Here is a 72,089-nt window from a genome sequence, read left to right as displayed (position 1 = left end):
TCCTATATAAAGCATATCTGGCCTCTCCGTCATAATCCGCAAGATTTATTCTTAATTCAAATTTACCTCCGGAAGTTAAAATATGTATTTTATCATTACCTATAAATAGAACATATATTACATTACTAGGCTTAACACGTCAATTGTTATTATTTGTATATAAATAAACGCAGCCATACAGAACTGAGCATCTTCACTTATTAAGTTTGCCTTTCATTTGGCAACTAAACTTGATGAGCATGTTCAGAGATTGTGTCGAATTTATGACTACTGTAAACCAACTTATTTTCACGGATACTTATTTTCGCGTTTTTATGCCCTCACACGCCCATTTCAATGCTATTCATTTCGCAATTTTCAAATTTGATTGATGTAGTAAATAAGGAAAGATCAAGTTTTATATATTCGCGACAAATTAATTTATATTCGCGTTATTTTTCTACTTGCGAAATTCATGAAAATAATTCAATCGCGAAAGTTAGTTGGTTTACAGTATTCGAGGTTTTGAACCAGATATTGGGCATTACAGTCACTGAACCTTACATAATAACGGATGAAACGTTAAACGGATTGATGCGTCATATTTCGTACTTTGGTGTATAATATCTACTACAAAATTTCTTATCTGTGTGTATTCAAGTAATTGCTGCTAATATGTGATTGACCACTTCCCGTTCATTTTGGTCAAACTCATCATAGATACCAGAATGAAAATGTTATAGACCAAACGCATCATAGATACAAGGATTAAAATGGTATAGGCCAGACGTGCGCATTCTGTCTACTACAGACTTATTACTGACGCTTAATAAAAAAAGTTGAAATGTTGAAGTAACGACCATGAACGAACGACGTTTGAGAGCCTTGGGACACAAAATTCTAAAATGGCTAAGGTAATTTATTCATGGATAGACAATCCGGAGATTTTCGAACATTTGTTTTTCAGTAATCAGTTAGTTTATAACTATAATATTAATGATAAATGTTCATCATTCTTGGTTTTTAAAAACAAAAACGAAAATTATAAGAGTATGCATCATGTATTGTATTGTGCTAAAAATTGTAATTAATTTGTAAGCTATATATACTTATGCTTTAACAAAAAATAACACAAGCATGTATTGAATTAAATCACCAATATTTGTAGTAGTTTGTGTACAACCTTTTATCTCAATATTTATCCTGCAAAGTTTTTTTCTTTTACAATATCAAATAAAAAAAAAAGAATTTTGATAAAAAAAAAAACTGTTGATACACTGTGTCTCAACAACGCACACGTTGAGAAAAAGAAGCACTGATTATTTAAATAATGTGCCCTTTTAAGTAATTGAAGCACATAACCACAACCAATGTATTTCCACACTTTATTTGTGATCATGCAAGTTACAAAACCAAATGAATACGTTTGAGACAAAAAAATATGGATATATTAAACAAGCTATTCGACGCTCCAGTATATTTGTGTGAGATTGTTGAACTTACCAAGCCAGTGTTCTCCTTTAAGATTACCAAACCCATGCTCGTATTCTTTCCAGGTTCTGTAGAAGTCTATTTTCCCATCGAATCGTCTTTGAATAACCTGAATACGATATCAATGCCATGTTATAGATATACTGACAATTATCAAGTAATGAGTTGTCCTTCCTGATTTTCTTGGTACGTTACTTTCTTGAATGTTATTGAGGTATATTGTTCTGTCTTTTTTTATCATTGCTGTTATACTTTTATAAATGAAGTAAATATGAAAAAAAAGAGTACGTGGGGTGATTTCTAATGACACAACTATCCACCAAAGTTGAAATGAAGTGGATAAAATAGGCAACCAAACCGTCTTCAACCATGAGAAAAAACTCATAGTTTAAAGTCGGCCATAAAAGAACCGGCATGAAAAATATAAAACTATTCAATGTAGAAAACTAACTACCTACTGTTTAACAAAACAATTTACGAAAACAAATATGACACACATGAACTAACAACTACAGAATATTTGTGAACATGTGTCTATTTCATAACATACTAACCGACTCGTTGTTAATATTTAAGAATATGAACGCTAAAACGTCTTGATTTGTTACTCAACAGTCGTTATAAGTGACACTGTATCAATTGCCTTATAATATTTTCACTTAATCATTAGTTGTTTGGAATCTTAGAGGGATACTTCTTGTCAATCGTTAACGGACAACAAAGTACTTTATCTGAAAAGTACTATAATATAAAACTCACTGTCCAAGCTTTCCCTTGGTTGGTCAGTTTACAGTAAACGTCAAATGGTTTTAGTCCTGGCGGGAAGATTGTATATACTCCACTTTGACAATGTGCTGGGTCTATCTCTCCGCAGTCTTTGGGTTTTGCAACTAAAAGGTTAAATGTTATTGACAGTTTAATAGGTTAGATAGTTCTTTGGGTTTTTGTTCTATTACCAATTATTTTATTCATATTACTTTTCTGCAAATATTTGCGTCTGAAGTTTTTAACTTAACTTGTTTAAAGCTTTTAGGTTGATGTAAAAATAGGTGAATTTTAACTATTTGGTAATTTTCATATAAGCAGAAGGTACAGTGATTATAAGAACAATAATAATATGTATTTGATAATATGTCTGTTTTCTTCATAATATAGAAACACTATCGAAAGTAAACGATTGTTAAAATTTAAAGCAATATACAAATAGTAATTCGATGATGACAATTTTAAGCCTTATAAAAGCAGGTAGTTTGATGTTCAGGTACATGTATATGAATTGAATGATTCATTTTAATTTATTTGGACAAAACATTCCTGTTTGATATTTTTCAACGATTCACGTGGTATAAGATATGAAAGGTTTCAATATGACAAAATGTAAAATCCCCCCCCCCCCAACAACAAAAAAACAACAAAAAAACAAATAAATAAATTAATTAATTACTCAAATCGATAATATGGTGAACGAAATTAAACCCTGAATTAGTACAAGCGGATAAAGAATATGATGGGATCAAATATTTAACACGTGCCAAACTCTCACACTAATAGGGCAAAAGTGTAGCGAAAACACTTGGATCGAATATACATTGAGGAGTACTTCACGATATTAAAAAGTATTCCAAAGCCAATTATAACTAATCGTGTCACTTACAAAAATATTAAATGTAAAATAAGTGCGACCTCCTGCAATGACTCAAAGACCGTAAACGTCTATTAGTGTTTAGTTATATACATATCTACCGAATACATTTATATTAATTATTAAGAAAATCAAAGTACCTATCAAAAGATATTTAAAGATCAGTATGAGTATTGAAAAAAAAACGGAAGCGTAAAACAATTGTCTTACCTGGACACCAGTTATTGATCATTTTCCCTTGCCAATACTTAAAATTTCCTGTGAAAATTATAACGTAAAACAATTATTTCATAACTTTGAACAGTGATGTCGTTATGATGCACAATAGTTATAATAAACGTACGTTGCATAATATACAATAAAATTGAAATTGTAGAAAACAAAAGTGTATATACGAAATCGACAAATTTACCTATAAATATTTGAACTTATATTCATAGACAGGCATATATTACCTTAGCTGGATTTGGCAAAACTTTTATGAATTTTGATCCTCAATGCTCTTCAACTTCGTACTTTATTTGGCTTTTTAAACTTTTTTGGATTCGAGCGTCACTGATGAGTCTTTTGTAGACGAAACGCGCGTCTGGCGTATATACAAAATTTAGTCCTGGTATCTATGATGAGTTTATATACATTATAATCTAACAAATAGTTTTTTTCTTGTGTAGTATCATATTGTAATGTTGTTTTTCTATGATACAATTAGGTAGAAATTTAGAAAAATGCTTTGTTCGCGGTTTCGTATTACGTTTTTTGTGTTTGCATATTTTCCTTATTAAAGGTATCACACCTGTTGTAATGGGTGAAATACTATTCATCTCACAATTTTACTAGAAAGAAGCCAGTTAACATTGGATATAAACGGAACATACAAAAGTGCACTGTATTTTTGGTGGAGACGTTAAATATTAATGTTATTGATACATTATGTCACTTAATATGTACATTTTTCTATTAAAACTGTAGTTTTTTTATCATCAAGTTGTAAATCGTCATTATAACTTCAATACACTTTATTAAGCTCGACGGATGAATTATTTATCTTTATAAGTTGATCAATTATTCACTCAAACATAATTATTATTCTTGAACAAACATATATTTTTGTTTTTTTATTTTTTAAACATGATATTTACCTGTGGATGGCGTACGTTTCGTGTTATGAAAATTTTTCCCAATCTGCGCGTTCGTTGTAGTTACCATAACAACAAACGTTGTAACTAGGATAATTTTCAATAAGAACATTTTGCTGAAGGATACATTCATTTCGGGAACAATCTACCAACTGAATGTAAACTGTAGAAATGTTTTAACTGTTTTATTGGTTTAGTAAACTGTAATTTGATAATGTGTTATTTGTTTCTATCATGCTTACATGTTTCTATGAATCGATACTGTACAACGTGTTACAGTAATTTCAGGAAAATGTAAAACAACTACTAGTATGGTCTGGTAATTTGATAACATTTCATCAAATTTACATTTTATCATTGATTGGACAGTTTATATGTACAGTACAATTACATGTATTTATTACTTAATTTTGATAGTGCAGTCGACAGTTTGATTCATTGGTGTGTTATATTTTTGTATGGGCATATACATGTTTGCATGCTCATTTTAATTATATGACTTGATTTCTATCCTGTGGTTAAAATCCTAAGTTCAGCCGCCGTCACTTTGTCATGATTTTTGATATATTATCAATCGAGTGTTCGCAATAGATTTATCTTTTTGTTTTACCGCCAAACCATTGTATATATGCTAATATGGTTTTCCCTTATTTCAATCGAATTTCCGCAGACCTGGTCTCTGTTATGGTGTTGGATCTAATTTAATATGTAAAAAGTATTGAACCGTCCGTAACATTTCAAGAACAGCAACATTAACATCTTTGTATCTTTATATCTTTATTGAACCTTGTACCATACCTCCCTTTTAACATTTACATTGAAGAGCATCAAATATTGTTCAGGACAAGATAGGGAATACGATAACGTGAACAGAATCTTCTACAAATATTGAAAATACTCCAAATAATATTATTTACTTATACCTCATTGTTTAATATAGAAAAGAAGATGTGATATAATTGCTAATTAGACAACTCTCCGTAAGAGACCAAAATGACACAGACATTAACAAGTATAGGTCACGACACGGCCTTCAACATAGAGCAAAGTCCATACCGCATAGTCAGCTATAAAATGACAATGTAAAACAATTCATACGAGAAAACTAACGGCCTTATTTCTATAAAAAAATGAAAGTTCGTGTTTTATCATCTAATTACTGAAATAAAACCTAGCTCTCCAACTACACATTAAATCAATGCGTAGATAAATATATTCCTTCATAGAAACATGTACATGTTTCATCTAACTTCTTTTTGTCGACCCTTCGACTTTGGTCGATAAAGCGAAACAGGGATCCTCCATTACGTTGTCGTTTTCGTCGTTGTCGCCGGCGGCGGCGGCAACAATTTTTCCCTCTGTGGTTAAAGTTTTTGAATGAGTTATAACTTTTTAAACTATCCTGGATTTCTATCAAACTTTGAAAGAAGCTTATTTATGATTAAAAGATAGTTTCCTGAAGTAAATTTTGTAAAACAAATAATCCTGTTTTGCCGTATTTTACTTATAAATGGACTTAGTTTTTCTGCCTGGAAAATTACAATCACTCTGGTTAAAGTTTTAAAAATTTAAATTACATTCTTAAAATATCCTAGGTTTTAACCAAACTTGGAGAGAAGTTTATGATCCAGAAGTAAATTTATTGGATTTTTTTTCCATATCTTACTTAAAAATGAACTTAGTTTTTCTGCCAGGAAACATTAAATTCACTCTGTGGTGGTCTAAGGTTTTTAATTATTTTTTAATTACTTTCTCAAACTATCCTGGATTTGTACCAAACTTGGACTGAATCTTGTTTATGATCAAAAGCTAGTATCTAGAAGGAAATTTTGTTATTATTTTGTACCTGTTTTTCCGTATTTTTCTTTTAAATGGTCTTAATTTTTCTTACAGTTAACATAACATTGCATACAGTCTGGAGTTAGAGTTTAACAAAAACATACATAAGATTCACAAACTACAAGTATCCCTGATTTTTACCAAACTTGGACAGAAGCTTCAATCTTACAATCAACAGATAGAATCGAGAGAAATCAATTTATTAATTTGTTTCCTAATTTTTGTTGAGCCTGCAATTAACAGCAAAAATAGGCGAGACACTTGGTTCCGCGGAAGCCTTACGTTTTTTGTTATATCTGATATCAATATTGGACAGTTTCAGTTTGAAAACATAAAGAAATTACAACAAAAACATATTATCAAGAATTACAAACAGAATTAGCAACAACAATATAACTATACCTACTGTAACATAATTCTTTTTATCGAACAAAGTTTAACATACAGTTTTCTCAAATCACTTTTCAAAATAGGTTCAAATATTTTCTCTCTTATCGTAAAATCTTGCAACACTTGTGCTTTTCTAAATTTTCAGCTGCAACCTTAGTCAAAATTATCGTGTGAAATTGTGTGTTTATTTTATTCAAAAATGAAATTTTGTTGTATATATCATCCTTATTCTTAAAATTTAACACATTTATATTTCAGGAAAGTCCTGCTACAGTGCAATTCATTTTTCATCTTTTCTTTATTGTTTTTTTTTTTTTTTGAAACAATTAAATCATCTTTATTGCACTAAATGCTGTTTAACAATTTACCTAGCTTACAGCATTAGGCTAAGTATCCCTGTATATCAGTTATTATACATCCAAGGAGAATATATAATAAAATATTTTATAATTGTTAGTATTATACAATAACACATAATACATAAATTAAATTAACATCAATATACATTGATTTAGTCTGCTTACAAATCGGGAAAAAGAACGGATCTACACCGTATCGTTTTGTGTTTATTATATGTGTTTACTTTCTCACAGGTGGTTACCTGTGTATTGGAGTTACTTTAATATTCTTTGTTTTGAAGGATTTACTTTGTCTAAGCTTACTTGCTTGACTATGTTAGTAAAACATAACTAGGTAAGTTTATGAAATAATTTTAAATTCAATTTAAAAGGTTATTGCTGTGCGGGTTTATCTTGGCACCTCGTGGTGAAATATTTATACAAGGCCAAGGGAAGTTAGCATCTGTTTATCTGTTAAAAACAAACTATACCTTTACTTACAGGTTACAGTATGCTGAAGTCTTTAATAACGTATTCCCGGTTTCTATATTTCTTATCGCATTTAATCTTATAATGTCATATATTTCTTTTTTGAAAATTTTAAAGATTTCTATCTTTGATTCTTTTTTGTTTGAAACAAAATGTGCCTTATATATGGAGAAGAATATAACTGTTATCAGGGTGTTTATATCAAAATATTTTACATCTGCTATTTTATAGCCAGTTATTAAATTTTCTAGCCTTAAAATATGTCTATCTATTTTAAGATAAAGTAATAACTTGTATATTTCTTGCCAGTAAGTATTATTATAAGGGCAAGTAATAAAAAAATGTTTATAGTTGTCAATTTCTTTGCAAAAATTGCAAGAATTGTTTTCTAGTACTTTCCACTGTACTAATAAGTCGTTGCATGGAAGGATGAAGTTTAGAAGTTTCCATTTAAACATCTTAAATTTGTTGTTTTCTAGGTAATTGAATATAAAATTAAGAGTGCTTTTAAATTTTATATTTAAATTTTCTTCAAGAATTCTTTCCCACTTCAGAATACCTAAAGGTTTTTCTTGCTTATAGGGGGCAATTAGTATTGAATATATTTCTTTATTACTCATTTCTGGATGGATATTATGATTGATTAGTATTTGCAGATTTTTTGTTTTCTTTATATTTACTTTTGTTTTAAATGAGCTTTCTTGTTTTAAAATATTCTGCCAATGTTTTGGAATAGCTTTCTTTAATAATGATAATTCTCTAATCCAATCCCGTTTATCTTTTAATTTAAATAAAATTTTATTTTCTGATATACAACCTCTTTCATCAAGTATGTCATTTACATACAGAATATTATGTTCAATCCATTTAGTAAATAATAAGTGTTTTCCTTTTGTTTGTATGTTATGATTGCCCCATAAAATCTGCTTTCTTATGTCTAGAAACGATTGTGGGATCTTTGTCTGTCCTCCCTTAACATTTATCCAAGTTTTAATCAATTGCTGATAGAACTCAGGAAGGGATTTAAATATTTTTTTGTCTAACATATTAACATTTTTAATATTCATTTGAAATATCAAGAGGTTTTTACCAAATTTGTTTAAGTAAGCTTGGGGTATGATTGTCCAATTATCACCAGAATTTTGTTTAAGTTTTAAAATCCATCGCAATTGAAGAGCTTTGAGATATAGGTCTATGTCGATCATTTTTAACCCACCTTCTAGATAGTTTTTACAAAGAGTTGCACGTTTAACTTTATCTTTTTTCCCATTCCATATGAAATTATATACTAGAGTTTTAAACTTTTGTATTATTTCCTTTGGTATGTACATATTTGATGCAATATAAGTTAAATTTGGTAGAATTAATGATTTTACTACTATTATTTTACCTATTAATGTTAAATTTCTTTTCATCCAGTTTGATATTATTTTTTCACACTTTTTAAGCTGCTTATCAGTGTTTAGTTTTTGACAGTCTTGATTGTTATAACCAAAATAAAAGCCAAGACTTTTAATATTATCTGTTTTCCAATTTATGTTTTCAAATTTGTCTCTGCTATGTTTAAGTTTTCCCAACCAAAATCCCTCTGTTTTATTTCTGTTTAGTTGTAGTCCTGATAAACTTCCAAAAGTTTCAATTATATTCATTGCTAAACTAACATCTTTTGGTGATTTAAGAAATAGTGTTGTATCATCTGCAAGTTGACATATTTTAAGTGAGCAATTTCTACCATCTAGTTTCACCTCTAAACCTTTAAGATTATTATCTTCTCTTAGTTTTAGTGCCATAATTTCAACCACTAATACGAAGGCTAACGAAGAAATTGGACATCCTTGTCGAATTCCCCGAAAAATGTTAAAACTGCTGGACACCCAACCATTGTTGAGTATACAACCTTTTATGTCTGTGTACATTGTTTGAATCCATCTTATAAAACTACTTTTAAAGCCAAATTTTACCAAAGTTTCTGACATAAAGTTCCATTCGAGGGAGTCAAATGCCTTAGAGAAATCAACAAAAAGTATAGCGCCATCTACTTTAAAGTTCTCTGAGTAATCAATAATATCTTGTATTTGCCTTATATTGAAGCCTATGTATCTATTTTTTATATAACCTTTTTGATCAGTATGAATTATTTTTGGTAATACTTGTTTTAATCTTTGAGCAAGTGCATAAGCCAACAATTTTACATCATAATTTAACAGAGTTATTGGGCGGTAATTATTTAAAGAAAGTGGATCTTCTTTTTTGTATATTAATGATATTGCTCCAATTTTCTGTGAAGATGATAATTCTCCTTTTTTATAGCAAAAATTAAATACTGATACAATTAAATCTTTTATTTTTTCCCAGAATTTTCTGTAAAATTCAACATTAAGTCCATCTAGACCTGGGGCTTTATTTAGTTTCATTTTGAATATTGCATCTGTGCATTCCTGCACTGTTATTTTTCCTTCACATAAATCACTTTCAGTATCACTCAATTTTGGACATTTTTTAATATTGTTAAAGTACTTTTTAATATCTTCCACATCAGGCTTAGTTGAGGAGTATAATGTTTTATAATAGTTAACTTCAATGTTAAGTATTTTTTCTTGATCAATAATTATATTATTGTTTACATCATACAATCTAGTGATGGTTTTTTTGCACTGCCTGGCTTTTTCAAGACCTAAGAAGTAGGAAGTATTTTTTTCTCCTTCTTCAATCCATTTCACCCTTGATCTTATTTGGTTACCTTTTACTTTTTCATTATAAAGATTTCCTAACTCTTGTTCTAGTTTCTCTATTTTTTCAATCAGGGAGGTATTTGTTTCATAATCATTAACTCTGATGTTAGTTGTATGAATTTCATTATTAAGTTGTCTAAGTTGATTTTCTAACACATTGATTGAATCTTTTTTGTTGAGGGCTTTTAATTTACAGAATTGAATTGTACAATCTCGAACCTCTATTTTAAAAGTGTCCCATAAAGTATCTAGATTTTTTGAATCATTTGCTTTAATTTTATAGTTGTTAATTAGATTGTATATTATTTTTAGGTAGATTTCATCGTTTAAAACGCTACTATTTAATTTCCAGTATCCACGTCCTTTATTATTTCTTGATATATGTACTTTTAAAGATACACTATTATGGTCAGTGTATTGAATAACAATTGGTCTAATATCACAAGAGGAGCATTTTTTTTTAATTTCAGTACTAACAAGGAAGTAATCAATTCTAGTGGCTTCAGTTTTATTTCTTTTACACCATGTAAAATGACTTTTATCTCTGTTTTTTTCACGCCATATATCTGTTAATTTCAAAGATTTAATTAAAGTTTTAAGTCCGCAGACTGGTTTATCAAATTTTAATCTTTTATTTTTATTTTTAGTATCGTTTTCAGATAAAATATCGTTAAAGTCTCCTCCGATTATTAGTTGTCCAAGACTATATTTATCTATAAAAGTTTTAACCGTTTTAAAAAAAGTGTTTCTTAGCTTAGTATTATTTGGTGCATAAACGTTTGCAATTGTAAGTATGCTTTCGTCAATTTCTATATTTACCAGAAGAAGTCTTCCATCTTTATCTTTATAAAAGTCAATAAATTTATAGTTGAGCCTACTTTTTAACCATATAGATACCCCTCTAGCATTGCTCTGACCATTACTGAAGAATAATTCACCTTCAAACTCTTTTTTTAAAGATTCTTCTAAGTTGTCAGTAAAGTGTGTTTCTTGTATTAGGAGAATATCACTTTTTTGTTGTTTTGTCCATTCAATTAGTCTTTTTCTTTTTTCAGCTTGCTGTAATCCCTTAGCATTAACTGTACAGATGTGAAGGTTTTGATCAGCCATAATTGTTAATGTAAAAGGTAAGTTTATGATTGGGGAACCCCCATCTATTTATAGTATCAATTATCGATTTTATTCTTTCTGTTACCAGTTCACGAGTATTTACTTTATTCAACAGGTAAATAATTGTCGTCAATTTTGCTGTACTTTTAGCATTTAATTCTTTATACTTTATACAAAGTGCAAATTGTTTTACTGTAAGAAGTGATCCTACATAAAAACATTTTAAATAGTGATAAAATTTAATCACAATAATTAGATACACAGTATCATTAATGTTTATCTTTACCGTATTATGTAAAAGAAAATTACACAATGTTGTTCTCAAATTGACAAAACATACAGTTTCTACACATGATGACCTCGCCTTACGGGTCATTATTTGGGTCAACAACGTGACTTTGTTTACAAACTGAGCTATGACAAACATATGCCACACACAGTTTGTGAAGACAATAATTGAGAAATAAATTTTACTCAATACAAAAATAATATAAATACTACAATAATTCTTTAAAGAAATATAAAAATAAAAACATTTACATGAATATATTATACAAAAGATGTATTTACATAGTTTACAGTAGATAAAGATAATGAGTTCTTTATGTAAATATGTACATTTTTTTTTTATCAGTACTATAAGTGTTTCTTTTGTCAGGTCTTATTCGTAATGTTTTGTTATTCTCATTCTTCTTTGCTTTTATTTTGCTAAATTGTTTTTTATAGCTATTGAGTGCTAAAAGATTTATTATTTTTTCCAGGAGATATATGTAATGGTTTGCATTATGAAGTGGATTATATCTGTTTTCCAATTTGGATTCAAAGTTTTGCACATAATCTAGACATGAAGTATCAGCATACACGGAGCTATAAGTGTGAATCTGTATGGGAACATCTGTTGTCAATTCACTTATGAATTTTTGTGTGCAAAAGTATGTCTGTTGCAAATTTGTGTACAGAGTTAACAAAATATATGTGTGTTCATTTTGTGATATAAGGAGAAGAATTTTGAGGCACATCTGGATTAATTGGAACTGTGATGAGAAAAGTGCGAAATTTATATAAAATATGCAATTCACCAAAGATATAAATTGTGAAACTATACTAAATTCAACTCTACTGTAAATGAGTTTTGTTACACATGTCATCATGATTATAAACAAAATAAATATCACTTAACATGCATTACAGTATAATTTTAAACTAGTTTTACATTTATTTGTTTTCATATAAAGGTTCTGTAAACTGTTTGTTGCTACATATACAGTACTGATAAATGCCATTTGGTTTCAGTTGGTGTCATTAAGTTGCCAAAGTTTTTGACCGTTTAGCTGTGGTATCACCTTCGTTGTCATGCAAAACATGGGTCGGGGTAACTGGAGACCTCTCCACGTTTCTGTTGGTTTATTGTTTAGCTGGAGTTGATACAGATTCCTGTTGCTCCGATACAAATGAGGTGATTTGAGTTTGTTTTGTTTTTCTCTCTTTCTTTGACTTTTTTTTCTTTCGTTGTTCTGCCTCCAGAGATGTTACTAATTGGGACATATCAATGTCTTCTTCATGTACACTCGTTGATTCATGTTCACTATTTGTAGATGGATCATCTGTGTGATTTGGTTGCTGTGTTGTATCATTTTCTTCAGTGGTGCCTTCAGCATCATTTGTGTTTTCATTTGTGCTTTGTTGTTCATTAGGGTGTTGAGTGTTGTCAGAGAGGTCATTTTCTACACAGTCAATTTGTTTATGACCTTCCTTACCACATGATTTGCAAACCCAGTCATTAGGACAATTGCTAAAATTATGCCCATCAGCTAGACATTTCGAGCACTTTTTTGGACGACTGCTTGTAGATGGTTGATCACGGTACATGACTGTGGCTCTGTATTTGCCTATAGTAATAGAGCGAGGAATGTCTTGGGATAAAGGACCCTGACATATGATAATTCTATCACCAGTGAGACAGTTAGTGATCTCATTCTCATACCTGAGACGTTCTCTAAAGTGGTTCATAATTACACAGTTCCGTTCTTCTAGAGCTCTTAATATTTGGCCATCATCGGCAGACAGTGGAACATCTTTCACTCTAAATCGGACAGTGTCTATGTTCTCATGTGTGGTTACCCTAGGGTTTCTTGAGTAAATATTGATTTGTTTACCCCGAATTTCAACTCCCTTACAGATAAGGTGGTCTCTAGCGGACTCACAATCGAGGTATATACGCCAGAGTCCTCTTATTCGTTGAAGTCCTATGATGGAACGTGCCTCAACTGAATAACCTAGGGTTTGGTACATTTCAACATTTGTAAGGTACAATGTTTTTGTTGTGACTCGATCTGTGAGTGAACCAAATACATCTATTTCTTGAACGAAGACTGGTTTGACTCCAGTCATTGTCGAAGAGCTTGTTGTCTTTGGATCAGTTTTGGTTGCGTCGGCATACGACGCCATTTTTTCTTCACCTTGGCTCTCCTCGTTAGATTTTGCCATTTTCCAAGAGTTTAAGAATATTCTGGTATATTAAGATCGTGCAAATTGTCAAAAGAAATGATTTTGATACACCTTACACATCAATATGTTGCAGTTAATCTGTAGTATAGTCTGCTTCGAATTTTACAATTTTTCTCTTGTCTGATTACAACCCGCTACCTTAGTCAAGGGCCGTAACTCTCTCTCTTTTCTTTATTGTATTTAGTTCAACTAATAAAAGTTAGATCAGAAATGGGGAATGTGTCAAAGGGACAACAATTTGACAAAGAACAGAAAAGAACTATCGCTCGAGCACACACTCCATTACTATGATTATATTGATATTATAAGAGCATAAACATTAAACGTGCACGTAAAGTTTATAATACTGCATTGATCTCAAAGCTTATTTCAATCAAGTACGATCAGTTGTAGGTGGAGATGTCAAGCTAAAGTGCACAAATAACAGATGAAGGTGAGGATGTCATGCTACAGTGCACAAATCACAGGTTGAGGTGAAGATGTCATGCTACAGTGCACAAATCACAATTGGAGATAGAGTTGTCATGCTACAGTGCACAAATCACAGTTGGAGATAGAGTTGTCATGCTACAGTGCACAAATCACAGGTTGAGGTTGAGATGTCATGCTACAGTGCACAAATCACAGTTGGAGATATAGATGTCATGCTACAGTGCACAAATCACAGGTTGAGGTGGAGATGTCATGCAACAGTGCACAAATCACAGGTTGAGGTGAAGATGTCATGCTACAGTGCATAAATCACAGTTGGAGGTGGAGATGTCATGCTACAGTGCACAAACCACAGGTTGAGGTGGATATGTCATGCTACAAAGCATAAATCACAGTTAAAGGTGTAGATATCACGCTTCATTGCACAGATCACAATTGGAGATGGAGAGGTCAAGCAACAGTGCACAAATCACAGTTAAAGGGTGAGATATCATGCTACATTGCACAGATTGCAGTTGAAGATGGAGATTGACTAGACGTCATGCTACAGTGCACAAATCTCACTTAAAAGTGGAGATGTCATTCTACATTTCACAGATCACAGTTGGAGGTGGAGATGTCATGCTACATTTCACAAATCACAGTTGGAGGTGGAGATGTCATGCTACAGTGCACAAATCACAGTTGAAGGTGGAGACGTCATGCTACAGTGCACAAATCACAGTTGGAGGTGGAGACGTCATGCTACAGTGCACAAATCTCAGTTAAAAGTGGAGATGTCATGGTACATTTCACAGATCACAGTTGGAGGTGGAGATGTCATGCTACATTTCACAGATCACAGTTGGAGGTTGAGATGTCACGATACAGTGCACAAATCACAGTTGGAGGTGGAGACGTCATGCTACAGTGCACAAATTACAGTTGGAGGTGGAAATGTCATGCAACAATGCACAAATCACAGGTTGAGGTGGAGATGTCATGCTACAGTGGTCAAATCACAGATGGAGTTGGAGACGTCATGCTACAGTGCACAAATCACAGTTGGAGGTGGAGACGTCATGCTACAGTGCACAAATCACAGTTGGAGGTGGAGATGTCATGCAACAGTGCACACATCACAGGTTGAAGTGGAGATGTCATGCAACAGTGCACAAATCACAGGTTGAGGTGGAGATGTCATGCTACATTGCACAAATTGCAGTTGAAGATGGAGATTGACTAGACGTCATGCTACAGTGCACAAATCTCAGTTAAAAGTGGAGATGTCATGCTACATTGCACAGATCACAGTTGGAGATGGAGATTGACTAGACGTCATGCTACAGTGCACAAATCTCAGTTAAAAGTGGAGATGTCATGCTACATTTCACAGATCACAGTTGGAGGTGGAGATGTCATGCTACATTTCACAAATCACAGTTGGAGGTGGAGATGTCATGCTACAGTGCACAAATCACAGTTGGAGGTGGAGACGTCATGCTACAGTGCACAAATCACAGTTGGAGGTTGAGATGTCATGCTACAGTGCACAAATCACAGTTGGAGGTGGAGACGTCATGCTACAGTGCACAAAGCACAGTTGGAGATGTAAATGTCTTGCTACAGTGCACAAATCACAGTTGGATGTGGAGATGTCTAGCTACAGTGTACAAATGACAGTTTACGATGGAGATGTCATGCTACAGTGCACAAATCTCAGTTGGAGGTGGAGACTTCATGCTACAGTGCGCAAATCACAGTTGGAGATGAAGATGTCTTGCATCATTGCACCAATCACGGTTGGAGGTGGAGATGTCATGCTACAGCGCACAAATCCTATTTAAAAGTGGAGAGTGCTATCAGATTATCAGGGCCACAATCAAAGTTGGAAAATCAGTACTAAACTCTATTCAAGTCGTCTTCAACCTGTTAAGTACCGGTCTTTGTAAAATTCATGCAGAAGGTGATTCATGACATGTCACAGAAGTAATTGTTTTTGCCCTATATCATAAGAACTTTGGTAGATGAGTAAAATTCTGTCTTTATTTTCCCTGTATTATGCCCGTTGCCATGGAAACCATCAAATCAACATTTTGCCTGAATATGTGAATAAAGACCCTTTTGAAAATATAAAATAATGGAATTTAAAGTCCGATAGAAATAAAGTTAATTAATTCAAACAATATTAATATTTACAGTATTGACAAACTAAACCCCAAACTATACAAAAACGTTAAAATTTTGAATTTACTAAATAGTTTGTTTCCATAGCAACCATTTAAAAATTAATGTGTTAAAATTCGAAAATGAAAAATTTCAAAAACACCTAAATTTTAAACCTATTTATCTCCCAAGACCAACAATATTATGACATGTCATTGACAAATTTTAAAAGACCACATTCTATATATTAATAAAATAAAAAGAAAATCGTGTGGTTTTTTTTCTTTAAAAAAATAATTTTAGTCAAAAATTGTCAATTGTCAATTTTCACCAAAATTTAGATTACCAAACAGATGAATACTGAAACATTTTGAACTTAAAAAGCTAAAACTTTCCATTTAAACGTGCATTTCTGACACAAATATGGTAATTTTAAACGAAAATATATGATAAATGAAGATATACTTGTACAAAATGAAAAATCATTACTCTGGGTATGGTGCACCCCCCTTTTTTCGATTTTTTTTTTTCAAAATTATAAAATTTGTTGAAAAAGTTGTGGTATCTCATAGTGTTTACTTGTGAACTAAGTATTTAAAGAATTTACGCATAACACAACTTCTAAAGTTGAGGGCAGCATGTGTTCCCCTCCCTTTTTTTTTAAAAATGGTAATACGCGAAACCCGTTATCTTGCCTTGGACTGATGCTGTCAGTGAAAAAGAATAATGTTGAATCAAAAACTTAATTACTCTATTAAGTCTATGTATAAAAATAAGAGGATGTGTTTTAATTGTCAATGAAACAATTAACTCTCCAGCAGAGAGCAAAGACATAGAAATAAGCAACCACAGGTCACTGTATAGCCTTCAACAATGAGCAAAGCATGATTATCTATAAAACAAATCTTAATGAACATTAAAAAAAAATAGCTCAGGATACTTTCTCTTTCAAAATGGTTATAAAGAAGTTACAGTAACAATTTAATGCAACTCATTGTTGGTCTTTGAAACAGATTGATTCTTTAAAAACTTTAACCATAGGCTTTGATCTGCTTAACAAGAAGGCTCACCCTGAAATGTCTGGTTGGTTTTATTGATCATTGAATTACTTTTACAACTCTGTAAGTGTTATGTAAAGATTATAATACAATTATCAAAAGAACTTAACATTATCAATGTTCTAAGAAAATGAGGTCAGGGTAAGATTGACAGATGAAAAAGAGAGAACGGAAACGGAAAATCCAGCACCTTTTCCATTCTTAAAGGGGCATAACTTATTGATAGTACAAATAACACCAATAACATTCTTAATCTTCTGCATTTTATGGAAATAAGCATTGTGTTTAAGTTTCAAAACATTTGGTTGTGCCAAACTTAAGTTAGAGAACGGTGGAAAAGGACAGCTTGTTTATTATTTTTTTAATAACCTAACTGAATTATTATTGGTATACGGCAGAATAATCGCATCTTTTATGGTCCTAACTATTATATACTGTTTTGATTCTAAAACCTTCATGACAACCATGTGCTGTTAATAATGACCATTCATTGAATTTTGCCTAATTTAATCAATTGTTAAATTTACACATTTTTATGCCCCGTCGTGGCGGAGAGGGTATTAAGGTTTATCCTTGTCCGTCCGTCAGTATGTCCCAAAGTTGGTTTCTGTTCTCTATCTTTATAAAAAAGAAGATGTGGTATGATTGCAAATGAGACAACTGTACACAAGAGACCAAAATTACACAGACATTAACAACTATAGGTCACCGTGCCTCAACCAAATGTTATGAAACTTGATCACATTGCTTATTACCATAACACACAGACTGAGGTTGAATTTTGGTGGTGTCACTTAAACCGTCCAAGAGTTATGCCCTTTACAAATAGAAATATTACTGAATTTCCCGTTTCTGTTCTCTAACTTTAGTTTGTCTTTACCAAATGCTATTAAAATTATACACATTGCTTAAAACCACCAAATACGATCAAGTTTGAATTTTGGTGTAATCACTTTTACTGTTCTATGCCATGCCTCTTTATAGATCGGAAAAAGTTGCTGAATTTCTTGTTTTGTATTTATTTCTTTAGTGTGCCTCAACCAAATGTTATGAAACTTTTATACAATACTTATCACCATAAACGTTAGTACACAATTGGTGAGTGTCACTTTTACCGTACTTCAGTTATGTCCGTTTATAACTTTTATGATATGCAAGCGGGAGCATCATCTGTGTCTAATGGACACATTCCGCATTTATTTCAAATCTTTTGCATAAGTTAAGATTATTATATATTATGATAGAAAGAAACGGTTTGTAGTTCTTCTTCAATTTCTATTTAACACAGTTAAATCGACATAGTGACAAATAAGTGTTTGCATAAAGGTTTCGATACATGTCGATTTACATGGGAGGTAAATTATAGTAACAGCCATTATGGGTACATAATCTGACTCTGCGCAAGAGTAAGTATACTAGTCAACAAAAGAAATGATACAAGGCAATGCATTTTCCATAGATAATGAAATTGGATACACTGTACTAAACTTAAACTGTCCCATTGGTCTAATCTTTACAGAGTGTTATTTTCTTATCAAAACCACTGATTTAAGACCCCAAAAAAATATTTGATTTTTTAAAATTTTTGTTATATCAAAAATAGTATTTTTATAAACAAAAAATTCTAAATTAGAACGAATTTTTTAAAATTTAAATATGGTCTGCTTAACATTTTGATTGCAATCTGTCCTTGCGTCCATCAGGCTGTCCGTGTGTTTGTCTGTCTGGTCCTTGCTGCGTTCGCACATGTACAAATCCTGTCAGATTTTTACGAAACAAATACTTTAGGTATAAGCAATATCTCAAACAAGTTATACATTGGTGGCCAATCGACTTTTATAAAAGCAGTTATAACCCTTGAAAATAATAAATTTATGGAAAATAGCCCCTAGCGCTCCCACAGGTACAATTCTTGCCAGATTTTTAATAAAACTTATAAACTAGTTTAACATCAACAATATCGCGGATAAGTTCTATAATGATGGACAATGGACTTTTTTTAAAAGAGTTATGATCCTTAAAAGTATTTAAATTGATGGAAAGTGGCCTCGTTAGCGCTCTCAATGGTACAAGTCTTTTATTTTTTATTTTCAGTTTATTTCTGATAGAACGAACATATTTTTTTTAGATCACCGTTTCAAAGGAACTGTGAATTTTGCCATCACTTGGCGTCCGTCGTCTGTACGGTGTTAAATATTTGAAACATTTCCTCTGAAACTACTGAAACTTAAACTGAATGATCCTTAGGATATCTAGAATAAAGTGTGTGTTTTATTTTCTATGTTGTAAAAAAAAACATGGCCGCTATGGGTAAAAATAGAACATAGGGGTAAAATGCAGTGTGTGGCTTATATCTCAAACACTAAAGCCTTAAGATCAAATTTTCAGTTGAATCTAACAACCCATTGTTGGGTTGCTGTCACTAAATTGTTAAGTGTACATAAATTAAGCAGTTTTTGGTTATTATCTTGAATATTATTAATGACAAAGATAAACTGTAAACAGCAAACAATTCATCCTCTGCCATTAAAGCGGGAGGTTTGGCATGCCACAAATAAAACCAGGTTCAACCCACAATTTTTTCATAAAATGTCCTGTACAGGCCAAGTAAAAATGATGGCCATTGTTACATTATTATAGTTCATTTCTGTGTGTGTTACATTTCGGTATTGTGTCTCTGTTATATCGTAGTTCTCTTATATTTGATATATTTCCCTCAGTTTTAGTTTGTAACCCGGATTTGTTTTTATACGACCGCAAAAATTTTAATTTTTCGTCGTATATTACTATCACGTTGCCGTCGTCGTCTGCATCGTCGTCCGAATACCTTTAGTTTTCGCACTCTTACTTTAGTAAAAGTGAATAGAAATCTATGAAATTTTAACACAAGGTTTATGACCACAAAAGAAAGGTTGGGATAGATTTTGGGAGTTTTGGTTTTAACAGTTTAGGAATAAGGGGCCAAAAAAGGGCCCAAATAAGCATTACTCTTGGTTTTCGCACAATAACTTTAGTTTAAGTAAATAGAAATCAATGAAATTTAAACACAAGGTTTATGACCACAAAAGGAAGGTTGGTATTGATTTTGGGAGTTGAGGTCTGAACAGTTTAGGAATTAGGGGCCAAAAAGGGGCCCAAGTAAGCATTATTCTTGGTTTTCGCACCATAACTTTAGTTTAAGTAAATCATGTAAATAGAAATCTATGAAATTTAAACACAAGGTTTATGACCACTAAAGGAAGATTGGGTTTGATTTTGGGAGTTTTGGTCCCAACAGTGTAGGAATAAGAGGCCCAAAGGGTCCAAAATTGAACTTAGTTTGATTTCATAAAAAAATGAATAATTGGGGTTCTTTGATATGCCGAATCTAACTGTGTATGTAGATTCTTAATTTTTGGTCCCGTTTTCAAATTGGTCTACATTAAGGTCCAAAGGGTCCAACATTAAACTTAGTTTGATTTTGACAAAAATTGAATCCTTGGGGTTCTTTGGTATGCTGAATCTAAAAATGTACTTAGATTTTTTATTATTGACCCAGTTTTCAAGTAATACAATAATAATATTTATTCATCTAATCTTGCTTGTTACAAGTTTCACCAAGAGTCCAAGCTTCTCTTGATTTACCCTGTTACACTCCACTGATTATCCAGGGAAATAAACAGCTGATCAAACTTATTAAGTTATAAAAAATAATATAAAGTTGTATAGTTGTCTTATGCAGAGATTTATCAATGCTAAAAATTCTTTCTAATTGACAATAATATTGGACATCTTGATTTATATGCATCTATTCTTTTATTAAATTCATTTTCAAAAATGCTAAAGACATCAACAGTTTTTGTTCTCTGCTCGGATACATAGTATGACTTATATATAGAAAAACTTAATACTGTTAGTATATAATTCAGAAAATAATAATTACTATCTGTGATTTTATATCCAAATACGAGATGTTGCAATTTAATATCAAAATCTATTTTACTTCTTCTAAAGAGTTCATAGATTTTTTGCCAAAATTTATTCAAATATCTACACTTCAAAAAATAGTGAGCATAATCTTCTTCTTGCTTACAAAAATTACATTTATCTGTCTTAGTTACTTTCCACTGCAATAACAGTTTTTTAGTTGGAACAATATAATGTAATAATTTCCATCTAAATATTTTTAATTTATTTTCAGTCATATATTCAAAAATTTAATTTGTACAATGAATTCATATTAAGAGTTTCTTGTATTGGTAGGATTCTAAGCCATCTGTTTATCCCTATTGACGACTCTAGTTTTGTATTTACCAAAGAGTTGTATAACATTTTATTTGTTAATAATGTAGTCTCAATAAATTTATTTTTCCATACGATTTTATTTCTCTGAATATTAATTGTAGTTTTGACAGAACAATTTGAATGCCAAATCTTACTGTGTATGTAGATTCATCATTTTAAGTCCCGTTTGGAAATGGGTCTACATTAAAGTCCAAAGGGTACAAAATTAAACTAAGTTTGATTTTAACAAAAATTGAATTCTTGAGTTTTTTGATATGCTGAATCTACCCATGTACTTAGATTTTTGATTATGGGTCCAGTTTTCAAGTTGGTTCAAATCAGGATCCAAAATTATTATATTAAGTATTGTGCAATAGCAAGAAATTTTCAATTGCACAGTATTCAGCAATAGCAAGAAATCTTCAATTGTACAGTATTGTGCAATAGCAAATATTTTCAATTGCACAGTATTGCGCAATAGCAAGAAATATCTAATTGCACAATATTGTGCAATTGCAAGAAATTTTCAATTGATTGGAGTTATCTTTCTTTGTCCAGAATGGTAGTTGAATCAATTTAAATCATTGTTTTATACAATATACAATGAAATAAATAAATACAAAATTTCTTCAAACTTTTTTTTGAGAGGATTAATATTCAACAGCATAGTGAATTGCTCAAAGAAAGAAAAAAATATTTTAAGTTCATTAGACCACATTCATTCTGTGTCAGACACCTATGCTGTGTCAACTATTTAATCACAATCCAAATTTAGAGCTTAATCCAGCTTGAATGTTGTGTCCATACTTGCCCCAACCGTTCAGGGTTCAACCTCTGCGGTCGTATAGAGCTGCGCCCTGCGGAGCATCTGGTTTCTCTATCAATTTATGAATTTTGAACAGCGGTATACTACTGTTGCCTTTATTATTCAGCAAAGTAAATAGTTAAAAGGTACCAGGATTATAATTTAGTACGCCAGACGCGCGTTTCGTCTACATAAGACTCATCAGTGACGCTCATATCAAAATATTTATAAAGCCAAACAAGTACAAATTGAAGAGCATTGAGGATCCAAAATTCCAAAAAGTTGTGTCAAATAAGTGCCAAAGTAATATCTACAAATAAGTTTATATGACCAAAATTGTCAATTGAATCCATATGGAGTTATTGCCCTTTAAAGAAATTTTTCACAATTTGTTCTAGTTTGCTTACTTTAAAAAAAATCTTCTTAATCTGTATATGCTAAATCAATGTCACCCCAACTTGGGAATATCTTGTATAAATTTTGTATTTTATTTCCTTGTACTTCAAGAAACTTAGCCACTATGGCTAAAATGGAACATCGGGGTAAAATGCATTTTTTACTTTTAAAGAAAAAACGACAGATACAAAGAACATTTAAATGAAATTTTTAAGCCACTCATTGATATATATTGAAAAGCACAGATAATCATTGATACAAGATTTAACCAAAAAATTACAGGTGATCGATTCACGGCTCTTTAAAGCCTGTTGTTTAGAATAAAAAAAATTAAAGACAGTCTGAGACTAAGTTTTTTTTTACATAGATTGAAATGAAACATGGACAGAGTCTAATTTAAAAAAACCATGAAAAAGCATATAAAAGTTTTTAATTTCAATTTGCACAAAACAAGTGTATTTAGGGACGCAGCTATCCTTCATTCAGCTTTTCAGCTTTTTTCTGTTGTTTGTTTGGGTTTTTGTCTCTTTGACACATTCCCAATTTCTAAAAAAAAATCTTAACATATAAAAATGGTGTAGGGGGTTCTATTGTTGCCCTCACCCTTTGAAGAAATTTCATGTTTTTAATTTTTAATATTTTTTTTTAATTTTGAAAAAAAAGATATTTTTTTTCAAAAAAAAGGGGGCCCCATGCCCAAAGAGAAAATTTTCCTTCTCCACCAAAATACCTCTATCAATCATATATTTTCATTTATTTATTACCAAATTTGTGTCAGAAATGCACGTATAAATGGAATGATTTAGCTTTTTAAGTTCAAAATGTTTCAGTATTCATCTGTTTGGTAATCTGAATTTTGGTGAAAATTGACAATTTTTGACTAAAATTATTTTTTTAAAGAAAAAAAAAAACACACGACTTTCTTTTTATTTTATCAATATATAGAACGCGGTTTTTCAAAATTTTTCAATGACATGTCATAGTATTGTTGGTCTTGGGAGATAAACAGATTTGAAATTTAAGAGTTTTTAAAAAATTTCATTTACGAATTTTTACACATTTTAAATGGTTGCATGGAAACAAACTATTTAGTAAATTCAAAATTTTAACGTTTTTGTATAGTTTTGGGTTAAGTTTATCAATACTGTAAGTATACATATTGTTTATATTGATTAACTTTATTTCTATGGTTCTTTAAAATCCCTTATATTTCATTTTTCAAAGGCTACTTATTTACGTATTTAGGCAAAATTTTGTAAGGATGGTTTCCTTGGGAACCAAGGTTCAAAAGAAAAAAAAATAATACATAAAACTTATTTTCATACCTTAACTTCTTCATAAACAAAATATAAAGACATTTGGAGAGGGGTCATGAATCGCCTATCAATAGGAACCTGCATGATTCTTACAAAGACAGGTACTTAAGAATCTTTTAGGGTCTGGGATACTTTAATGCACTAACAAGCACACTGGAAAAGGGAGCACTTTGTCTGGAGCATGAATTCAGAGGACATTTTAAGAAAAAACGTTTATTTTAGAATCAGAGGTGTCAAATACAAGATGTAGACTTGGAAAACTGTATGAAGTTAGTAGATGACTTGTTGAGTGAAAAACATCAGGTAATATTTTTATTTAAAGTTAATTAATATACATTGTACTTACGTGATTTCGCTTGTAAGAACTCTTTTGACTATGCATATTAAAATTAAAAAAAAGAGCTGATATTTTATTGTTTAATGTTAAATATACATATGAAATACGTAAACAATAATGTAAATTATGCATTATATTATATTTTTTAATTGATGAAATATTGTAAACATTATTCAGGTCAATAATACAACCTCTTATGTTTTCTTACTATCTCATGCAATTCAACACACATATTCTATTTTTTACACTTAAACAATGTTTTTACAGAAAAAAATGAACAGATTTTAACATTCACATTTAGTCTATACAAATCAGTAGATGAATTCAGTGATGACATGCGTCTTCTATACGAGAACTGCTATCTATACAGCGAACCAGATACTGAGATTTATAAAATGGCAAAAAAGTTAGAAGAATACTATGAAAAGACAATGGAAACAACCAAAAGTGATAAACAAGTAGGAATGGATTTTCATACTGAAAATTCTTCTGAAGGAAAGGAAATGGTCTCAACAGTAATGGACAATTTACAGCTGGAGGTGAAATAGAATTCACAGTGGTGTTGTTTCTTCCACAGATTTCATCAAATGTTATATTTTTTAATAAATGTTTTCACTGATTTGGTTCTTGGTGTTTGACTGATTCACAATTTTCATATACACTACAGAGGACAGGGTTTTTGCTTTTATTTCAGTACAAAGGGGTTCTGGTAACAAAAAAAAAACCAAAAAAACTTCAGCACACTTTCTGGACAATTTTGATAGAAAAAATTGTATTAACATTTCCTATAATAAAAGGTATGTATGTATACATTTCAGAAGACATTGATTACCTATCCACTATAAACAGGGTTAAAAAGGAAAACAGTTGTGTGTTAGACAACATCTTTTAGCAAGGCATGACATTGTATCAGTTATTGGCATTTGTCTCAATGTTAAAAATATTACACTGTCCTTGGCATTATGGTTCTGTCATTGTAAGAGTATTTTCTTTAATTACAGTAAGAATAGTGTGGTGATTCTTTCAGTTCCACAGAAGTGAGGGACAAAGGTTTTATGTTTAATATTGTCTTTCAATATTCAATTTGCAATTTTTAACCATTTCTGTTCAGGTTTCCAGATCAATCCTTTACATTTTCGATACTCTAAAATGTTTTGGTTTTTTTAGGTAATTTCTAAAAGTTTAACAGGAGTATATTACTAGTAAAGGTCATACCAGAAACATATGTCATGTCAGATGAACTTATGTTGTCATGTTATATATAATTAGGACCTTTTAATATATATAGCTTACTCTATTGTATGAGTTTACTCATTGATGAGGGCATTACAAAACTTTTAGTTACAGAACATAAGTTCATTCGATTTGGAATCAGGTAGATAGTTGTATCATAGGCAATGAAACCACATATCTAATCAGTAATAACTTTTACAAAGTTTACACTTGAAACATTCTTGTTTACCTCTATAAATTGTAATTAAAAAACATTATAAACCAATTCAAGATGAAACTGTCATTAAAATAATATGTGATTCTTTTTAATTTGTTTTAATATTTGTTATTTTTTCTTTTTCATAGGATAATAGTATAAAAGGGGTATACCATTGGAGTGGTGATGAAAATATGACTAAATATGACATGGCTTTAGTAATGGCAGAAGTTTTCAGTCTTCCTTCAGAACATATTCAACCTGACAAAAAGCCTTCACCTGGAGCCTCTAGACCATTCAATTCTCAGCTAAGTTGTCAAAGACTGAAAGACCTAGGAATAGCAAAACATAGCCAGTTTAAAAGCAAGATTCTTAATGTATTAAAGCCGTACTACAAAACATGATTTTACTTTTATTTTGATACTGTAAGAAAATATTGTAAGGTTTTTTTTATGCGAATAATGTGACTGGGTGGGTATCTCAAAAATAAGAACTCGCATAATAATATCTAATGCATATATATGTATGCAGATTTTTCTAAAATGGCAATAATTTTAATAAAAGAATTGACTGCATCAAATATTCTTATCTTAAGGATGTTTGCTCCTCCATTTTTTGATTTTTTGCCAGATTTTCGGAATTCTCTGGTTTTATCCATGTATTGTCATTAAAAGAATTTACCCACTAACCCCTACTTTTCTTTTCATAATTTTATTAAATAAAGTTTAAACAGCCATATTTCAAAATTTTATAAAATTCTTGTTATTTTTACATAGTTTTTGAAACAAATAAGGTGCCAATGTTAAATATATGAAAAATCTAGAGAGAATTATTTCCCGCCAAATTTTCAATGGCTTATATCTCGAAAATGAGCACACGGACCCTCCATTTTTTTCTACTTTTTGAGTTTCTTTATTAATATACTATCAATTCATAATAGTCTTTTAAAAAGCTTGTTATTTTTTAACAAAGTAGCGAACATCCTTAAATACATGTAATAGTTAATTGTCTAAGATTCAAGGACAATAAACAATTATTTGAGATAAGAATTTAAATCAAAACTGGTGAAATATAAGTCTGCTTATTTCTTGAATCCGGGTACTTTCATCTGTCATATCTAAATATGTAATATTTTTCAAACAATCAGGAAACTGCTCATCTGACAACGGTTCCAATAAAAGAGGAATGACACAACTATCTTTATCATTAATATGTCTTACTAATGCTCTTTCCATCTCGTTCTCGCACCAAGGGCTCGCAACAAAATGTTTTGTTAGCACAAGTATTATCTTACAGCTTTTTCTGATTGCCTCTGTGATGTTCTTGATTATAGTTTTTCCTGGAACGAAATCCCGGTCTGCAATACAACCTGAAATTGATTTACAGAATTATTACATTCATCTGGTAACAATTAACATGAAGATTTTTTTTCACAATATTTGGTCCTTATAAGGAATAAAGGGTATATATATTTGTTCCAACAGGAACAGATATTATGACATTGTTAAGAATGGGTGTTGTTAAGATATTGTCGATGACGTTACACCAAAATCGCATTTCATAGGCAGATCCAGGATAATAATTATAAATGTTTGGTTATTTTCTAAAATGTTTTAGCTACCATTTAACATCAAAAAGGGGAGGGGGTGCTATTTTGTCTGAGTAAAATTTATTTTCTTAGTTTTTTCGACGTTTTTTCAACACTATCAGGTATAAGGGGAAAACTGGATCAGGATATTTTTATGTCATCAGTTTGACCACCATGACAATAATTTGTTCATCTAATTGAGGATCAGAATATTTTTTTAAGAACCCCCCCCCCCCTCCTTTTTTAAGTTAAATGGTCGTTCCCTTCCTATTACAGGCATGTAATTTTTTCATTCATTGAAGCCGAGAGGTCTTTGACAGTATTCGATATTCTTGTTCGTAAAAAGACGGAAGTGGAAATCATTACATTGTTCGGGCGGAGTGTGCATAAACACACAACATTTGTGTTAAGAAGCTACCGGTGACCTAAAGCTACCGGTGACCTAAAGATAAACTACGAGGCTCATTATGAAGGTAGAAATACCCCTTTAATGTCAGGCCTCAAACGGTCCATTTTTGGCTTTGATATGTCAAAATCTCCTTATTGTGATTTGTCAAAATCAGCCGAATTTTTAATCGTCAAATGAAAGTGAACATTTTATTGTCATGCACAAAAATTTACTGTTATCGTCATTTGGCGAGAATTGTTAACGTTATAATATTTGTCATGAATGATGAAGGTATTCCCTTTACGACTCTCTTGTATCTTTAGAATTCTATCAATTACCTTTAAATGCTTCGTCTTCATCTGAAAATTTCTTTTCTAACTCGAATAGGAGCATATTGTTAACCCAGTCACTGTCTCTGTTGCTATGCGATATAAAGAAACTGTATTGATATCCATCGGGTACCAGTTGAGTCTCTAGAGACATCGGAATAGGTGCTGAAGATTGTTCGAACTCTTCTTCAAGAACCATTTCAATATCGCCTAGTGGAACGACAGATGCTATTTGTTCTTTGAACTGCTCCAGATGCTTCTGTCGTCCTTTATCTAATTTACTTATTGCAGTTTCACATTGCAAAATTTCCGTAATTATTGCAAGACCGGTTTGTTTTAGCAATTGTTTGACCGTGACCACATCGTTTATCAGAGAACACAGATCAGAGTAGTCGGTCCTGATAATGTATTCATACACTTCATCTGTATTTGCCTGCTGTTTTTTGCATTTGAGCAGTATGTAAATTATTTCTCGAAGAAGATAGTAGGGTTTGTCACCTCCACTAATCTTGCTTTCAATGCCGTATCGTTTCAGAAGATATAAACACGTAATTTTACAGTCATATATCTTAACATATGAACATAAGGCTAATGCCCGTTTCATCCACTCAGTAGCCGTGACGAGTTCGTCTAGGTCGTATAAACATGATGCCATTCGTTTGGCAATATTGTATTCGCTTGGACCTGATAAAGCTATACCGTGCTGCAAATAATCAAGAGCGTAGTGAAGAAACTCTACATTATTAACCACGTGGGCGCCATATTTGTTGGTGAATGGGAACTTTGCAATCTTCTGGCATATTCTTGCCAATATTTCCATATCAATTGCAGATCCCTTTGATTCGAAGCATTGATGTCCATCGATGAGTGCTCCTTGAAAGTATTGCCATGACAATTTTCGATTTGTCGTTAAATGCAAATCGCCTAAACTTTCGGCAACTTGCATGCGTGTACTATAAGCAAACCAGTTCATGGTAAAACATTCTGTAGATCTAGTAAGTATTTCCAGAGCCATCTGAAGTCGCTGTTGTTTGTCACTCGAATCTGTCTCTTTTGAAAGATGAAATAAGGCACGTCCATATTTATTCATTACAAATGAATCTGGCATAAATTTCTGCATGTCGTATGCTTTTTTTAATGGTATCATTGGGTCTTTGATATATTTTACAAATGACTCGTCTTGAAAGAACTCAAAATCTGTGGGATTATTTTCAAGTGTCTTGTGACGTTTTATTAAAATATTGCCTATTTGTGCAAGTGATCTTGAAATGTAAGTGCTTTTCTTATCAATGGCATCTGTCATGTTTGCAACATTCAAAAATAATTCAATCGCCTTACAGGAAGCATCCAAGACATCTTTTTTTCTATGTTCAGTTTTTTGCCTCTGTAGTGAATCCACATGACGATTCCATGCCTCGCCAATGTAATACGACCATACTATTCTGTATGGGTATGTGTTGCAGATGATTTGGGCCCTTTCAAATTGTTGAAGGGCTGTGATTTTGCGAAGAAAGTATTCGTTTGTTCTACTGCATTGCATAGATTGTTCTAAATTACTGATAGCTTGTTTGTTGTGGAAAACACATTTTTGGAGCATTATTCTTCGTTCTTTTTCGCTTTTGTAGTGTTCCGCCTGTAGCAGTTTATGTGCATCAGTCAATTTGCTGCTTGCAATGTTTTCAATATTAGCTGAAATATCGTGCACCAAGGCATATCCTTGTTCCAAAAGACAAACAGCTTTATTGACCATATCTTCTTCATGCGTACTATGAAGGATTTTTTCTATGCGTTCTTTGCATCTTTCAGAATCTGATATTCTATGTAATCCCTTATAAATCTGTTCTAGATCAGACAATGCGTTTAAATTGTTTTTATTTTCCCGTAGAATATGTTCAAGATTTTCCTTCGCATAGCATCGCAATCTTGGTAATTTTGTTTTCAAAATAGCAATCATATTATTAAGAACATTATGTACACACTTATGCTCAATTTTCAGTCGTCTTTTAAGTGCTTCTATTTCATCATCAATCATTTGGATGTCTAAAACGTACATCAGATTGAGATTCAGTCCAAATAATCCTGGTACGACGGTACTATCCATCCTGTTATGTATTCAAATACTACACACCATTTGCAACCATACTCCTTAATTTTGACTCATCTGTAAAAAAAAAACATAGTTGCCATTTAAATTGTTTTATTTTCACTAATATAAGTTAAAAATCTCACGCACTTTGCTTAAAGCTTAATTCAAATACATAATACATATAAACAAAAATTAAATGAGATATAACAAATATCTCGCAAAAACTGCGACGAAAAAGCTTTTGGAAAAAATAAAGACAATCGCAATCGTAAATGCAAGATACAGATTTCTAAATGTTCAGTATGTCTAAAAGTATCAAAGTGATCATTTGTCATGTACAGTGTGGATCTATGTACTGGTAATTAAAATATAAATACTTTTACATGTATATATCATTTCATACTGCACTCGTTCTATTTGAGCAGTCAAAATGCGTTGACCGTATATTTTTATGTCATACACAGTCACTGACCTGATATCACTTTTCCTCATGAATATTTAAATAGAAAATGTCGAAATTATGTTTAATTATTCATTCGACCTCTTCAACCTGTTCTTGTTTTCAATGTAAACAACGATGCGTTTAACGACTCAAACTTGTTTCTTTTGCAATTTTCGGGAAAACATATTTCACTTTTTAATATTTTTTTGTTTGCAACCTATAAATCATTATGTTTTAAGTTTATTGTTGATATTTTAGTCTGCAACGAATTCGTTCACCATTGATTGCGGTAATGGTGTACATTTCATCGTGTTTTATATTTCTCCGTCTGTGTGATATGAGGCTTTTCTTTTTAAAGGGGGATTTTTTCCAATATTTAAATAAAAAAAATAACATTCACACAATAAACAACAATTGAAAATGTTTTTTTTTTTTAGATTGCAGTATAAAGACAATAATAGTGCATTGACTTGACATATCAACGATATAAGGATTCGGCCCGAAACGGGGAAAATGCTCGACACAGCCTCGCATTTCCCCGTTTCTAAGCCTCATCCTTATATCGTTAATATGTCAAGTCAATGCACTATTATTGTCTATATATTTTATGCTTATTGTTGATAATTTAGTTCATTTTCTAACAAATTCGTTCACCATCGATTGCGAATTTCAACAGGTAATGTACATTTCATCGAGTTGCTTATTTCTCTGCCTGCATATGAGGCCTTTTTATAAAGGCACTGGCTACGGTTACATGGAAATGTAACAATAATAAAAATGTTATTGTTACATTGGAGACTAATTGCCAGAATGCAAAGTTGGGTGAGGAACCGATTAATTACAAATGTAACAATAATTACTGAGGCTACGGTTACATTACGTTATTGTTACATGAAAAACAGCAATGTACGCTAGATTGATTAAACTTAAATCTTCTATAGTTGTATTGCTTCATTCTTTCATATGTACTAAACAATACTTGTAATTTAATACTGATAAATAATAAAATATTATTATTCAACAAATGGTGTACAACTTGAATAGTTTTACTACGTATTAATGGTTGGTGTTCTTAAAGATACTACTCAAGATTAGGAGTGTGACTGTCAAAGGCGAAAAATATAGTTCAATGGTTTCACTTTTTTAAAGTATTTAACTGCACACCTTCTCTTATTACTGACATTATACTTTGGACCAATTTTGTTTATGGTGAAAAAAATAAAACTTGGGATGCGTTTTAAACCAAACTGAAACAATATCAAGACATACATTTCATACAGCTTTATAACTTGACGCAAATTGATAATCAAAAGCAAAGTTTGCTAACTGTAACTTAAATACTAAGAAATTCTGTATGTACACGTATCCGTGGAGGACGTAATTTCGTTCATCAAAAATGTGTCGGACTTAAAAAACAACTTACTGGATTTGTAGAAATTGTCATTGTAAATAAAAAATTACAGTAAATACATTGTATGTTATAAATGTATGTAATAAATGTCCACAACTTTTATTATTTAGTACATATTACTTGTCCCATCGTACATTGCTTTTTTTTCATGTAACAATAACGCAATGTAACCGTAGCCTCAATAATTATTGTTACATTCGTAATTAAACAGGTCCTTGCCCAACCATGTCGTTGATATGTCAAGTCAATGCACTATTATTGTCTATATAACACCGTTTATACAGCTTTCTGTATGTTTTTTGCAAATTAACTTCGGAGTGATCATCGGGCTAAATCATGACAATAAAATTCAATGTTTGATTTCTTGGAAGATTTGAAATGTTGATAATACTTTTTTTTTCTTTAATCCACAGTTGTGATGGTCAGTTTGGTATGAATTCCTCTCAAATAGTTGCTAGGGTCGTTTTAAACATGAAGTGATGACCCTTTTTGTGTGATTATTTGCTGCGTGTTGGCAGCCTCTTGATGACTCAAGAGATAAAGAACACTAAGTCTTATTAATATCGCTGTTCGTTACTTTTACGTTATTTCGCTGTGCAAGTGTACTAATTCTGTGTCATTGATATATACATTGTGATGTCAAAATGTATTACACAACCATTTGTATTAAAGATAGAAGCCAGGATTTGGAGTTGGGGTAACATATTGTTATTCTATGTTTCTTTTTTTTTCTATTTCTCTGTCCAGCTTATATCTAGGAATTGTATGATTTTTATAGTTTGTTTTATCAACAGATTTTTTATAGTTTTATGTTGTACGGTTTCACCACTTTCCAAGTTTAGACCCCGGGAGGGTTGAGATCCCGATATCATTTTTAACCCCGCCACATTCTCTATGTATGTGTCTGTTGCAAGTCAGGAGCCTGTAATTCAGTGGTTGTCGTTTGAGGCTGTGTTAAATTTTTTTGTTATCGTAATTATACCGGCGTCACACACCAGCGTATAGCTCCGACGTACGCCGGGTGTGTTAAAAAATCATGTACGCTGCCACTACGCTAGTAATTTTGGATGCATCCAACCTGTCAATCATATCTGTAAGGTGTGCACAACGAGCTTTAAGCGTGTATTTGGCGTACGAGAAGCATACCTAGAAGCGTTTATCGGGCGTTCAAGAAACGTATGTTGGCGTATTCCTGGCGTTAGTCCAACGTAGATGGAATGCACGCTACAAAGGAAAATAGTTTTTGAACGTATTTGAGACGCATCCCGGTCGTGTCTTGAAAGTTCTATTATGGGGTGTTTCTTACAAACACACCCGCATACGTTTTAGTTAAAGTCTAACGATCTTGAAGTATATACAACGTGCCTTAAACGTGTCTCAAACTTATCTGTAGCGCATTAAACGCGCTTGTAGCGTATGTATAACCTGCGTGTAGCGTACAGGTATACGCTAGACACACGCTTGAGCTGGATGAAAATTTTTATGCTGCATAAAAATGTCCACGACTTGTAGCGTTCACCAAGCGTATACCTTTGTATTTCGACGTACTTCAAACTTGTGCAGCGCACGTTTAACGATTGCTTAGCGTTCCTCTGGCGTGCAACTAACGTATACCGACTTTTTCAATTGTCTCTGTACATTTGGTGCACATTGGTCTATACGCCAATGTGTGACGCCGGCATTACATAGTTCTAAGCGTTAAAATTCATCATAAAAAAGTTCAGAGTTTATGAATTTAATCCTAAAAAAGACAATTAAGATAGTTCAGCAATTCATATTTTCAAAATGCAGATATAATGTTGCAATTTGATGACTGAAAATCCGGCATAGTATACTTCATTCCCGGGGAGGGGGGGCGGGGTACATCGATTTTTTTTTAGATAGGGGTGTGCCATTTTTTCCTAAAAATGCACCCATTGTAATCAATATACCATTCACTAAACTTCAGTACCTATGGTTATATTAATATTTATGAAAGAAAGAAAGGGACTTAATTCATTTCAAATCAATAACTAGATACAATATATTTTCGCTTCATTTCATGAACGTGTTACTGCGACTACTAGGAAGTTTGAGATAGATGTAATGGTACTTTTCCTAATCTAGCAATTGCACTTTTAAAAACAAGTCCGAGAAAAGATAAAATACACATTTATTAACTCTGTGTTAAATATATGAAAAGGGTGGGGTACTTGAGGTCTCAGCTGCTCACCCCTACCAAAAAAAGTTTGAAGTGCCCCCCCCCCTCCCCCGAGTGTTAATCAGAGGTAATCGTCTAAAATCTTCCGGATAACGCCCCTCACATTCGAGAAACTGTATGAAACTGTACATCTAAGTACAGGGGCGGATTCAGCCATTTGTAAAAGGGGGTTCCAACTATATGTCACCATTCAAATGCATTGATCATAAAAATCAGAAGGGCTTCAACCCACGGAACCCTCCCCCTGTATCCGCCACTGTAACGTGTAATACTAGGACAGACGACATTGCCAATACAATAATTAGTCAAATATCGAATAAAATAAAAGTGTGCACAATCAATAACACATTGAAAAGTGCATATTTATGTAGAATAAAATAATACGATCACATGCATATATAAATAGAGGAAATAAATGCATTATACATTTATACATACATGACTTCCTAGCTGGTAGATTACGTATTCTATTATCCGGTTATGATACATTATGTTTACATAACTGCATGTGTGCTATACGTTTTTCTGAAAACCAGTATTTAGGTCATTAAATCGATATTGTGTATAGTCTTTTGAAATTTTAGCTTTTATAGCCTTTTACTTGCATGCTTCATTAACCGATTTGGATGTTCAGGCCACGTGGTTCAGGCTCGTTATCATGGTGATATTCCTTCATAAATTATGATCAGTCAGATATAATCGCTGCAAATTTTGATGTTCTTTACTTTTACACAGATTGACATGATACATTTTAGTATATGTGTGTAGATATATACCACGGATTTATTCATGATCATTCATGCATTTGTAGCGCAAAATTGAAATATATAGTTGTACGTTTATTTCTGTGTGTGATTTTGCTAACATGCAGTTCTATGTATCATTGTTCAACACGTTTAACATGTTTAACATGTGTATTAAAGATATTATATATGTATCATGTATATATAATAACAAAACAAGTTGCTTTTTTAGAAAAAAAAGTCAATACGTGAACCTTAGAACTTTTTTTTATGCAAATCTTATTTCAACTGAATTGTAAATTAATTATTACCTCAGTGTTTTTATTATCATCTGTGTGGAGGATAATATTTTCTTTTTATTGTAAATCAGGACAATTTGGGTATGTTGAGAGTGGTGTTAAATATAAAGTGAGGAGATAATTAATGTTTTTATTTCGATATTAATGTTTACCAACGTGAAAGGTCAAAATACTACCAATGGATGACACTTCTATGTACATTGTATCATACTAGTTGACCAGTTCGCAATGCCTCATTAATTATTTCTAAATGAATTTTATGAATGTTTGGAAGAGGTATGTGTCCATGTTTTGAATCATTATTATTTTTTAAAAATTATACGTATGGATAGCTATTTCGTTTTTTCTATATATAGATTTTCAACTATATATTTTATTATCATATAGCATATAAGTGAGTAAGCAATCAGTGTAAAGTTCTTTGTTGCCATGTTTTAAATATATTGAATACCCCTTATGGAGGTGCTCTTAATTGCAGGATTCTAATACAGATAAGAAGAAAAAATGTTCCGAATGAACAAAAAGAAAGTTTCCGAATATTCCTCCATAGACCATATTTCTAACCAGTAAATATGCGTGAACCCTTAGGGGTTCACGCAAAAAGTATATATGTAACCTTGAAAAATCGAAGCGTTGTGCGGGTACACTTGATACATATGCATATCTTATATGAGTGTGTGGGGGGGGGGGGGGGTGGGGTGGGGGGGGGTGGTATAACCTTTATCGGGACTCCGGGATCGAGTGTTTTTAAGCTCGGGATTTCGGTATTTTCCGGGAATTCTTTTTTTCGATTTTCGGGATGTCGGGATTTATAGTTTTCTTTAAATTCAGGACCTCGGGATTTCATGTTTCTAAGCCCGGGATTGCGTGAGCAGGACCCGACCTACTCCCCCACCCCTTTTATATGGCAACGGGATAGAACGAACAGCGTTAAAAAAGACGTGACAGAAAACAAACGGGAAAAAAACATGACTTTAAGACAGAATACGAATCAGTGGCGGATCCAGAGGGGGGGTTCCGGGGGTCCGCACCCCCCCCCTTTATTTTGGCCGATCAATGCATTTGAATCGGGACATATGTTTGCACCCCCCTGCACCCCCCCTTTGCCCTGGGCTAGCACCCCCCCCCCCCCTTTCGAAAATTCCTGCATCCGCCACTGCGAATTGAAAGACGTGAAAGAAAATTGTGTGACTGTGCCGCTTTTTTCAAAACCCCTATGCGCCCCTGTGTACATGTTAACACACGCATGATGTGAAACAATTTCAGAACTGATCAATATGGCATGACTATTGTTGGTTACGTATATCAATCGATCAACATGTATTTCAGAGATACAAACTACGTACATTTATATATTGCTATGCGGTGACTAAATACATACATACAGTACTTACACATGTACATGTATGTTACATATTTTCAAATTTCCAAGTAAATGCAGATCTAAAAATATGTACACATTACAATTATTATTCACAATCTTGAGGCTCATAACACTGCATGGTTTCGACAAGTTGTGCTCGGTTTGTTGTGTAAAAATGTTTAATTATTGTTTTATTTATCATCACTTGGTTTATTTTGTTTCAAAGAACCGGGGTTATAAAAAAGCAAAGAGTGAATATATATTCTACATGTTATGTACTGTGATCTGATTTTTGAAAAAAAATAGCATATATCATGTTTGGCAGAGGGTCTGGACGCGGTTTACAGAAAAGTGAATAAAGGACAATACAACAGAAAAATTTGCCAACAAAATAAGAAACAGAAAATCATGGAATGCTAGAATTTAAAGAATAGAGAAATGTGGGCAAAAAAAAACCCCAAAAAAAACAGACAAATGGCCTATAATATTTAAGAGTATAGAAGACCCGTATCCCGTATGCTGTGTTTATCATCTTTTACTATTATGTACCATATAGTTCATTCGACTTTCTGTTGTAAAAAGAGCTTTGTCGTGTAATTTTAGTACATCCTATCGTGTATCTACACATAACCAAACGTTTGACATTTGGTAACTGAAACACGTAACACTACTGTACGTTAGAAATAATTTCATTTATAAAATTGAGAATGGAAATTGGGAATGTGTCAAAGCGACAACAACCCGACCATAGAGAAGACAACAACCGAATATTTGTTGGGATTTTTTCAATCCGATTGAATTAACTGTAAATGGTTTTTTTTTTAATGATGAATGTAATACCTGATACATACAGACCTCAAAGAAGATATATTCTTTTGGTAAAAAGAAGAAGAGCAAACTGTAACACATAAAGCAGAAGAAGAATAGTGCATAGTTCATGTTCAAAACGCCTGTGAATAATGAACGATAAGGAGGAAGGCTGCATGGAGTTCGGTAGAATTAAATGTATGAACAAATTAGAACATGGGAAAGACGGTAGAATTAACGAGAAATAGTATGATATAAACGTATATTTTATCGTGTGTTTTTCTATGTTGTGATGTTATGCTATTGTTTCAGAAAAAAGGAGAAGGTTTGGATTCATTAAAACGTTTAATCCAACTGCAAATGTTTGCACCTGTCCTAAGTCAGGAATCTGATGTACAGTAGTTGTCGTTTGTTTATGTAATTTTTTTTTATATAGATTGGACCGTTGGTTTTCCCGTTTGAATGGTTTTACACTAGTAATTTTGGGCCCTTTATAGCTTGTTATTCGGTGTGAGCCAAGGCTCCGTGTTGAAGGCCGTACATTGACCTATAATGGTTTACTTTTTTAAAATTTTTATTAGGATGGAGAGTTGTCTCATTGGAACTCACACCACATCTTCCTATATCTGTATAGATGTTTGTTTGTTTCGTGAGATCAGTTTTGTATACCGTTGCTTTTTATAGACCGATCTATAGATAGTTTATTCTCATAAAAACCTGAGCATAGTACAAAGGTTACAGATATGTTTAAGCAATAATATACATATTATAACAAAAATAAAAATGCATTAAAATGCATAAAATTTTGGATGAGATATCATATTAAAGAATATATACATACTTAAACAGTAAAATGTGAAAGTTAGAATTGTATAAAGATATGATAATACTTTTTGTGTATATAAGTATCATAAATAAATTATGGTTGTTAAGAAGGAGTGAGCTTACTATCATTAGTAATACATCGTATAAAATTGCAGAGGTTTCTTAGTGTGTTTGGTTGTTTTGAATTAACATGATTAAACAGTGCGTTAAATTTGATAATGTTGAATTACATATGTAGTTACGATAACCACATTCTCAAAACATGTGGCTAAATTAGAATGAAAAATGGGCATTGAGTCAAACAAAAGCGACCAAACCAAAGAACAGGAAATAGTCGAATCCATAATTAGGTCTAAACACTTAGCAATACGAACCTAACCAAAAACTGCGGATAGTCTCAGCCGGAAGGGTAAGCAGATCCTGCTCCACACGTGGCACCCGTTGCCGGTGTTTAGGCTAATTTTCATTAATGCAGTCATATACATTTTACGCGTACAACACTCCAAACGTTGTCAAGTTCAAAAACCTGGATCTGCATCATTTAAATTTAAATTTCAACTAAGTTTATTTTGGCAATTATGCAGGCAGGAATACAAAAAAAAAAATAATAGGAGAATCCAGTAATCTTGTTTTACTATGATAAAATCTAAAGTGAAATCATCTGAAATGCACTTACATTTTATTTAAGTAGGCGAAGCTATTCTACAAAACTTATCACGTACACAAGATGGTCCGATATATACTGTTCCCAGTCTGCACTCAATTTCAAATTTGTTTTTATACTGAAAATAATTCAAGTTTAAAAAAAAATCTATATCAGTTTGCTTAATAAGAAAGCAGGGACTTTCTATAAAATGATCCGAGTAATTTTTTTGAAAAAATGTGCGCACGGTCAACGCTTTTACAACCCTATGAAGTTACAACAAGAAGCATTCAATACTTATAATTACATTTTTTTTTAGCTAGGATAATGAAAACACGAATTTTGTATTTTTTTTTATTTAATTCTCCTGTGCACTTTATTGTGAGACCTCGTGTTATCATGGATGAGAAGTTTTATTGAGTGATACAATACACCTTATCGCTATTTGTCCGCCATTACTGGATATTACACAGGTTCCCGTAAAAATTTGACGTCACAAAACAAAATATCTGACGCCACAATGGAAAAGTGATTGTTGTATGCGTCAAAAGTTCAAGCGGCCGGGTCAGCCGGGATTAGCGATAAGGTGTATTGCTTAAGGAATAACACATGATGTGCAGTTAGCCAATCAGAATAACGTATCGTAATGAAACATACATCTAGGCGGGTAATTATAGTTATGAAGGAGGGTCTGGAGGGGGGGGGGTCTGTTATTCTGTATAAACAGTTAATTTTCACCCCTTTTTTCTCTAATCTTTTTAGAATTAACCCCTTTTTTCTCTAATCTTCAAAAAATTGACCCCTTTTTTCTCTAATCTTCATTTTTTTGGCCCGTTATTCCAGTGGCGGATCCAGAGGGGGGGGTTCCGGGGGTCCGCACCCCCCCTTTATTTTGGCCGATCAATGCATTTGAATCGGGACATATGTTTGCACCCCCCTGCACCCCCCTTTGCCCTGGGCTAGCACCCCCCTTTCGAAAATTCCTGCATCCGCCACTGCGTTATTCTCTAATCTTCATTTTAAGGGGATTATTCTTTAATCATTTACCCCCATCCAAACCCTCAGGAAGAAAACGTCGTGAATGTGAAATAATTTTCTATAAAGTCACGTCGTGACATCAGCTACGGCCGAGACTAGTCTGATAATTTGTATCATTGTTATACGTGACCAGTCCCGTTAGTATAAAAAGTCCCCGAAGAAACACATTGACACAATGGTACTTCCCAAGCTTCGAATATAAATCATTGTTTTATGGTTATTAATCACACCTTTTCATGGTCATGTTGGTTATCTCTCATGTAGACAGAATTTACAAATGTAAACAACTTGTTTGTAAGGTTTTATTTACTGATCAAACGGATTTAAAGCTGAATGTATGTTTCAATTTAGAAGTGTTTACCTTATAGCATAGACACCCAAACTGTCAAAGAGTTACTGGGGTATAGAAATATAGTCTGATAGTCATTTTGTCCTTGGTTTTTCTTCGGACTCTATAATAACTCGCCCCAAATTTTAGGTCGGCCTGTAACTTCTTCTCTCAGTATGAACTTCCTTGGTAAAGAACACAAGGATAAAATCCAAGTATTGGGTATTAATACTCAAACTTAATGTTCAACAGTAAATTAATAATAATTTATTCACATGCAAATAGACTATAGTATTTTTTTTTTTTTTTTACAAATTTCAAATAAAATCCTTCTGTCATTTATGAATATAATATGAGCACAGGGGTTTGTTACAATTGCCGGGTTAACTATCCATACGAACCCGTTTTTTTAGGGGTTCGTATGGATAGTAAACCTGGCAATTGTAACAAACCCCTGTGATATGAGGCAGGCATTACCTGTGAATGGGGACGAAGTCTGTATGATTCCTGTATGAATTATTTTTTTGTAACTTAAATATTTGTTCAAAAAAAGAAACAGAAATACCGTTACGTTTCCGATTTTGGTTCTGTTGTTAGGGATTTTAGTTGTGATGTTATTTAATTATGACGTCATATGCAATGTTTACAAAGAAACGCTATCATCAGGTAAAGTTTTTTCATATCAAGGAGTTATCAAAAATGAAATTGGTATTGCATTCCTTCCTATTTTATACCAGACTGATAAATATATATTTTACTCAAAGTTTCATACAAACATGACAAACGAGACCGGAAAAAGGAAGTACATTGTAGATTTGTGCGCAGATACGGGAATTCAAAACACGACAAAAAAAAGTTTGAACGATTTTGAGTTCATTAGTACAATGAAAATTTCCCGATTTTTAAAAATTTTTTAAATTTTTCTTCTGTTATTGGGGACTTTGTCCCCATAATAAAACTCAAATATTATGGACTGAAAATTGCTTATATCAGACTGTCAACTAACCTTTGCCTCACACAACTGAAAGCATTCTACATGTATATAAAGTTTATAGCACATCATTTTGGTCATAAACTGTCAATCAGGATTTAGAAAAGGCTATTCAACCATAGATAGTATTTTTGTCCTACATATTCTTTTTGAACTATTGCAGATGCGAAAGAAATTTTTTTTTTGTGCTTTTATAGACTTTGCAAAAGCCTTGGACACAGTTTGGCGATCTGGTTTATGGCAAAAACTTTTATCAGTTGAAAAATGTATAATACTGTAACGTTTTTGGGTCATCGTAAATTTCCCTTTTTCTATTTTTAGATACTATATATAACTATAGTTGTCCGGTCACTTTTTCGCGGGGATCGTTTATCTTGTGCTTGAACTCAATGTCCAGACTTGGATATTTAAACCTCGTCAGGGCAGTATTTCTTTAGATTGGGGAAAACTTTTGTACTGGTAAGTTTTACTTTAAATTTCATTTTATTTTGTATTTCGATGTTTGACTTATTATATAAATATTTATTTCTTTACATTTGATATATTTCTTTTCGGTTTCGTAGTCAAACAGTTCTAAAATCAATGAAAATATTAAATTACGTTTCCGTTCCAGAATAAATAGAGGGAATTGTACACTAGCTAGAGATTTTATAATTTCGGGTTTATAAAGAGATGGAGTTTATTTTCATAGCGATATTTAAACAGATGGCTAATCCGAGGGGTATTTTGGAGTAACGGTCGTCAATCTACGGAATTGTTTGTGCCTTACTCTGAGATAGAATTTTGTATTATCGCATGTTTTGGTTTTGGATCTTGAACTGGTCAATGATATTGAAAAACGTTTTCAGACATTGCTCTGGTTGGATTGAAAATTAAACAGGTATAGAGAAATGCGATGTTTTTTTTTACTGGATCGATTTTTGTTCCCTAGTCATAGAATAATGAGGTTCATGATCTAGTCTAACAAAGTCGGTGGGAACCAGTGGGTATATTTTTTTTGTTGTCTCGGAAGGTTGACGTCACAACTTGATTGATTGGATAATATTTTAGTTAAAGACGACTAGCGTACAGCTGTCAATATTTTAAGAAAACGGACACCTCAAAATTCTAGTATCATATTATTTTATTCCATTAGATGGCACTTCTATTGACTCTTGACTCTTTGTATAACTATTGTGAACTTTGGAAATTGAAGGTAAATGTAAATAAAAGCAAAATTGTTGTTTTTTTCAAAAGGTAGACCATTATATCAAATATTAATACTGTTTTAGAAATTGTAAATGAGTTTGAGTACCTTGGTGTTATTTTTTCTAGAACAGGAAGTTTTTCTAAGGCAAAAAAAGCGCAAACTGAAAAAGCCACACATGCTATGTACGATGTTATCCGCAAAGGTCGAAAACATATTTTATCTATAGAATGGCAACTCGATCTTTTCGATAAAATTGTCAAGCCTATTTTATTGTATGGAAGTGAAGTTTGGGGAGTCGGCAATAGTTCTGCTATTGAAAGGGTCCACCTTAAATTCTGTAAAATTTTGTTAAATGTAAAATAGTCAACGCCAGATTTCATGATTTATGGAGAACTTGGAAGATATCCTTTGGAAATTGATATCAAATTGTGGATTTTAAATTACTGGTCGAAACTTATGTGTGGCAAAAAAAAATGTGTGGAAAGCAAGAAAAACTTTCTGTTATTTTGTATAAACTTATGTGTGAAATATGCATATATATTAAAAGTATGGGATTAATAATACAAAATCTACTCTAGATAGTTGTGGACTGTCATATGTTTGGAATGCACAGTACTTTGTTTGTAATACATGGTTATATCATAAGGTTAAAGTTAGTGTTGTAGACCAATTCAAACAAAACTGGCACTCTATCTTTAATAATATTAGAATCGCCAAAAGCTATACATCGTCTATTCAAAGATAATGCTGAAAGAGAAAACTATTTTAAGATCCTAGATGATAAAAATATTATTACTTTTTTGTAGATTCAGGATACTCAGTCATAAACTTCCTATTGAAACTGGAAGGTGGAAAAATGTACCTTTAGAGAAAATCGAAATTGTAAACTATGTAATTCAGAAGATATTGGGGATGAATTCCACTATACAGCTATATTTTTAAATGTTCGAAATTTAATCATGTCAGATAGAGAAAAAATTTTGAAACCATATTATCTTAATAGACCAAACATATTGAAATTTCATGATTTGATGAATACTAGAAACATCAATTAATGTTGAATCATTTGTGCAAATTTATCAGACTGATTAATAAACAGCTGGACTCTTAGGGGAAACATTGTTTAATAACTTTTATATAATACTGTATACATGCATAATGTGTTTTTTATATTACACAGGGCGTAGCTCCATATACGCTGTCACGCCATGGCGTGCACATCGCAGGGTCTAAAAAAATGATTTACGCCGAAAAATAAAATAAAAATACAAACGAGTAAAAAATATAAAATTTAACTTACACAAGAAACGTAGACAACGATACAGTATAACTATTTTAATAACGTCACAATAATATTTCCGTATATATCAACCCTGACCGAAATACTTTTTAATTTATTTGTGAGAATTTTTTTTCTGGTACTCAAAGTAAAAAAGCAGCATAAACATGAGCAGTTCAAAGCGTGACCAGACGAAAGGGCAAACTTTAGACAATTTTTTCACCAAAATGCCTACTAACAGTACCAGCGGTGATAGGCATGCAGAAACACAACCAGCAACAAATCAGGACAATATAGACTCTGAAACGTCAAAGGTTTACGATGAACCGGTAGCATAAGCGCCACATCAGTGTCAATGTCAAAGCCAGTACAAAAAAATCTGGGACCATCTTATCCAGATATTTCTTTGTTGAAAGATTCGAAGTCATTAGGAAAAAATGTAAAGTTACAACTTTTGACTGACAAATGGAAAGATGTCCACACCTTCAAATTTCCGACAAGGTATATTCAATACAAAAAATATAGTTCACGTCGTTGAACTAACAGGACTGCAGGGGTTGTAAATCCACGTTTTTATTTTGATGAGGGTTGTAAATTTCATACATAATTTTGGCAAAAAATGACCAATTGACGTTTGTTTCATTTTTATCTCTCAACTTTGGATCCAACCCTGAACAATTTAACGAATTACAATAACCTTTATATATGAGTTTGACTGTCCTTTTGGTATATTTCGTCCCTCTTTTATATGTAAATTACGATAATGGTAAATATTAATCTGAATTCCCTCTTTAAATCATTGTGTTGAAAGGCTTCTTCATATTGTTCTGTTTTGACACCTTCCTGTCGAAATAAGGCCTCAATGCATTAAAAATAAAATAAAATAGCCTTTCAAGACTTCATCCGATTCCGCAGTACTAGTCGTTACTGAAATGTTGCGTTCCGAGCGAAATGATGATAATGAGTGTTTGGAACGAGCTATACCAAATCGCTCTAGATATATTTTGGACCTTTCAACTATGTCATTGTATGTGATTTTGGACAAAATTGGCCTATATATAACATACAGTTGAAACTATATAAGCAGTATACCCATCATGCCCATTATACAATATACTCATGATACATCTGAAACTCAGGAAATGATCAATAAAATCTTTTAAAGTACTGAAAGGTTCATCTTGCAGTAAATATTTTTATGTCAATAATTTTATGCAACAGCTTGCATTTGACAATATTTTTACATTAATCATGACAATATACAGATATTCATTCTAAATATACATCATGTACATTGACTGTCATTTAGGTCACCAACTATTCAATACGCCCTTTACATTGAACATGTCAATGCATGTTGAACAGATATTATTGATAAATAATCAAAATGTCAAATCTTTATTATTTAATTTATTAACACATAAGTAAAGATTTCAAGTCTTTATTTATTTATTTTTTTCATAGCTACACATTTTAAATGTATTTATATATATATGTTCAAAATGTATGATTCAATGTGATTATTTACATGATTATTAAGCATGTCAAGGGAACTCCTTAAACAAAATCTGCCCTGGATTGCTAGTATTATAGATTATTGATAAAATTGTCATCTTTTTATGAACAAATATCAAGGTTATAAGTCTACAAAAAATTATCTTATAACTGTTGAGGTCAGTAGGAAGTTTGCAGCTTACATGCCGGTTAGTGATAAAAAATAGTTTTATTTGCAGATTAATACATTTAATACTTTATATAAGTTAATTTATTAAATTTGAATGACTTCGTAAGTTCTGAAATATATTCTTTTTGTGTAAAGACATTGACAGCGTGTCAGATAACTATAAATCATGGCTAATATAGAAATTGATTACTTATATATATATATATATATATATATATATGTAACATTCGTAGGTAATAATATAAGTACTTGTTGTTGAACTATGTAGGCATATATATCATGTTGTATATATAACATTGTTTTTTTCTTTCCAATCTTAAAATTTCCAATTGTAAAATTATTTTTTGCTTATTGATCAAATATATAAAAATGCAAGTGGGGCAGATGTTGATAAATTTAAAATTTTAATTTTAAGCAGTCAGAGCTCAGACATATAAACAAGTTGATTTTTGTTTTTGACTTAAAGAAGTCACGGAAATTATTATAGCGTCACAGGAAGAAAATTTAGCATTGCGGTACCACGACGGTTAAACGGCCTGGGGAGAACACTGACAGAAACAGACTAAGCATTAGACAAAATCCTATGAGAATAACAAATATAACATCAATACCAAATACATGAATTTGGGATAGATAAGTACTGTGACACGTCTTATAGCAATGTGAATTCACACTAAAAAATAAGAGAAAACAAATGTAACAAACACAGAAACGAACTATAATATAACATTCTTGACTTGGTACAGGACATTTTTAAAGGAAAAAATGATGGGTTGAACCAGGTTTTGTCGCATGCCAAACCTCCCTATTTTAGGGCCATGTGAAATATAACATTAAAATGACAACACAACATTACAGGACTACAATATAAATAAATAGGAGAACACAATTGACAAGAAACACATGAATAATTAATAGCTAACAAAAGGCAACAAGTTTAAAATTTTAATACGCCAGAAGTGCATTTTGTCCACACAAGACTTACTAGTGACACCCAGATACAAAAGTTTGAAAGCAGAAACAAGTACAAAGTTGAACAGCATCAAGGACCAAAAGTTCAAAAAAGGTGTGCCAAAAAGGCCAGGGTTTTCTGTTAGGTACCAGAATATCCCTATTATTTAGAATAATTTATACTTTTGCAAACAGTAAATTTTATAAAATGACTATACAAAAGATATACATGATAATAATAATAATAATAATAATAATTCTTTATTTAAAGAGGGTTACACAGTTAGCTGTAAAGCTAATCTTCCCTGAGGCCCTCATAAAATACAATGAAATATAACAAACAATTACAAAATATCAAATAGACACACATACATGAATAATGAAATAAAAAATTGTTATGAAATATACAATTTTCAAAACAGGTAAAAGTTACAAATTCATATATGACATGTATAGTATTGGCATCAACAATATCATAAGTTTGAGTAAGTGTGTGAAAATTATTATGCATATAAAAAACGCACAGCTTCTTAATGTTCCATCAAGTAATTTTTTAAATCTTTTTTGAATGAGCTTGTACTTGAGGTTGATTTTTTCAGGGATATTGGTCAGTTATTCCATAAAATAGATCCTGAATATATAAAAGATTTCTTATAAAGCTCTGTTTTGGCTTTTGGAACTTCTTAAGGCATTTATGCATCAAAACTGATTTGTGGTATGAGATTCTGTTCTCTACTGTCATCCATCCAAGCTGTTTAAACAGTGGAGCTGATGATGAAAGTGGATCAGCATCTAAAATAAGTCTTGCAGCCCTTTTTTGCAATTTTATTATTCTGACTAGCTCATAATGTGTGTGGATAAAAGTGAAGTATTAACTAATTACAGGAAACAACCGAAATACATTACATAACCCAACAAAATGCAACCCTAAAAATAAACACATCCAAATAAGTCAAAACCTCAACGCCAAGTGACGTCATATTTGAAATTGTAAAAAATGACAAAAAAATGACGTCACATTTGAATTTGTAAAACAGATCATCAAAAAATGAAAAATGACGTCACATTTGAATGAATAAGATAGAATTAGGAATGATTTAAGATTAAATTTGAACTAAATACTGATATTACATTTATTAACAATGCAAATTTCAATACTTATTAATAGCAAACTAAGGTAGCAACTAACGACAACCACTGAATTACAGGCTCCCGTCTTTGGACAGGCATATACATACAGAAAGTGGCGGGGTGAAACATTTTAGCCGGATCTCAACCCTGCCCTAACCTGGGACAGTGGTGAAACACTAGTTCAACATAAGAACGAACTATAAAAATCAGTTGAAAAAGGCTAAACTCATCATATGGATACAAATATGAATGTATGTTTTTGGATATAATCATGATAATGGTCATCTTTTAAGATGACAGTGGGTTTACTTTATTCATGTACATTTGTACTTAGAAATGAAAAAAAACCAGTTAGATTTTATTATGTTGTACTTATTACATATATATATATAATATATATATAGCTTTTATTGTGTTGTATTTATATCTTATTAAACAAGATTATTAATCTTATCAGTGTTTGTCTGGATTATTTGATAATGACATCCTATTAATAATACCTTCATCTATTTTATAAGTACATATAATCAGGGGATTAGTAAATACGTTTCAGTATTTTTTGTACATACTATCCAAAATACTTTTACAAATCAGTCAGTCCTACTTTAATATTAGCAGTAGTTGTAAACCAAAAGAGAGGGATCTTTTATTGTAAGTTTCAATACCAATTGTGAAAAATTGAAAAGAAGATATTCTGTTGTAAGTGAACGATTTAGTTTTACATAGTGATGGTGAATAATTGAAAGTTTTTGCTCTATAAAACACATCATAATTGCATTCTGTTTACCTAATTTGTCATGGCCAAAAACTTCATTGATGAAAATGAGTAGTCACCAAATGCCAAATATATCATGTATATGTAAGTTCATCAATTTTTCAATAAAAAAAATAACAGAAATTATGTCTTTTAAATATTTAGTAAATATGTGGTTAAGAGACCAACAGACAGAGTGAATATCAGTTTTTTAAAAGTCTGTAGGTCACTAGGTGAATACTGTGAACCAACTTAATTAATTTACAGAACGCTGTTTTATTCAAAATACCATTTATCATGTTCATAAAGGAATTCTGAAGCTCTATCGATAAAGAATAACAAAGAAGATCTTATTCATAACTGTATTTTTTTTCTTTTCAGGTAATGTCTAAGAAAGTTTTAATCACTGGAGCATCAGGATTATTAGGCCGAGCTGTGTACAAGGAATTTGTGAATGAAGGATCATGGGAAGTTTTAGGTTTGGCATTCAGTAGGTGTACAGGGAAGTTAAGAAAGTGTGACATTACAAAAGATGAGGAAGTAAAAACTGTGATGAAGGAGTTCAATGTAAGTGAGTTTGTCCTGGGAATAATTGCCTAAAAATTTCTAATTAGGGGATAGGGATATAATAGAAAAACAAGTATATATGCATGGGTATCCATCCATGACATAAAATCAGTACACACAGAGCAAAAAAAACCATATAAAAACAAAGGAACATCTCTTTCATTGCACATTGTTCTTCATCTCATAGTCACAGTGAGGCCTGGCTTTTAACACGAAGCATAAAAAACCCTTACATCACTGCAAGTATATATGAGACAGCTACTCACACTAGCGCGAGTTGAATTTTTTTGAAAAAATAATCTGGTTAGACTTTTGAATATGTAAAAGATGGATAAAAGATACCAGAGGGGCAGTCAAACTCATAAATCGAAAATGAACTGACAAGGCCATGGCTAAAAGTGAAAAAGACAAACAGACAAACAATAGTACACATGACACAATATAGAAAACTTAAGAATAAGCAACAGGAACCCCACCAAAAACTGGGGTTGATCTCAGGTGCTTCGGAAGGGTAAGCAGATTCTGCTCCACATGTGGCACCCAATGTGTTGCTCATGTTATAACAAGTCCGGTAAATAGTCTAATTCGGTAGGTCACATTCATGAAAGGGAAGGGGATTGTAATATGTCCCGACAAAACTGGCTTTCTTAAAAAGAACACACTGGAATATTTATGTAGTACATATTTACAACAAAATAGTTCCTATTAATAGCTTTGAATACCAACTTATTTAGAATACATTTTGGTAGTTTAAAATGAAAGGTGAAATGCTTAGTCATGATACATGTGAGTACTTTAAGATGGGAAGTCAATTAGTTTTTATGCCCCGCCACAGCAGAATGTTCATAAAGTGTTAACTTTGTCCTTCTGTACATCTGAAAGACTTAAGTCTTTAGCATAAATCAGGCTGTTTTTTTTTCATTTAAATAGTCCACATTGTATAATGCCAGGGTCCTTATGTCTTAAAATATGAGAAGTTTCACTGTTTTCTCTTTGGCAATCATATCACAGCTCCTTATGTTTTGCACTTTATATATATTGTAATGTAAGTTCATATATTATAACAGCCATCAGTAGTTATACATTCTGCTGCTGAGAGGAAGCCAGATGCTGTAGAAAAGAAACCAGAAGCAACCCAACAACTGAATGTATCAGCTACCAAAGTTATCTGTCAGAATGCAGGTATATTTTCTTATACGCATAAAGCTAAATAGTTATCAGGTACCAGGATTATAATTAATACGCCAGACGAGCATTTCGTCTACATAAGACTCACCAGTGATTTCAGATGAAAATAGTAAGAAAGTCAAACAAGTATAAGGTTAAAGAGCATTGCTCATGGGGACCCAAAATTCCAAAAGGTTGTGCAAAATGGGGCTAAGGTAAACTATGCCTGGGGAGAAGAAAATCCTTAGTTTTTCAAAAAAATTCAAAGTTAGTCTTAGTACTTAGTCTAGAACATAAGGATCTTTAGCAAGCTGTTCGGTGTCAGCTTAGGCTCCTAGTTGAAGGCCGTAACATTGAGCTACTTGTATAATGGTTGACTTTTTACTTATTATGACTTGGATGGAGAGTTGTCTCATTGGCACTCATTCCACATCTTTTCATATTGGTCAAATCTAAATTAAAACAAATTTATATGTGTATATGTCCATACTTATCATGCTTAAATTAAGACAAGAATTACTGTTCATTCAGAAATTATTGCTAGTTTTTTTTTTATTGCGAAAAATGTACCAGGGTACGTTATAATAGCAATAATTTAAACTCTCATTTTGATTTTTTCATATTTGAATTAAATAGGATTTTTCTCAATATCGCAAAAATTAAAATTGCATTTTAGTCTAAAATGACAAAATCGCAATAATAAATGCACACAATAATTCTGAACTTGAATTACAAAAGTTGTAAAAAGAAGTGCATGGCGAATAAATCAATCATTGATACACAAAAACAACCCACATGAGAAAACTCAATTACTTCCTAAATGGATTTCTTTATTAATTGCTGTAGATTCATTTGTTTTCCTTGTTACCAATATTAGTGGATTGAGGAAACATGCATTTTGTTGATTTTTTATTTTGTGGTTTTGCCAAAGTCTGCATACAAGCTTACAGAAATTTGGTAATTCAATGAATTATTTTAATTCCTAGTTAAGGTGGTACCTAACACTACAGGGAGGTAACTCTGTAAAATCAGCTAAACGTTTTAATTACATGATGTTGTTAAGGGAATATTAAGCTTCTCAATGATCAACATAAGTGTTTGTCAAACTGCTATATAACCAGTGTAATTTTTCTGATAAAACGGTTGGTTCAAAATTTTTGAAATTTTATATTTTTGTCAAAGGGTCAAAGTAAATACTTTGTCAAAATTTTATGAAAATTAAATGAGCCAAATTTATTTTAGTTAAAGTGTTGGGTACCATCTTAATCTATACCGATGAAATCCACAGAAAATAATGAATCCACAATAATTCATTTATTAATAAATAACTTGACAAAATTTGTATAAATTTGATCAGATTAACACTTGATACTTATTAAAGGTAAGAAGATTTCACTTCAAAGAATAGGCAGATATAGCACAACAGGGAGATAACTCCTTCTGTCTCAGCTAAATGTTTTAATCACATTGTTGAGGAAATATTTTCAAGCTTCTCAATGATCAAAACTAATGTTTGCCAAGCTGCTTTGTACCCAATGAAATTTTTCCTAAAAAGTGTGTGGTACAAGATTTTCCTCCTCATGCTCAAGGGGTGAAAGTAGATATTGTTGCAAAATTTGATGAAATTTAAACGAGCCAAATCGCTTTTAGTCAAAGTGTTTGGTACCACTTTTAAGTGTTTCTAGCTGATTTATTCTGATATTTATTGATAAAACATTTATTTTTTTAGCTGCTGTTGGTGCATGGGTATTATATATTAGTACAGATTACGTGTTTGAAGGGTCGTCACCTCCATATAAGGAAGATGCTATACCTAATCCACTTAACAAATATGGACAAAGTAAATTTGAAGGTGAAAAGGTCACAATGGAGGTTAGTCGAGGTAGACATTTTATTTTTATATGAATATGTTAATTGATGCTGTCAGAAAATTGTGAAAAAATATCTCTTTTTTACATGGAGTTGGGTTTCATGCTAATTTTAATAGACCTGAATATAGTTTTTGAAAAAGAAGATAGTATCCAACCAAATTGGTATTGATTGATATTTGCAAAAATTGCCTAGAAATGTAGTTTAAAAATACTGTTAATTCATGTTTAAAACTTGGTTACACTGAAAACATTTACAGAACCACATGATTAAAATTGGTTTATTCAACCAAAAAAATAATCTAACAGTTGGTCCTCAAAGATGGCAGCCAAGGATGATTAATCCAACTAATATTTCATTGTATTTCATCATTGAAAACTATCTATAGGATTATTGTTGCAATGAATTTAAAATATTATTCTACCATATATATGTTCGTACTAAAATCCTTTTGAAGTTTTTATACGTCCGTCAAAATTTTGACATGGTATACAAATGTCATGCATCAGTCTGTCCTGTCTGTCCAGCGTAAACATGTCGCACCGTAACTTGAGAACAACTTATTATGATCTGTATACTTTTTGGTGAAAATAAGATTAAAACTTTTTTGAGGTACGGCACTTTGTAACTAAAACAGGGGGGTGTTTTTTTCACATGTCGCACCGTATCTCAAAAGGATTTTTGATTATTGTTTAAAACTCTACACACTTCTTAGTTATATTAATCTTAAGATCTGTATACTTTTTGGTGAGGATTCAAAATTTCATTTTTGAGTTATTGAGTATTTTGTAAAACAAGGGGAGGGGGTTTTCACATGTCACGCGTATCTTAAAAAGGATTAATGATTATTGCTTAAAACTTTAAACACTTCTAATTAATATTAATCTAAAGATCTGTATTCATTTTGGTTTTGATTCAAAAGTTTATTTTAGAGATATTGAGTTTTTTGTGTAAAAAAAAGGGGGGTGGGGGGTTTACATGTCTTGCTGTATCTCAAAAACAATTTATGGTTATTGCTTAAAACTTTACACACTTCTTAGTTATTAATGTAAAGATCTGTATAATTTTTGGTGATGATTTAAAATTTTATTTTAGAGTAATTGAGTTTTTTGTAAATAAAAAAAAAATAGGAATTTTCTCATGTCGCACCGTATGTCAGAAACTATTTATGATTATTGCATAATATTCACACACAAGACGAAGGGCGTATCATGCGCTCATGGCGCAGCTGTTTATTCATTTATGTAATACAAGATGGAGCTGTTTCCCTTGAATCAGTCGTGCAGGGCCAACTGATTGCTTATCATATTTGACTTACCATTTTGTTAAATGTTGTACATCAAAATTGAATCAGTAGATGATCTGAAGTGTTGAAAAAAAACAAGGCTTAAACAAATAAAAATCATTCAGGAAATTTCTAAGATCTAGTGGTATAAAAAGCAAGTGGTGAGTGACTGATTTATCAAAATTGGGCAAAGGGCAGTAACTCCGAACCTAATTTTGTGACAATGGGAAATAACCTATATCATTGTGTTTTGTTTGTAGATAATTCAATATTAAGAGTGCCTATTCTGTATGGAGATATTGAGTACTTGGACGAGAGTGCAGTAACTACACTATTTCAGAAGGTGACAGACTCATCTAAACCATGTCCTATGTCAGATTATGAAAGACGTTTTCCAACTCATTGTGATGACATAGCATATGTGATAAGACAGTTAGCAGAGAAAAGGATCGTGGTAAGTTCTTTAATTTTACAATATGTTTAAAAATACCATTGAATGTTAATTATTTGGTCACCTGGGCCGAAGGGCCAAGTGAGGTTTTCTCATCATTTTGCGTCCGGCGTCCGGTGTTATCCAGCGTTGGCGTCGTCGTCGTTACGTCGGTGTAACTTTTACAAAAATCTTCTCCTCTGAAACAACTGGGCCAAATTAAACCAAACTTTGCCACAATCATCATTGGGGTATATTGTTTAAAAATGTGTCCGGTGACCCAGCCAACCAACCAAGATGGCTGCCATGGCTAAAAATAGAACATAGGGTTAAAATATAGATTTTGGCTTATATCTCTGAAACCAAAGCATTTAGAGCAAATCTGACTTGGGATAAAATTGTTCATCAGGTCAAGATCTATCTGCTCTGAAATTTTCGTTGTTGGGTTGCTGCCTCTAAATTGGTAATTTTAAGGAAATTTTGCCGTTTTTGGTTATTATTTTGAATATAATTATAGATAGAGGTAAACTGTGAGCAGCAATAATGTTCAGCAAAGTAAGATCTACAAATAAGTCAACATGATCAAAATGGTCAATTGACCCCTTAAGGAGTTATTGCCCTTTATAGTCAATTTTTAACAATTTTTCGCAAATTTTTGTAATCTTTTACAAAAATCTTCTCTGAAACTACTACGGTAAATTTAACCAAACTTGTCCACAATCATCATTAGGGTATGTAGTTTAAAAATGTGTCCGTTGACCTGTCAAGCCAACCAAGATGGCTAGCATGGCTAAAAATAGAACATAGGGGTAAAATATAGATTTTGGCTTATGACTCTGAAACCAAAGCATTTATAGCAAATCTGATCTGGTTAAAATTGTTTATCAAGTCAAGATCTATCTGCCCTGAAATTTGTAGATGAATCGGACAACCCGTTGTTGGGTTGCTACCCCTTAATTGGCAATTTTAATGAAATTTTGCCGTTTTTGGTTATTATTTTGAATATAATTATAGATAGAGGTAAACTGTGAGCAGCAATAATGTTCAGCAAAGTAAGATCTACAAATAAGTCAACATGATCAAAATGGTCAATTGACCCCTTAAGGAGTTATTGCCCTTTATAGTCAATTTTTAACAATTTTTCGCAAATTTTTGTAATCTTTTACAAAAATCTTCTCTGAAACTACTACGGTAAATTTAACCAAACTTGTCCACAATCATCATAAGGGTATGTAGTTTAAAAATGTGTCCGTTGACCCGGCAAGCCAACCAAGATGGCTAGCATGGCTAAAAATAGAACATAGGGGTAAAATATAGATTTTGGCTTATGACTCTGAAACCAAAGCATTTATAGCAAATCTGACATGGTTAAAATTGTTTATCAAGTCAAGATCTATCTGCCCTGAAATTTGTAGATGAATCGGACAACCCGTTGTTGGGTTGCTACCCCTTAATTGGCAATTTTAATGAAATTTTGCCGTTTTTGGTTATTATCTTGAATATTATTATAGATAGAGATAAACTGTAAACAGCAATAGTGTTCAGCAAAGTAAAATCAACAAATAAGTCAAATGACCAAAATGGTCAGTTGACCCCTTCAGGAGTTAGTGCCCTTTATAGTCAATTTTACAAAATTTTTTCGTAAATTTTTGTAATTTTTAAAAAAAATCTTCTCCTCTGAAACTACTAAGACAAAATGTAACCAAACTTGTACACAATCATCATAAGAGTATCTAGTTTACAATATGTGTCCGATGACCCTGCCTGCGAACCAACATGGCAGACATGGCTAAAAATAGTACATAGGGTAAAATGCAGTTTTTGGTTTATATCTCTGAAACTGAAGCAAATCTGACTGGTGGCAAAAATGTTCATCAGATTTAGATATATCTGCCCTGAAATTTTCAGACAAATCCGACAACCAGTTGTTGGGTTGCTGCACCTGAGTTATTTTATGGAAATTTTGCAAATTTTTGCTATTGTAAACAAAAAACAACTCTTTCTTTTTTGATTTTAAATCAAATTTGCAATGCAGTGTATCTGGCTTCAAATTTTTCATGTCTTTATTTTATGGTATGATTAATTATTTAGAGCCAAACATATTAGCACTAGTGAAACTTCTGAAGTTTTAGAAATTTTATACAACTAAGTAAATGAATGTAAGAATCCAAAAAGATTTTACAGTATAATGTATGATGAATGTTGGTCTTTGAATCATTGGAGCAAGTAATTGGGTCCACTGGTTGGTAGTATTTGTAAACACTTGAGGGGTAGTGAAAATTTTGGTTTGAAGGCAATATCAATTCACATTCATCATGCTACAGTGCACAAATCAGAGTTAAAGGTGGAGACTTCATGCTACAGTGCACAAATCACAGATGGAGGTGGAGATGTCATGCTACATTGCACAAATCACAGTTAAAGGTTGAGACATCATGTGAAAATGCACAAATCACAGTTAAAGGTTGAGACATCATGTGAAAATGCATAAATCACAGTTAAAGGTTAGGACATCATGTGAAAATGCATAAATCACAGTTAAAGGTTGAGACATCATGTGAAAATGCACAAATCACAGTTAAAGGTTGAGACATCATGTGAAAATGCATAAATCACAGTTAAAGGTTAAGACATCATGTGAAAATGCATAAATCACAGTTAAAGGTTGAGACATCATGTGAAAATGCATAAATCACAGTTAAAGGTTAAGACATCATGTGAAAATGCACAAATCACAGTTAAAGGTTGAGACATCATGTGAAAATGCACAAATCACAGTTAAAGGTTAATACATCATGTGAAAATGCATAAATCACAGTTTGAGGTGGAGATGTCATGCTACAGTGCACAAATCAAAGGTGCAGGTGGAGACCTCATGCTGCAGTGCACATATCACAGTTGAATTTGGAGATGTCATGCATGCTACAGTGCAAAAATTACATTTGGAGATGGAAGCCTAATGTTGCAGTGCACAAATTTCAGATGGAGGTGGAGACATAATGTTATAGTGCACAAATCACAGATGGAGATAGAGGTGTCATGCTATAGTCCATTACAGGTGGAGGTGGAGACATCATGCTACAGTGAACACATCATAGGTGTAGGTGAAGATGTCATGCTGCAGTGCACAAATTACAGGTGGAGGTGACGACATTAGTCTACAGTGAACACATCCCAGGTGTAGGTGGAGATGTCATGCTACAGTGCATACATCACAGTTGGAGATGGAAACCTCATTCTACAGTGCACAAATCACAGTTGGAGATGGAAACCTCATGCTACATTGCACAAATCACAGTTAAAAGTGGAGAGTGGTATCAGACTATCAGGGCCACAATCAATATTGGAGAATCAGTACTAAACTGTATTCAAGTCTCTTTCTATCTGTATAGATACTGTCAGGGTGTGTTTTACTTCAATGTACTAAATAGCAAACTGGAAAAGGGAGTACTTTCTTGGGAGCAGGAATTCAGAGGACATTTTAAGGGAAAAACGTTTATTTTAGAATCAGAGGTGTGAACTCAAAATGCAAGATGTAGACTTGGAAAACTGTATGAAGTTGGTAGATGACTTGTTGAGTGAAAAACATCAGGTAATAATTTAATTTTAAATTAATTTAAATACATTGTACTTACGGTATAAAGAATGTACTAATTTTACATATATTAGATAAGTAAATTTAAAAAAAGAACTGATACTTAATTGCTAAATGTTAAATATAAATATGGACATGATGAAACATATAAAAAAAAACAATCCTATGCATCTTTTTGTATTTTTCTAATTGATGAAATATTGTAAACTTACATTATTCAGGTCAATAATACAACCTTTTATGTTTTCTTACTATCTCATGCAATTCAACACACATATTCTATTTTTTACACTTAAACAAAAGTGAACAGATTTTAACATTTACATTTCTGTTATTGTTTAATCAGCATATTTATTTGTCAGCAATGGTTTGTTACACAATATGTTGTATATTTTAGAGTTATATGTGGCCATTTTACCAACCAGTGGACCCAATTGCATTAGGCCTCTATGATTACTTTGAGCTAGTCAAGAAACCAATGGACCTCAGTACAATAAAGGTGAGAGTAATAAACACAAGCAAGTGCTTTAATGAGAATATATTGAAATAAAGAGTTTTGGGGCTTTGTACAACATATTTTGTTTTTATATGCTCGCTTACGTAATATAATATGGTATACTATAAACCGCCTGTCTTGTCCTGTAAGTGTATCATTCAAGATGCTCCTTGGAAATATGAGTTATAATGGAAAATACATTTCAATTGTTTTGGAGCCTTCATTTCTTTTAATATGTTAATAAAAAGTTTTATTAAACAAACTAAAAGTGTTTATTTTTTAGTTGTTGCCCTTGTACCTTGGATAGATAAAATATGTGCTATGGGGTGGGCCTTAGGACTCTTGTCTTTTATTCATTAATTTGTCATTAATATGTTGATCATGTTTTTTTCAGAATAATTTGGAATGTTGTCTATACAAATCAGTAGATGAATTCAGTGATGACATGCGTCTTCTATACCAGAACTGCTATCTATACAGCGAACCAGATACTGAGATTTATAAAATGGCTAAACAGTTAGAAGAATACTTTGTTAAGACAATGGAAACAACCAAAAGTGATAAACCAGTAGGAATTGATTCATCTGCTGAGAATTATTCTTTTCTAGGAAAAGAAATGGCTTCAACGATTGACAATTTACAGTTGGAGGTGAAATACAATTCTCACTGGCATTGTTCTTGCACAGTTTTCATCAAATATTATATTTTTAATATTAAAGTTTTCACTGATTTTATTTTTGGTGTTTTGACTTATTCACAATTTTGATATACACTTCAGAGGAGAGGGGTTTTGCTTTTATTTCAGTACATAGGGGCTCTGGTAACAACAAAAAAAAAATAACTTCTGCACACTTTCTGGAAATTTTGATAGAAAAATTTGTATTAAGATTTCTATAATCTTAGATAAAAGGTATACATTGGATTTGGCAAAACTTTAAGGTATTTTGGTCCTCATTGCTCTTCAACTTCGTACTTTATTTGGCCTTTTTAACTTTTTTGGATTCGAGCGTCACTTTTTTGTAAGTCCTTTTTGTAGACAAAACCCGCGTCTGGCATACATACACAATTTAGTCCTGGTATCTATGATGACTTTATTTGAGAAGACATTGAGTACCTATCCACTATAGACAGGGTTAAAAAGGAACACATTTATGTGTTAGACAACATCTTTTAGCAAGGCATAACATTGTATCAGTTATTGGCATTTGTCTTAATGTTAAAAATATTACACTGTACTTGGCATTATGGTTCTTTCATTGTGAGAGTATTTTCTTTAATTACAGTAATGACAGTGTGGTGATTTGTTTTATCAATTCCACAGAAGTGAGAGACAAAGGTTTTATGTTAAATATTGTCTTTCAATTTTCAATTTGCAATTTTTAATCATTTCTGTTCAGGTTTCCTTTACATTTTTGATACTCTCAAATGTTTTTTTTGGTACTTTCTAAAAGTTTATCAGGAGCATATTACTAATAAAGGTCATACCAAAAACATGTCATGTGAGATGAACTCATGTTGTCATGTTATATATAATTAGGACCTTTTAATATATAACGCTTACTCTATTGTATGAGTTTACTCATTGATGAGGGCATTACAATGAACTTTTAGTTACAGAACATAAGTTCATTCGATTTCGAATCAGGTAGATAGTTGTATCATAGGCAATGAAACCACATATCTAATCAGTAATAACTTTTACAAAGTTTACACTTGAAACATTCTTGTTTACCTCTACAAATTGTAATTAAAAAAAAATTATAAACCAATTCAAGATGGAACTGTCATTAAAATAATATCTGATTCTTTTTAATTTGTTTTAATATTTGTTTTTTTTTTCTTTTTCATAGGATAATAGTATAAAAGGGGTATACCATTGGAGTGGTGATGAAAATATGACTAAATATGACATGGCTTTAGTAATGGCAGAAGTTTTCAGTCTTCCTTCAGATCATATTCAACCTGACAAAAAGCCTTCACCTGGAGCCTCTAGACCATTCAATTCTCAGCTAAGTTGTCAAAGACTTAAAGACCTAGGAATAGCAAAACATAGCCAGTTTAAAAGCAAGATTCTTAATGTATTGAAGCCATATTACAAGACATGATTTTACTTTTATTTTGATACTGTAAGAAAATATTGCAAGGATTTTTTTTATGCGAATAATGTGACTGGGTGAGTATCTCAAAAATAAGAACTCGCATAATAATATCTAATGCGTATATATTTATGCAGATTTTTCTGAAATGGCAATAATTAGCAACAATTAGTGTTAAAATTGCATTAATAAAAGAACTGACTACATCAAATATTCTTATCTTATATACATGTAATTGTTAATTGTCTTTAAGATTCAAGGGCAATAAACAATTATTTGAGAGAAGAATTTTAAATCAAAACTGGTGAAATATATATAGACTGTCCACTGTAGATCGGTGATTGATACACAATTAATGTCAGTCTTAGAAAAAAATATTAAATTATATTAAAGGTTTTAAAAAATGTTTGTCAAAATAAAATATAAAACAAAAATGTTTTGCTGTTTTTCCCCCTTTTCAGTAGACTTCAAAACAATTTATGTTTAAAAAATAATTACATTCATTTGATAAATAAAATCCTTGTTTGAAATATTTTTTGACAATACACACTTTTCAGTAGACTTCAAATCAATTTATGCTTAGAAAACTATTACATTCATTTGATAAATAAAATCCTTGTTTGACATATTTTTTGACAATACACATTTTTGTTTTATTCAGAGAAGTTTGAAAAACAAATTCGTTAATAAATTTATAGTTGTTCACAATAACCTACTTGTTGAAAAAAAAAGTTATGGAAATTCTAGAAGAAATGATGAAGTGTTTGAAGATCAGTGAATGGGAATGTCAATAGAAATGCTTTTATTAATTATTAAATGTGATTTTAAATCAACTTTTTATTAAACTTGTTTCAAGAATATTTGTTTTCTTTTATATGTCTTTTGCCTTTTTTGCTACTCATTATTACACCATAAAGTTATTGGTAATTGGTCATTTCTGATTCATTAATTATGTTTGTTGCTTTATTATTTGTTAGCATTTTGTTTTATTTTAGGTAGCAATGAAATTGATCATGATGGTATTAATCAGTTGTTTGTAAATGTGGTTTAAATTCTGTTATAGATATTACTTTTAGTTTGCTTTTTTTCTTTTATTGATATCTTTTATGAAAATAAAGTTCCAATGTGTCATATTTGTTTTTAGTGTGTTCATGTTTATGCTTTTATTCACGCCTTGTCATGTTACAATTATCAATGCGGTGCATCATTTATTATGTATAAGCCTTGTCATAAGGGTTTTTTGGTTATATGAATACTTGGCCGTTTTTATATTGATTATTTGATTACAAGACAAAATATTTCATGATTATTTAATTATTTGATAATCTAGGACTGTATTTTTTTATTTTTTATTATCATGATAAAAAAAATAATTAATGATTATGTGATTATATTGGCAAAAAAATTGTGATTAGTTATCAAAGGTACCAGGATTATAATTTAATACGCCAGACGAGCGTTTCGTCTACATAAGACTCATCAGTGACGCTCATATCAAAATATTTATAAAGCCAAACAAGTACAAAGATGAAGAGCATTGAGGATCCAAAATTCCCAAAAGTTGTGCCAAATACGGCTAAGGTAATCTATGCCTGTAATAAGAAAATCCTTAGTTTTCGAAAAATTCAAAGTTTTGTTAACAGGAAATTTGTAAAAATGATCACATTATTGATATTCATGTCAACACCGAAGTGTTGACTACTGGGCTGGTGATACCCTCGGTTATCACTTGGACACACCCAAATCCTCATGTATTACAGAAGGTTTGTATCACAACTAATTTGTAATGTTTTGTTTTCTTAATTTTTCAGATTTTAAACATATGTTAGGGTATGCTCATGATTATGTGGATTTGAGATTGTAAAGATCAAGATTTTCAAAATTGTGTAAATAAAGTAGAATTTTTTTAATATCTGATGTAATGAATTTGATCTTAAAGATAATTAGATTCAGAAGCAGAAAAAATGCAAAAATTAAATCTTTGAAATGGATTGGCCATTAAAGAAAGAAAGAAATCTCCACTTTTAAATTAAAAAAAAAATGAATATGTTTTTGCATAGATAATAGAAAAAAGATTTGCCATGAGCATACAGGCACAAAATCTACTTGTTGTTTTATAGTTAATAATTTATTATACGATTTGTTTTTAAAGTGGATTTGTGTTACTTAAAAAATTATATACCAGTACAGAGATATATGAGTTAACACTGTAAAGGGAAATGTTTTAAATGATGTGGATATTTATAGATTAGTAGAGAATTATATCATTGTATGAAGATTATTCAAGGATAGATAATAAATATTTTATAGATCAATTTTGTTTTCAGAAAAAATTATAAATGCCTTTTTATCTCACTTTGCCCAAAGGCATTTATTTGATCACCTGCTGTCTGTCATCAAAGTTATCCTTTGTTTACCAATCATCTGTTAACCTTCACGAAGTTCTTTTCCTGTGACATAACTTGGGCTAATTGGAACCAAACCACCATAATCATCCTTAGTTTGATACCAAATTAAACAAATGTGTTGAATAATCCTGTCTGTCAATTAACATGGCCGCTAAGGCTAAACATAGACTACATCAGTAAATCCAAGGTGTATCCAATATTTTGAAAAATGTTTAAACAGACGTTAATGGGAAATGTTTTTTTGTTGTTGACAAACTTAAAATTTCAATTGAAAAGATCTACTTTGAAATCTGTTTGATGCTAGTATCAGTAATAGCATCAACAGTGCTTTTTGTTATCTAAAACCTGACATTGTTTTTTGAAGTCCTTCTTCAAGCAGATAAATTTGTGTTTATTTTTCAGAAACTTATTCTATTCAGGCATGGGTCTGTAAGATTTTTGATCAGAGATAAAAAGGCATGAATCTATAGATGATCCTTAGGTCTATGATTAAAACGAAGTTTCTGAATGAAAGTCATATAGATGCTCATCAGGAAACGGTAGAGACGATGGCTTAAACCATTTGTAAAAATCTTTAGATTGCATACGCTCGAAGATAAAGATGTGTCATATTCGAAATTAAGATTTTGAGATTTGATATTGTTTTATAATATTATACACGTTATATGCAATAGGTCAACTATATTTGGTGTATGGAAATATTTTATGATGTAAATGTCAGTCTTGCAGGATTAATGTGACCCAATTTCCATGGTTAATTGCTCAGTGTTAAGTTTTTGTGATTTTGGTCTGTTTTTTATAAACTATAAGCAATAGGTTAACTATATTTGTTGTATGGAATGATTATAAGGTGTATATGTCTTTCGGGAAGATATCGTCTGACCTTGATCTCATTTTCATGGTTCATTGGTCAATATTTAGTTTTCATGGTTCATTGGTCAATATTAAGCTTTCATTGTTTATTAGGAAATATTAACTTTTCATGGTTAAGTTTGTTTCGAGATACTATAACAAGTATAAGCAATAGGTTAACTGTATTTAATGCATAGATTGATCTTAAGGTGGCACAGGTATATCTGGCATGGTTCATTTTACCTTAACCTCATTTTGATGGTTCATTTGTCAATGTTTAGTTGTCTTGGTTAAGACTATTTCTTAAACTATAAGCAATAGGTCAATTATATTTCGTTTATTGAATGATTGAAAGGTGTACATATATTGCTTGTTTGGTTTATCTGACCTTGACTACATTTTCTTGTATCATGTTAAGTTTATGTGATACTTGAAGTAAAGCTTTATATTTAGGACTATAAACATAAAACCCTATGTAAGTAAAAAAAGGCGAGACATTTCAGGGTGTTCACTCTTGTGTATATGGCTTCCGTGATTTGTCTGATAGATAGGATTCACCTAACCTTACCCATATTGCATGGCTCAGTGATCAGAGTAAAGTTTACGTTTTTAAATGTTTCTCAGATCATATCTATATTTGGTGTATGGACTGATTGTTAGGTTACAAATGTATCTTCATCGTGCAGTAGCCAATCTAATGTTTTTTAGTTTTGTCTATTTTTCAGATATTGTAAGTTATAGGTCTACTATATATTTGTTCATTGGAATGATTATAAGATAAACATGTCTGTCTGTCTGCCAGGTTTTCTTTCTTAGCCATGGCGTTGTCAGTTTATTTTCGATCTATGAGTTTGAATGTCCCTCTAGTATCTTTTGACACTCTTGCTATATTATGACCGGTTCCACATTATTTACCTGTCAGCCCTTTTGAACCCGGTCACTTAGGTCGTACCGTCATAGCCCGAACTAAAACTAGAACGATATAATGGAATTTTATTCGACTGTCATACAAGTTAGAAATTTTGCTATATTTAAAACTAGGTTTAATCCATCATTTTCTACGTAAGAAAATGCCTGTTCCAAGTCAGGAATATGACAGTTGTTATTCATTCGTTTGATGTGTTTGAACATTTGATTTTGCCATTGTCTTGTCTTGTCTTTTAGTAGATCCGTCCTATATAGGACGACCTCCAGTAAACGAAGTAGAATATAATTAACAATTGTTCTATTTAAAAAAAAATTAAATTTGATTAGGAAGCGATATTCCCCCGAAAAATATAACCATGTATTTTGATGTTTGGATCTGATGCAACAAGTAAAAAATAAAGATGGTCTGTCCTAAACAAAAGTGCAATCCGAAATGTCAAGTCAAAAGAAGTAATACTAAACTGTGTGTACCCTTCAAGATTTCAAAAGAGAAATGAGAAAGGGACTGCCCTGCAATTGTGAAAATATCTTACGCGACATAACGAAAAGTATCACTTTATATCAAACCACTTTTGCTTCACAAGATTACTAAAGTGAAGCCAAACCTCTTACATGCTTGAATACGCTGGACTGTACTATAGTATTAGTTCCGGATAAGAAAATTGTAGACGATGTAGTTTACGAGACCGAGATAAAAAAAAAAGTTCGCTTCAAAGTAGATTTGTCGTGGCCTCTTACACTTAAGAGATCTATGGAAATATAGTACAACCCTCCTTTTTACTTCATGCATTGACATGTATTATATTTATAAGGATTTCTACAAAGTATTAACCAAATTTCTAAAAATAGAAAAGAAAGAGTTATAGAGGTATAAGCTTGGTGTTTGAATAGACTCTATGCGAATTTATTAGCGTTTCGTAAAAGAATATATAATATAAAGGAAAATTCAATCATACATTGAATTTTAATCCGTTTTAGAATTATATACAATGTTCATACCATTGAGGGACACTACTTGTAAGAAAGAGGCGAAAGGTATCAAAGGGACATTCAAACTCATATGTCGAAAATAATCTGACAACACCATGGCAAAAAAAGAAGAAGACAAACCTACAAACAACAATACACAAAACACAAAACACAACATAGAAAACTAAGGACTCAGCAAAACGAACCCCATTGAAAACTCAAGGTGCTCCGGAAGGATGGAAAGATCACACTTCACATGTGTCACCTGTGGTGTTGCTCATGTTAGTACGAACCCAGTAATTAGCTAATATATAATTCGATAGGTCACATTATGGGAAACGGGGACGAGATTGTAGTTTTAACAATTGAAACGTATCCGCTATCATCAGTTTTGATTTTCAAATATTTTGTCTTCGAGCATCACTGAAGAGACATTGATTGTCGAAATGCGCATCTGGTGCAGAATATTTTTTACCGTTTATATTATTAAACAGATATTCCAAAACGGTCATCCAACTCGTTATGGCGTCTGTAAAATTTACAAAGGAATGATTTCAACCTCACCATTTGGAACTATAAGGCGTGAATATGTTTTTTCTCAAAAAACTTCAACAATGTACGGAATAAGTATGGGTAAATTTCATGGGTATAAATGGTGTGCATTAAATCATGGAAAGGAGATACAATGGATAGTTTGTGTGAAAAGTGCCGAAAGATTTGAATGGATTTTTTTCTGTAAGGTAATATAGTTAAATGGATACGAAAAATACTTCACGATTTAAGTAGTCGTTAATCAGGAAGTCAATGACCAGCAGATTTAAACTTGAATTGTACCATACAACTCAGTACTTCCCATTCCATTCATTATTTCTAAGCATGATCCCTACGTTTTGTTTTAGTGAAAGATACGTGAAAGATACAATGGGACTGCAGTATACCACCCACTAAGCAATTGGGGTTATACTAAAACATCATTGACAACAAAAATCTTTCTGATTGATACAGAATACACTACAACTTAAATAAAGCAATCTGAAACTGAATTATTAAATTTCCTATTTACAACTTGTAATCGATAAATATCGGAAATATCAGGTAAATTCATTTATTTTCTTGTCGTGAAACAATTTTTATTCATTTTGTCATTTACTATTAGTCATTTTTTATTCATATTCTACGTATCATCAATGTTGTTGATTTTAAAGAATACTGTAATCCTCTCCAACAAGTCCATACCATCCCTTGATGTTTGATTTTGGTTTCACCTTTCATATAAGCTCCATTTAGATTTGAACGATAACATCTATAATACCAATAGCCGCCCATGCACGCTTTTGCACAGTTACCAGATTCAGAGTCGTCATTGTCCTGGTCATGAGTCGAAAAAAGGTTGCCATTATGGGCAGTAAGACAGTCCCCTGTAACAAAGGAATGGTGTATTGCTTAATTATAAACACATTATTTTCCCACTTATAACATGTATATTTTGGCTTTGTATAATATAAGTTTAAAAATGAATAAGTGCATACAGTTCATATTGCTAAATATTGAGTTTATTTCGAAATATTTTATCACTTACAAAGCAAGTGGAACGATCATGGTGTATTATGCGAGATTGTACTATAATGTTCACTCCGAATTGATTTAGAAATTATGGTAACAAATGGATTGCAAAACTGGGAATACAATAAAAAAAAATGTATCATAAAACCATGCCCAATCCACAAGAATGGGATTCGCAGGGATATAATTTGTCCTGTATATAAGTTTTTTCCCCTAGCAAAAAATTTGAATACTGGAAAAACACTACAGTTTACAATAATATCAAATTCTTATTAAATTTTAAAATTTTAAATCAATGTAAACATGTCGCATAAATAAAGGCAACAGTAGTATACCACTATTCAATAGTCATACATCGATTAATCGAAAACAAATACGGGTTTCAAACTAGAACCGAGGGAAACACATCAAATATCACAGGAAATAAACGGAACAACAATGATTAAGCACACGGGCAATGTAGCAAACCATGATCATTCGTTAGAAATTTTATAATGAGATTGAAAATTGATCAATATATAGGTATACAATTGCCATGCCTTACCGCATTGTTTGTAAACATTTAAAGTTTTTTTGTGTGTTGTGGGATTTTTTTTTTTGTACATATTTTATTTTTTTGTTTTGTTTTTTAAATATAAGCACTCAAGATAACTGAAAAATTATTCCAGTTTGAGTGTAATCAAATACGGTTTCATTCTTTTTAGTTCTTGTTTTTCGTGTTCTTTCAATCCACATGTTTAAAGAAAAATCACAAAAATACTGAACTCCGAGGAAAATTCAAAACGGAAAGTCCCTAATCAAATGGCAAAATCAAATGATAAAACACATCAAACGAATGGACAACAACTGTCATATTCCTGACTTGGTACAGGCATTTTCAAATGTAGAAAATGGTGGATTAAACCTGGTTTTATAGCGCTAAACCTCCCACTTGTACGACAGTCGCATCAATTTCTATTATATTGACAATGATGCATGCACAAAATGTCACAAATAGGGGTACAAAAACAACACAGACCCAACCAAAAACTAGGAATGATTTCAGGTGCTACGGAATGGGAAGTAGATTCTGCTCCAAATGTGGCACCCGTCGTGTTGCTCATGTTATAGGGATAGGGACGTTTTCTGTCAAAACCAACTGCTTAGACTCTTAACCCCATATACAGAAATAATCTTAAAAAAGAATATCAATGGAATTGTCAAACAATTCATTTGAAGTTTATACCTGCATTTCCGCTATAACCACTAATTGCCAGTTTGTATTTTGATTTTGCATCTCCAACAGAAAACTTCCTATATAAAGCATATCTGGTTTCTCCGTCGAAATCGTCAAGATTTATTCTTAATTCAAATTTACCTCCGGAAGTTAAAATATGTATTTTATCATTACCTATAAATAGAAAATATATTACATTTCTAGGCTAAACACGTCAATTGTTATTATTTGTATATAGATAAACGCAGCCATACAGAACTGAGCATCTTCACTTATTAAGTTTGCCTTTCCTTTGGCAACTAAACTTGATGAGCATGTTCAGAGATTATGTCGAATTTATGACTACTGTAAACCAACTTATTTTCGCGGAAACTTATTCTCGCGTTTATATGCCCTCACACGCCCATTTCATTGGTATTCATTTCTCAATTTTCAAATTTGATTGATGTAGTAAATAAGGAAAAATCAAGTTTTATATATTCGCGACAAATTAATTTATATTCGCGTTATTTTTCTACTTGCGAAATTCATGAAAATAATTCAATCGCGAAAGTTAGTTGGTTTACAGTATTCGAGGTTTTGAACCAGATATTAGGCATTAAAGTCACTGAACCTTACATAATAACGGATGCAACGTTAAACGGATTGATGTGTCATATTTCGTACTTTGGTGTATAATATCTACTACAAAATTTCTTATCTGTGTGTATTCAAGTAATTGCTGCTAATATGTGATTGACCACTTCCCGTTCATTTTGGCCAAACTCATCAGAGATACAAGAATGTGAATGTTATAGACCAAACGCATCATAGATTAAAATGGTATAGGCCAGACGCTCGCATTCTGTCTACTACAGACTTATTACTGACGCTTAATAAAAAAAAGTTTGAAATGTTGAAGTAACGACCATGAACGAACGACGTTTGAGAGCCTTGGGACACAAAATTCTAAAATGGCTAAGGTAATTTATTCCTGGATAGACAATATGGAGATTTTCGAACATTTCTTTTACAGTAATCAGTTAGTTTATAACTATAATATTAATAATAAATGTTCATCATTCTTGATTTTTAAAAACAAAAACGAAAATTATAAGAGTATGCATAAAAAGTAAAAACACAAAAATACTGAACTCAGAGGAAAATTCAAAAAGGAAAATCAAAAATCAAAAGGCAAAATCAAAAGTCCAAACACATCAAACGAATGGTTAACAACTGTCATATTCCTGACTTGGTACAGGCATTTTCTAATGTAGAAAATGGTGGATTGAACCTGGTTTTATAGCTAGCTAAACCTCTCACTTGTATGACAGTCGCATCAAATTCCATTACATTGTCAACGATGCATGAACAAAACAAACATACTCAAAGAGTAAAAATGTCAAAAATAGGGGTACAACAGTCAATATTGTGTTATCATCTTAATATCACTACATAAACAACAAATGTAACAAAGTAGCCCAAAAAGGCATACATCAAATTTAACATTCTCATTTTGCTTTTCTTATACGGCTGAATTTATCTATGTAAAGTCTACCCATAAATGAAAGAAGGTTTTCATTACTGGTGTAAAATTGCGCGTTTGAAATTCGCACAGGTAGACATAAAAATAATTTTGTCGTATGACGGCATACATAAATGCAGACTCACGTAAAGTAGATATAACAAAAAAACAGACTTACAGTAAAAATAATAAATAAAATAATGGTGTGGTTCAAAGTATGACGGGACACATAATAAGTACAGTTTCACGTCAAATACGGCTGAATTTATCTATGTAAAGTCTACCCATAAATGATAGAAGGTTTTCATTACTGGTGTAAAATTGCGCGTTTGAAATTCGCACAGGTAGACATAAAAATAATTTTGTCGTATGACGGCATACATAAATGCAGACTCACGTAAAGTAGATATAACAAAAACCAGATTTAACAGTAAAAGTAATAATAATAAATAAAATAATGGTGTGGTTCAAAGTATGACGGGATACATAAGTACAGTTTCACGTCAAATGTATATCATAAAAAACAGACTAAACAGAAAAAGTAGTCTTATTGAATAAAATAGTTTAGTCATTCATAGTATGTCAAGATCCTTAAGTAAAAGTAATATCAATAAATGAAATAATTTTGCCGTTCAAAGTATGTGGTTTTACGTAACCACAGAGTCACTTCAAATGAATATCTAAAAAAGACATATAAAAGAATACTATAATACGTAATTAAGATGATAACAAACGTCAGTACGCAAAATCTATACTTCAAGACCATCTTGTATTATTTGTGAAGTTGATACGGAATATTTATCAACAAGTTCTGGGTATCTTCCGATGAACTTTTTTTAGAAAAAGGACGAGACGTTCTTTGACATACCCCTGGTTCATCAATTTTCTGCTCAGACACTGGTGACGTTTTACAAAGTCTGAATAGGAGCTGCAAGCTCTTGAATACCTAATAAGTTGGGAAATGTATATTCCATATGCAGGTGAAGTTGGTATATTACTACTAAGGTGGGGGAAATTGATAATTTCAAAATTAAAATCGTCTCGTTTGTAATAGATTCTGGTACTGAGATGACTGCATGTGTATGTCAAATTCGAGGTATAAGTCTAAAAATGAGGCAGAGGAAGCCGTGTCTGTGGTCTCTTTAATTTCTAGTTCTGGTGGGTATATTAATGGAATCCAATCAGAAAAGTTCGGATTGTTAATGGAAAGAACATCATCAATATATCTGAAAGTGAAATTAAATAACCTGGCTTTTTTGATCTTCTTGTTTTTGACAAGTGTCTGAAGGAACTTCGATTCATATGAAAATAAAAAGAGGTCGGCAATGTATCATGTATTGTATTGTGCTAAAAATTGTAATATATACTTATGTTTTAACAAAAAATAACACAAGAATGTATTGAGAATTAAATCACCAATATTTGTAATAGTTTGTGTGCAACCTTTTATCTCAATATTTATCCTGTAATTTTTTTTTCTTTTACAATATCAAATAAAAAAAAACAAAATTTGATAAAAACAAAACTGTTGATACACTGTGTCTCAACAATGCACACGTTGAGAAAAAGAACCACTGATTATTTAAATAATTTGCCCTTTTAAGCAATTGAAGCACATAACAACAAATAATGTATTTCCACACTTTATTTGTGATCATGCAAGTTAAAAAACCAAATTGAATACGTTTGAGACAAAAACATATGGATATATTAAACAAGCTATTCGACGCTCCAGTATATTTGTGTGAGATTGTTGAACTTACCAAGCCAGTGTTCTCCTTTAAGATTACCAAACCCATGCTCATATTCTTTCCAGGTTCTGTAGAAGTCTATTTTCCCATCGAATCGTCTTTGAATAACCTGCATCCAATATCAATGCCATGTTATAGATGTACTGACAATTATCAAGTAATGAGTTGTCCTTCCTGATTTTCTTGGTACGTTACTTTTTTGAAATGTTGGCCATAAAATCAATGTTAATGAGGTATATTGTTCTGTCTTTTTTTATCATTACTGTTATACTTTTATAAATGAAGTAAATATGAAAAGAAGAGTACGTGGCGTGATTGCTAATGACACAACTATATACCAAAGTTGAAATGAAGTGGATAAAATAGGTAAAAGGCATCCAAACGGTCTTCAACCATGAGAAAAAAAACCATAGTTAAAAGTCGGCCATAGAAGAACCCGCCATGAAAAATATGAAACAATTCAATGTAGAAAACTAACTACCTATTTTTTAACAAAACAATTTACGAAAACAAATATGACACACATGAACTAACAACTACAGAATATTTGTGAACATGTGTCTATTTCATAACCGTTCTAACTGACTCGTTGTTAATATTTAAGAATATGAACGCTAAAACGTCTTGATTTGTTACTCAACAGTCGTTATAAGCGACACTGTATCAATTGCCTTATAATATTTTTACTTAATCATTAGTCGTTTGGAATCTTAGCGGAATACTTCTTATCAATCGTTAAAGGACAACAATGTACTTTATCTGAAAAGTACTATAATATAAAACTCACTGTCCAAGCTTTCCCTTGGTTGGTCAGTTTACAGTAAACGTCAAATGGTTTTAGTCCTGGAGGGAAGATTGTATATACTCCACTTTGACAATGTGCTGGGTCTATCTCTCCACAGTCTTTGGGTTTTGCAACTAAAAGGTTAAATGTTATTGCCAGTTTAATAGGTTAGATAGTTCTTTGGGTTTTTGTTCTATTACCAATTATTTTATTCATATTACTTTTCTGCAAATATTTGCGTCTGAAGTTTTTAACTTAACTTGTTTAAAGCTTTTAGATTGATGTAAAAATATGTGAATTTTAACT

At 31.8% G+C, this 72,089-nt stretch overlaps 1 protein-coding gene and 4 long non-coding RNA genes across 8 annotated transcripts in view; 2 read left to right on the top strand and 3 right to left on the bottom strand.

The window, feature by feature from the left end:
- Positions 1 to 2,229: 2,229 nt before the first annotated feature.
- On the bottom strand, positions 2,230 to 4,405 carry LOC143042812 (uncharacterized). The gene is made up of 3 exons (XR_012968133.1): positions 4,252 to 4,405; positions 3,323 to 3,370; positions 2,230 to 2,360 (listed from the first exon to the last, which is right to left on the bottom strand). It is a non-coding gene; the product is annotated as an uncharacterized LOC143042812 (long non-coding RNA).
- Positions 4,406 to 7,032: 2,627 nt separating this feature from the next.
- On the top strand, positions 7,033 to 12,331 carry LOC143043660 (uncharacterized). Its single transcript, XR_012968531.1, has 3 exons — positions 7,033 to 7,170; positions 11,092 to 11,163; positions 11,908 to 12,331. It is a non-coding gene; the product is annotated as an uncharacterized LOC143043660 (long non-coding RNA).
- Positions 12,332 to 26,915: 14,584 nt separating this feature from the next.
- LOC143042814 (uncharacterized) lies at positions 26,916 to 34,786 on the bottom strand. The gene is made up of 3 exons (XR_012968135.1): positions 34,718 to 34,786; positions 28,150 to 30,301; positions 26,916 to 27,204 (listed from the first exon to the last, which is right to left on the bottom strand). It is a non-coding gene; the product is annotated as an uncharacterized LOC143042814 (long non-coding RNA).
- A 5,460-nt stretch (positions 34,787 to 40,246) lies between these two features.
- On the top strand, positions 40,247 to 61,217 carry LOC143042810 (methionine adenosyltransferase 2 subunit beta-like). 4 transcript variants are annotated; one of them, XM_076215276.1, is made up of 9 exons: positions 40,247 to 40,332; positions 48,686 to 48,871; positions 49,939 to 50,053; positions 51,768 to 51,920; positions 53,453 to 53,646; positions 57,128 to 57,214; positions 57,615 to 57,716; positions 58,108 to 58,362; positions 59,564 to 61,217. In XM_076215276.1, the coding sequence occupies exons 2-9, from the start codon at positions 48,689 to 48,691 to the stop codon at positions 59,816 to 59,818; spliced, it is 1,344 nt and encodes a 447-aa protein (XP_076071391.1). In that variant the 5' UTR covers positions 40,247 to 40,332; positions 48,686 to 48,688; the 3' UTR covers positions 59,819 to 61,217. The 4 variants fall into 4 exon arrangements, with proteins under 4 accessions (XP_076071391.1, XP_076071389.1, XP_076071392.1 ...); XM_076215274.1 differs by lacking the exon at positions 40,247 to 40,332 and adding an exon at positions 45,415 to 45,487; XM_076215277.1 differs by lacking the exons at positions 40,247 to 40,332; positions 57,128 to 57,214 and adding an exon at positions 45,415 to 45,487.
- A 10,611-nt stretch (positions 61,218 to 71,828) lies between these two features.
- Positions 71,829 to 72,089, bottom strand: part of LOC143042809 (uncharacterized) — a 3,253-nt gene continuing 2,992 nt past the window's right edge. The window contains exon 3 of the long non-coding RNA XR_012968132.1: positions 71,829 to 71,917. This is a non-coding gene — a long non-coding RNA (uncharacterized LOC143042809). The remainder of the gene's footprint in view (positions 71,918 to 72,089) is intronic.

The sequence above is a fragment of the Mytilus galloprovincialis genome, chromosome 8, assembly GCF_965363235.1.
Source record: "Mytilus galloprovincialis chromosome 8, xbMytGall1.hap1.1, whole genome shotgun sequence".
Lineage (NCBI taxonomy): Eukaryota > Metazoa > Mollusca > Bivalvia > Mytilida > Mytilidae > Mytilus > Mytilus galloprovincialis.
This window is presented reverse-complemented; position numbering and strand designations above follow the sequence as displayed.

Coding starts and splice junctions, on each gene's coding strand:
- LOC143042810 (XM_076215274.1), top strand. Junction 53,647..57,127: donor TAGCAGAGAAAAGGATCGTG/GTAAGTTCTTTA, acceptor CGTTTATTTTAG/AATCAGAGGTGTGAACTCAA. Junction 58,363..59,563: donor TTGACAATTTACAGTTGGAG/GTGAAATACAAT, acceptor TCTTTTTCATAG/GATAATAGTATAAAAGGGGT.